Source organism: Brachyhypopomus gauderio, chromosome 11 (genome assembly GCF_052324685.1).
Source record: "Brachyhypopomus gauderio isolate BG-103 chromosome 11, BGAUD_0.2, whole genome shotgun sequence".
NCBI lineage: Eukaryota > Metazoa > Chordata > Actinopteri > Gymnotiformes > Hypopomidae > Brachyhypopomus > Brachyhypopomus gauderio.
The window spans coordinates 17,701,789-17,772,768 of record NC_135221.1 but is presented as its reverse complement, the minus strand read 5'-3'; the positions used below and the strand labels follow the sequence as shown (position 1 = coordinate 17,772,768).

At 45.4% G+C, this 70,980-nt stretch overlaps 5 protein-coding genes and 1 long non-coding RNA gene across 7 annotated transcripts in view; 2 read left to right on the top strand and 4 right to left on the bottom strand.

Moving 5' to 3' along the window:
• Positions 1–12,180: 12,180 nt before the first annotated feature.
• On the bottom strand, positions 12,181–13,727 carry LOC143527670 (uncharacterized). The gene is made up of 2 exons (XR_013134217.1): positions 13,467–13,727; positions 12,181–13,330 (listed from the first exon to the last, which is right to left on the bottom strand). It is a non-coding gene; the product is annotated as an uncharacterized LOC143527670 (long non-coding RNA).
• Positions 13,728–16,612: 2,885 nt separating this feature from the next.
• Positions 16,613–20,377, bottom strand: smtnl1 (smoothelin-like 1). Its single transcript, XM_077022497.1, has 5 exons — positions 20,095–20,377; positions 18,597–19,492; positions 17,956–18,070; positions 17,629–17,780; positions 16,613–17,227 (listed from the first exon to the last, which is right to left on the bottom strand). Exons 1-5 carry the CDS (start codon positions 20,140–20,142, stop codon positions 16,855–16,857), a joined length of 1,584 nt encoding a protein of 527 aa, XP_076878612.1. The 5' UTR covers positions 20,143–20,377; the 3' UTR covers positions 16,613–16,854.
• Positions 20,378–35,201: 14,824 nt separating this feature from the next.
• slc43a3b (solute carrier family 43 member 3b) lies at positions 35,202–44,555 on the top strand. Its single transcript, XM_077022496.1, has 12 exons — positions 35,202–35,403; positions 35,589–35,718; positions 37,059–37,105; positions 37,812–37,888; positions 38,069–38,161; positions 38,302–38,441; positions 39,692–39,831; positions 40,063–40,206; positions 40,570–40,677; positions 40,890–41,076; positions 41,243–41,366; positions 43,445–44,555. Exons 1-12 carry the CDS (start codon positions 35,217–35,219, stop codon positions 43,562–43,564), a joined length of 1,497 nt encoding a protein of 498 aa, XP_076878611.1. The 5' UTR covers positions 35,202–35,216; the 3' UTR covers positions 43,565–44,555.
• LOC143527340 (uncharacterized) lies at positions 44,115–49,287 on the bottom strand. The gene is made up of 2 exons (XM_077022495.1): positions 48,291–49,287; positions 44,115–47,484 (listed from the first exon to the last, which is right to left on the bottom strand). The coding sequence occupies exons 1-2, from the start codon at positions 48,361–48,363 to the stop codon at positions 45,740–45,742; spliced, it is 1,818 nt and encodes a 605-aa protein (XP_076878610.1). The 5' UTR covers positions 48,364–49,287; the 3' UTR covers positions 44,115–45,739.
• Positions 49,288–55,611: 6,324 nt separating this feature from the next.
• Positions 55,612–59,198, top strand: rtn4rl2b (reticulon 4 receptor-like 2b). Its single transcript, XM_077022494.1, is given in 4 exon segments — positions 55,612–55,781; positions 56,710–56,936; positions 57,069–57,110; positions 57,112–59,198. Coding segments are annotated over 4 exon segments (1,395 nt in total). The 5' UTR covers positions 55,612–55,723; the 3' UTR covers positions 58,180–59,198.
• Positions 59,199–61,922: 2,724 nt separating this feature from the next.
• Positions 61,923–70,980, bottom strand: part of jakmip1 (janus kinase and microtubule interacting protein 1) — a 22,056-nt gene continuing 12,998 nt past the window's right edge. The window contains exons 10-22 of one of the 2 annotated variants that reach the window (XM_077022493.1): positions 70,848–70,967; positions 70,472–70,597; positions 69,573–69,647; positions 68,745–68,807; positions 68,559–68,657; positions 67,196–67,291; positions 66,135–66,188; positions 65,932–65,997; positions 64,162–64,230; positions 63,990–64,067; positions 63,640–63,843; positions 63,042–63,107; positions 61,923–62,625 (exon numbers count right to left, since the gene is read on the bottom strand). In XM_077022493.1, the coding sequence (XP_076878608.1) occupies positions 62,575–62,625; positions 63,042–63,107; positions 63,640–63,843; positions 63,990–64,067; positions 64,162–64,230; positions 65,932–65,997; positions 66,135–66,188; positions 67,196–67,291; positions 68,559–68,657; positions 68,745–68,807; positions 69,573–69,647; positions 70,472–70,597; positions 70,848–70,967 (1,167 nt within the window). In that variant the 3' untranslated portion in view covers positions 61,923–62,574. The remainder of the gene's footprint in view (positions 62,626–63,041; positions 63,108–63,639; positions 63,844–63,989; positions 64,068–64,161; positions 64,231–65,931; positions 65,998–66,134; positions 66,189–67,195; positions 67,292–68,558; positions 68,658–68,744; positions 68,808–69,572; positions 69,648–70,471; positions 70,598–70,847; positions 70,968–70,980) is intronic. The other variant, XM_077022492.1, reaches the window with a different exon arrangement.

Here is a 70,980-nt window from a genome sequence, read left to right as displayed (position 1 = left end):
GGGTCACTCGCCTGCGCCTGACTGCTGGTTCGGCATGCTGTGTAAGAGCGCGTGCACGCGCGGGTGTGCGTGCGTGCGTGCGTGTAGGCCAGTGTGGGTGTGTGTGTAGTGGGCTGGGCCAGAGGGGTTAAGTAGGATAGAAGGCACCCATACTTCAGATTGGCAGCAAGCTGCCACAAGTCTAATCTAATCAAGGGGCCTCGAAATTCAATTAGGCCCATCTCTGGGGGCCCCGCCGCCAGCTTGCCGAAGGTTCGTCTCTCCTTCCCGACGCCCTGTCGCCCTGCCCAACCCCGCCACGCTGCGCCAGATGAATGCAGATGAAATTTGAAATATGAAAATCTCCAATAATTTATGGAAGTTGTCAGGGGCGGCGAGGGGCGGCTCTAGGGCCGCTGGGTAATTCTCCCCTGGGGGGGGAGGAAGCGCCCCCTCGCTGGGGGAGATGGAGGTGAATGCGGCTGTTTATTGTGCAGAAATATATACACACTTAAGAGAGCACACACACACACACACTGCATCATCGTTCTCACCTGCAACACAGATCATGCTTTGCCAGTCACCTAGATCCAGTCACCTAGTCTGGCAGTAAGCACACACACACACACACACACATCGTGACAGGTCAGTCGTGGCGTGAGTTTGCGCACCTCCATGCATTAGCACGTCACACGTGGCACGTGACCGTCCCCTGCCTCCCAGATGTCGCACGGACGCAAAAAGACACGTCCATGCTGCACGGTTCACGTCTGCACGCATCCCCAGTTGACGTGGAGGAGACGGACAGTGAGTGATGGGTCTTCAGCAGCGGTCTGCTGGCTTTAACAGGGTTGCACGGGCGGGGCAGCGAGGCTCTTAGACAAATTACACCTCATTAGATCCCGCCTCTCATTAGATCCCGCCTCTCACCGGCACGTCATGTCGGGGGCGAATCTTTTTTCATTCGTGCAAATTTGCCTGGAATTCTGCTGCGTTTTTTTTTTCCCGCTCTCCATTATCAAAGGCAAGAATCCGATTAGGCCGCGATTATTCTCTTACTCTTTCATGGCCCTGCGTACGGCCTCTCTCTCTCTCTCCCTCTCTCACACACACTCTCTCTCCCTTTATCACTCCATCTCGAGTTGAGTCAGGATCCTACAGTTGCACATTGCCTGGCTGAGTCAAAGATGGAAAGGCCAATATTTACTGTGTGTTTGAGCTGTATTGATGGTAACATTAATAAAAAGATCATTATGCTTTTGAATATTAAATAGAAGTACCGTGTTTTTTGATTATTCATTTCGAGCTTTTTTAGAGCACTTGATTAAAATGGATTAGTGAATTATTGCAAAGCATTGATGTCATTTTTAAAACAATTTATTTTCAAATTCATTGCGCATAATTGTTTTTAATGTTTTTGAGTTTTACAATACTCCATATCAGCAGTTCTGAGATACAGTTGTTGTGTTAAGCTTTCTACGCCAGATAACCACATTATATCAACCATAGTGTTTGCATTTAAAGTCACGTATAATCCTGAAAGGTTTTGCAAAGTACATCTTATCCTAACACCAGAATCAGAATCTCATTTCAATGTGTGTGGAATAGTTATATAGTTTTGTATATTTAGATAGAGTTAGACTTAATGTAGATAGTTGCATTCTGTATTTACATTGTTTAATCAAATATCATTGAACCCTGTCAGTTCATTCAGGGGACAACTTAACACTCTCTTGCAGAGACCAAATCTCAGAGAACAGGTGAAAGGGATTCCTATGGTTAAATAATCGCTTCAATTAGGCAATTTAATCCTAAATCGCAATTGGATTAACAAGATCCTGTGGTTGCAAATATGACCCCCCACCCCTGTTTCAATCACAACTACACGGTGATCCTGTATTACAGGTTTACCTCGAACATTTAACTACTACTGGCACAGTGTAGTTGTGAACAGACCGCTGCTTTTGTTTCGTTAGGATAAAACACAACTTAATGAAAAGGAAAACTGCATATGGTCCTTTATTGCCCAGAACTTATTTAATTTCTAATTGCCCATATAAACAATTCTAAAAATGAACAACAATTAAATAAACAAGTAGCACAATATATTTAATTATAGATAAAAGGATAGTTCAGATAATAACAAGCTGTCATTTCATAATAAAAAAATTTCAATTCAATGTTTAATATTTCCCCGAACCCCCAGGGTACAAATAAGCATATGCACGAGCGTATTCATATGTGCATAAGTTTATGTAGTAGATTGCACAGAACATATATCAAAACGACATTCTAAAAGAACAAAATTAGCATGCATAATTATTCAAATAGTCAAAAAGCGAACCTTTTGATTTTTCTATGCCTCGAGGTGTCGTCAGAAACTCTAGACACCCCCTCACTCCCAGCTACAAGAGAACAGGAGGGTGAACGTGGAGGAAACGTCGTAAATGACCCTGCTGAGAGAGGGCAAACGAGCTTACCCCCCATCTCTCTCTCTCTCTCTCTCTCTCTCTCTCTCCATCACCCGCTCTGTCTCTCTCGTCCGGCCACAAACAAGGCCGGGCCGCAGGATGCCCTGTCGGACCGCTCGGCGGTATGAAAAGCTGCCCTGGCGGGAGATGATGGCCTGCTAATTGTGCTTTTGACCGTCGCCGTGTTTGTACCGCGTGAGGCAGATGAGCTCGAGCTCCAGATATTATTGTGTCGAGGCCACGTCTCGTGCAGCTACCACGAGCCCCTATGGCTGCTTATTCACGCGCTCTCTCACGCTAAGATGCCCCACGTGGCTACAGAACACACGTGCGGATGCGTGATTTCACCTGTCTGTTAGGAGAAAGCGCCGAATTAGTCGTTATAAATTAAAAGTCTACTAATTGGTCACAACTAAAATGTAGGTGTAACCTGCGCTTCATAACATAAGCGAGCTCTGTGTTGATGCTCTGTTCAGCCCCTCCACAAGGTGCTCTTCAGTGATGGGCCTCTTTACGTTTCTACTCATTTCTCTGCAGGATGCTGCTGTCTTTGCGCAAATGGCACTTTGGCTTGGACAGCCGGTGCACGGTCAGGATGTAAGCTGGGTCGCTCCGAGAATATCAAAGCACAGGAAGTCGTCCTCTGCATAAAAATCGTTGTCATTATTTTCTGAAAGTGAACTTCTGCAGAAAGTGAACTTTGGCAGTATCGTTTCATGTTACCGTTGGTGGAAACCTAAGCTATAGTGATAAGTGGAAACATCCGTCGCGCAAGCTTTGCATGTGGAAAACGAATTAAACCTAGACGATAGTTTTACATAAATATGTAAATATGACTTAATTCGGGTGTAACGTTCTTCTATGCCACCGGTCCAACTCAGGGACGGTGTTGGACATTTCGTAACGTTTCAGGGCGAATTTCGTGTTGGTTTTTGCAATGCTGTTCATCTTTTTATTCAAGAGGAGTTGTTGACCGAGTATCAGTCTTTATTCCCTCCTTTCTTTGAGCCGTTTCTCCCCCTCCGTCTCCCTCAGCAGGGGCTGCGAGCTTCTCCTCTCCTCCGACCCCCAACCCCAGACTGTCCACTCTTCCCTTCCCTCCTCGTTCATCCATCCCTCGTTCGTGCTCTTCTCCGAGCCTCAGACGGCTGGTGGCTCAAAGACTAACTGGATTACGGGGACAACAGAGCACCTTCCTCTATGCCGCTGGCTTCAATATACTTGCGCCAGCGTCTATTGAGCGCGGCCGGGACCCGCGCAGGCCCGGTTTCATTGAACCGTGTATGGGGCTTTATGCCAGGCGTGCACGGCCTTGCCCCTTTTCCTCATCAATCATTCGGCTGTGGGGGTGCGATCCGAGCCCAGACAGGCCTCAATGCGCCTATCCAACGAACTCTAAAGGAAGGAAAGAGACAGAAAGAGAGAGTTTTACTCCTGCACGGGTCATTCCTCCAACAAGACAGAGTTTGGATACAAATGGGTTATTCGGATAATTATAAACATCGCACCATTAACCAAAAACGTTTAATTTATTATCCCTATAGATTTAAAAGTCCTGCCTTTCCAAGGAGCCTATAGTCTAAACCCGTTTTGTCAGTTTGTCAATCTGTCCATTTTTATCAGTTAGGATTTAGGCCTATATTGCAGCTTTATCTAAAATCAATTCGTTTTTAAAGGTATAAAGTTTTTTTTATGAATCATTCTGTATGGTCATACTCTTCTGCAGCAATTGGTAAAAGTGGCTACCGTGGAAAAGATGTCTCGTCAGGTCTGTTGACGAAATCGCTTTCCTTTTTTTCATCAGGCCTCAACAGTATGTCGAATTCTTCTCCTTGCACTTAACTTTTTTAATAACGATTTTCCCCCTGGCCGGAGGCTCACACTAGTCTCCTAAAGGAATACCTCAATCTGATTATGGTTCTATTTTACAGCAGACACCAGGGCGCAATAAGAGCAGAGCGCGCGGAACCGGGCCTTCACCCATCAATTAGATCTCTATTAGCAACCGGGCGGACCTCACTGAGGGTGCACGGCGCCCATACTCCAACCAAGAGGCGAAATTAAACAATTCTTCAAGCCTGCAAGACCGTCTGAACCGCAGAATCCCTATTTTAACCAGCATTTATGTCGTTCAGTTTTATTTGCCAACGTGCATAAACGTTCAGTGCTGAGGGTTGGGGGTTAAATCAAGCTATAATAGTGTATCATATGAGTATATTTTGTAATCACGTAGGTGTTTCAAAATGATGTACATAAAAACACATTCTCTGATTTGTTATTTTGGGAGAATGTTGTGCCAGAAAGTCTACAATATGATTTGCATAAAATGAAATACGCTTTGTATTAAAATCACGGAGATAATATATTTTAGGAGTTTTTCATTTTGTGAATAGAGATTCCGGGTTATATCCTAGCTAAAAAATATAGCCATCTGTACGACATTTACATACAAATACACGAGAGTATAGTCCTAAACTTTCCATGTCATAATTCTATATTAGCTATTTGAGTCCAGCGCATCCTATTTAGTAATCCATTTAAATTTGGACAAGAGGTGTCAAAAATCAGAAGTCTGTTCACCAGTACTTTGAATACTGGAGATATAATAACGTAGGTTTTGTTGAGAAAATACGTTTTTATTTATTCATACTTAATTCCAGACAGGTTATCGATATTTCGATGTGTGTCATATTGAAATTCTGATATTTTACTGTTCTACAGTTTTTACAATAAAATTAAGCCTGCCTAATAATGTTTGGGAAATTCGTAATATTGATAATATTGCTATTGGCACCTTGTGCCTTAAATCATTACACACATATTGCTAGTAACATTGCACCCATTTCAGTCCAGTCCAACAGGACAAACAAAACGCTACCGAAACAACCTCGGTTTGTTTAACCTTTGTTTTGTTTAAAAAAAAAAACCTGTACGAAAAGTGAGACGCGAGCGCGTATCTCTCTATTTATTCAGTCAAAGGACGGCAATTTATCATCGATGGAGACAGCGTCGCATTTTCTACCTAGCTCTCTCAGACTCTGTCCCAAATTCAGCATTTTTATGGAAAACCGCAGTCATTTTGATTGATGAAATCTAAAGATGTCTAAAACAATCCGAGAGATCCCCAACTGTGGCGCCTCACTCCGGGCATTGTTGCGCTGACATAAGGGGGGAGCTTCGTGAGAATACACGAAAAAATCGCGATTTCAGTGTAAAAGCGGATAGAAAAGGGATTTCTTTACATTCATGCAGACGGGCAGTGGGAAAGTTGGAGAAACTCTTTCCATTTTGGAAGCAAACAATACCACTTCAGTTTCAGTTGACTCGTTCAAAACATAGCCCTGTACTATATGGCTTAAGACTAGAGAATGGGCTATTTATTAAAGTGATGGACTTGGGAGTGTTCCTTTTAAAAAGTATTCGCTTAAAATTCAAGAGCCCAGGATGGAGTTACTTTATTGTGTCTTTTATAAGATAATTTAATTTGCAAAACGGCGTTGCGGTTGCCTTATGGGGTGGCCGAAACGGTTTGTTGGTGTATTTACCACATCATCATGACTATGAATTTTAAATTGAAAATCTAAAAAATGTTTCGATATTTTATAGGCATTTGTCTCCAAACGATTAGCCCCCGATGTCGTTTTCATAAAGTGTTCTGGCTTGTTAGCCATGATTCATGATAAAAGCATTATTAATGTCACCTGCTTAATTGCCCTAAATTGGCCCGTGCATTATTAATAAGGCCAGCCCGTGCAGACTCGGCATCGGAAATATCTTAATGTCGCCTCACCCAAAGGGAGCTTTAATAAATCTTCCTGCATTTAACTGCGTTTTCCCTCAGACTCCTCCGGGCATATGGAGGCCATGTCAAGATTGCGTTTGTATGTCTGTGCTTTGGAGCAGCTGCCGCGAACAACAGACAAGCCCTTGTCAATTAGGCGCTGACAAGCGGGTCCTCGGATGGCCCAGGGCGATGCGGGGACCAGCAGTGTACAGTCCCAGCAATTAGTGTCCATTTCTGTCCAGACCTCCAAGGAGCACGCGGACACGGGGCGGTCAGACGGCAAAACACGGCAAAGAAACGAGTCGGATTATTGCTCAAAGTGCAAGATATGAAAATGAAAGTCATTGGGGTGGTATGAAGGTCCAGGTCTGCGATTTAAATGATTTAAAGCAAACAGTGTGATAAATGACAAGCTGGTGCTGGACTGCCCACCATGGGCCTTTGTCGTGGGTGTCACCGCCGTGCCGCTGCCCTTTGGCCTGGTGGGGGTTGGACCTTCGGACAGGGCCAACCGGCCGTTTGAACAACTCGCTGATAGTTCGGGTCAGGGAGGCCAAGTCTCCAGCAGGACAAGCAAAGTCCTCGCCAGCGGCAGCTGAGCCGAACAAAACGGCTCCAGCTTGGTCGGCCCAGGGAATCATTAGAGGAAGCGTTTGTTTAACTAATTAGTTAGCTGGGCTGCCAGAGGGTGGGGGGGTCTTGTAGGGACAAGGCACATTCACTCAGGAAGATCCCGAGTTCAAAGTACAGGATGGGGACAGGGCCGTGAAGCTGGGCCAGCCTGAAGTTCAAGAACAGAACAAACAGCACAAGCCGAGAGAGAGAGAGAGAGAGAGAGAGAGAGAGAGAAAATGATCCCGCTTTAAATATGGGAAAGTTTGGGGAACAGGTCGCAAGGTCAAGAAAAGTCAACAAGAGAGCAGCGTTGATGACAGAAGGAATTTAGTATCAAAAAAACATAAATCTTCAAGTGAGGGCAGCGACACAATGACCACAAAGAGGGAGAGTGTTCGAGTCAACACCGATGTGTTGTTGGCGAAAAGAATTAATGGATCGGTCCAAGATGTTAACATCCAACACAAAACGAATAGACGTTAAAATAGAAGGAGTTCCCTGAAGACCTCCAATGACATGTATTGAACCCGGGGCGTTTAATCTTAAAACTACCCATGGCTATTTATGATCATCAGGGGGAAAATACGGATGATAAAAGCCATTTTTTGTACGGAAACAAGGACTTTTAATTGAGCTGGTTGCTTTAGACTTCAGTCACTGACTATGTGAGGGCTAAGTGTCCTAGGTCTGTCGCCGTAGAGAATATCGAGGTGCATATATCAATGCATCTGGAGACTTTGCTGACCACACAGCGAGGTCTATGTCATGATCATTGATGAGAACTCTGCGTGACCTTGGGTAGTTTCTCAGCGCTATGCTAATAACCCCTCCCTTTGTGATCCTTGTTAGTCCTCTCGTCTGTCCCCAGAAACGCCGAATTCCATAACTCTTCATAAGAAGCATTATTAGGGAAATCCTTCCTTTTTGACAATTTAATAGCGCAAACCAATCATGCGCCTGACACCAACCATTCATCTTCAGTCACAGACAAAAGGGCAGGCATGCTAGCCAAGTCCCCCTTAGTCTGCGCTATTTCCAGTTGAATTCACAAGGCCAGCATTGTTGAGCTTCAACGGTTATGTTTATGAAAGTGTATGAAGTTGACGTTTCGTCCAATGAGATCATTAAATTAATTAGTGCTGGTGTGACCAAACGACCACTCATTATGTTTAAACTCACGTCGGAGGAACCTACCGAATTGGCCAAAGACCAACATTTAACAAGCGAGGAGTAATTGTGTTTTAAATATAAGTTATGAATTCTTTTCCGAATCAATTTAAGTTTCGAGGCAATTTTGCAACATTCTCCAATGGGACTAACAAGGCAGGAAAAATGTATGCTTGGCGGCCTCACCTTTGGGAGTGTCTCAATAAAAGAGACATCAGCTTCACACCAAGCCGTATAATTTTTAATATATATGCAATAAATGTTCAATTTGTTGCCTGAAATGACAGGAAATAATTTCGTCATATTTAAAGGCATTATTACACCCCTGCTCGAGCTCGAGCTCCTTGTGTTTGATTAAGTCATTCTGAGATTGTGTTTGATAAGTTAATAACGATACCGATACTCTCCTCTTGACATTAAATTCTCCACGGGGCAGTTAGAAAAGTGGTTCTTGAACAAAGAAATCTCCGCCATGGACTGTTTACCCAAGCTTGTCAATAATTCATTTCTTTATTTGACGCCTTTATAGGTCTAGCGTTAGAAATAGCCAGGAAATTCCCCATAGCTCAATTTCTTATTAAAATGCAATCAGATAAATAGGCTTAATTAAAAATTGGTTACGAAATGCATAAAATCTCATGACAATATGCGACGTGACTTTTAAAACCATATTGTTTAAGTCAGGTTTATGGGTTATTCTTTATTATTCTTGAGTGTAATTAATTTGAAAGTCTATAGGGTTGCTTGAAAAAATATAGGCCTGTTTTTGACCGAGAAGCCTATGAAATAAAAGCGATTCTCTTCAACTTGAGGTAATACACCACAAAACATCCTTTGGCGAACAGGTTTAAGCGGAAGTTAGTCTTCCTGATTTTAGCAACAAATTGATGACCTTGTCACTTGATTTATCTCAAAAATGTGAACAAGTTTCCATTAACCTACGGACCGCTTTGTGACTGTTTGATTTGTTGACATGATTCTGATTAGTTTGTTACTGTTCCACTTTCATTTTCAGCAACACTGATATATTTCTTACAATATGCACATCCTCTTATAATCATTCGATATGCTATTTTATATGTATTTAAATGAAGTGATTTTTCCCCTAATGTAAACAAACGTTCAGCAACAAAGTTCCACATTTTTGTCATTATTGTAACCTACATTATTCTATTATTTCCCCTTCAATTCGTAACATGCCCCTTTAAATGTAACTGAATGAACGCGAACTAACAATAGCTCGAGTCTAACAGACATTTGTGAAACGCCTCGGCGATTTGCGGTGACAATCAGGATCTCATCAATTCAGTGTGACCAAGTTAACCAAGCAGCGCTGTAAGAATACTGTGACAGTGTTTTCTCCTATTCATCCAGATAGTGGAGAGGAACATTCCATCACATAGGTTAAAAGGAAATAAAACTAAACGCAAAAACAAGATATGGCGAATAATTCACCTGTCACCGAAATATTTAAGTGGTAAAGTGAGTACAATGTTAATTTATTAGGATATCGAGCGTACGTTCAGGAAACTTTGTGCGATCAAAGTAACACGAATTATTCTGCTGCTGTAGAAATAGTCATATCCTGTAGGAAAAAATAAATGCGATGGTAGTAATGTGCATAAATTAATAGTCGCTTTAATCTTGCATTTGAACAACGACCAGTATTTTTAGTTTAGTTTATTTAATTCTAGTTTATCTGTCATAGGTGTATAGTTTTAAAGCAAGATTCAGTCACGTCTCTGTAGGTTTTAAAACAGGTATCAGCCATAAGTCTATAAAAATACAAAAATAAATAGATGAAAGCGGCCGCCGCTTTTAGCACATTTGTTGTTTTTGTGTTTGTTTCTTTGACGAGCAATTTGAAAGACTTCTGTTGGAAATTGATTCACCGCATCACTCTTTTACTTTCATGTGTTCTTTTCGGTTGTCTTAGATTTCGTTTGTTTCGTCCCGTTTCACTCCCTGTTTGTTTTATCTCTTTATTTTGGTGTGATACAGCTGCACGCAGAATACAGTCCCTCTTTTCCGATAACAAGCGCCTTCCTTTTGAAGGTATCCTTTGATTTCGCTCGCTTTTCTCTCGTCATTGGCTCCAACTTGTCAATCCTTCGCTTTTGTTGGGTTTCTATGCAGAATAGACGGAAAGTCCGCGGTCCGCGGTGATGGATCCGTTTTGAAAAAGGAAAAGGTTAAGGGTGGAAAAGTGAATCGGTTGCCATGGTATTTGTTTCAGCCTGACGAAAATGCTTCAAATATTTCGTCGTTTGTTTATATAAATTTTTTATTTAGGATACGAAATAACAAGCAACAGACTGATTTTATTCCCAGTTTTGTTTAGAATGATCCATATGCTTTATGCAGAATTGCAGGCTACAGATGTGCAAATGTATAGATCATTTGGTAAATGTCGTTTTCAAATGTTTTTGCAATTTTCTAATAGCGCGTGCAGTAACAACTCTTTAAAATGGTAGCAAATGCTCTGTAATATTCATGCTGGTGCAATATGAAAACAGATGTGTGGATTACACCTATAACCCCATTCAATGCAATGCAGTAAAATAATCAATAATGTTTCGTATTTAGGATGGTGTTGTTTATTCGTTTTTTATCGAAATCCTTCGTGTATATAAAAATGTGGTTAAATAGCAGCCTATGTATGCACTGCGGTTTAAGGGTGCGATTCCTCTGAGAATAGCAACTATTTACGGCTGCTTTGCCACGTAGGCTAATCGTCTGAGCACTGCAGCTAAAACGTGATCCCAGAAGAAAAAACGGTGTGCAGCTGTTCTTACATCGCCGCAGTGCCCCAGCAACACCAACCTTTATACAAAAGAACACACCACTTCCAAAATTTTGCAACCCACGAACATGAAAACTATGCAGGTTTTGAGATAAAATGCAGAAAAGGTCGATTTCAAAAACAACAATTGACTTTCTACTTACAGTGTCTTCATGGTTCTTATTCCGTCTCATATCCTGTCATATCCTAAGAGTGCGCTACAGTAGAGTTTGTCTTGTCTTTTTCTGGGAGATTCACTTTAACAAGTGGAAAGTTTGTGTCCTTCTGCGCCATTTTATACATGATGAGCCGTCAGTAATAGGATTATTAAACAAAAACGGTTTCAGGCGCTGGCGTTAACCTTTTTTAATGCCTAATTAGGTTTTGCAAAGAAATAATTAGATTTTGCATCGCGTACATTGCCTATATTTTCAACTGACGCAGAAACAGTTTCATCATTATAAGACCTCCTTGTCGATCACCTAAACAATATACATTCTCTGTCACTGTACACAAGATGATTTTAAAATATGCTGTGATCAAATATTGTACATAAATTAATTACGTTCCACATATGCCCGAAACACCGTTGTACTGCAGAGCAGAGAGCGCCCTCTGTGTGTCAAAGTCGTGTATTACATGCTCCTCTTCAAATCCCAGCCCTAAGGCATGGCTCAATGCATAACGCGGTAGAAATGCGATTTTGTTACTTATCTAAACTCTGTGCATCACCACCGTGCTGAACGTGACAGTGCACTACTTTCCTGGTTTCAAGTATTTACTCTCTGTTGCCATTTGAGGACCTATAAACGTTTTTTTGCACATAGTCATACCAAATGCATGTAGCGGACATATATATATAGGACACATTCCGGTGGGTGCACTTTTTGGCACTTTAGCTATATAGCTGTTGTATGAGTAGCCTATATATATATATATATATATATATATATATATATATATATATATATATATATATATATATATATATAGATAGGCACTGATCTATATATATATATATATATATATATAGATCAGTCCTAATGTGTTTTTGCTGCTATTAGTTGGCGCCGTAATGTCCCGTTGCGCTGTTTCCTCGGGTCCTCAGTTCTCGCCCCATCTAGTGGTCGTGTGGTCGTCTACTATGAACACCAGAGCGAACACAAGTACATTTAACCCACTCCACGCGTGATCGGAATAGCTTTGGCTTTGCTCACAGATTCTGTAAGTCAGACGTTTGCACATTGCTGGGTTAAAATGAGAATATGCATCAACCCTTGATTACGCTGTGATTAAAGTGAATAACAGTCACAACAGGAAGAGGGCGTCCAGATTTCTCACTGGACCCGTAAAACCAGCGCAACTACCACAGGGAGATTGGATGACTAGCAGAGGCAATATCGTTTATTGGCTGGAATACAGGCTTGTCCCGGGCTTCAGAGATACCCGAATCGACCTCAGCTTGCCACCGCGTTCCGGGTGAACGTGACAGGGCGCTGCTTGCCTGATTTCAAGTATTTACTCTCTATTGCCATTTGAGCACCGATAAACATTTGTTTGCACATAGTCCTACCAAATGCATGTACCCCACGCCCTCCCATAACAAACAAAACTGCTGTGACATTACAGATATTAGTTTCCCTATGAGACTTAATTTAGAGACGGTTAAACGCGCAAGGCATCTGCTGTCCTGACAAATTCTATATTTTAAAACGTGCGAAAAATAGCTACACCTCCCCCCCCCCCAACATGCAACATCTCACACGGTGTAAAACGTATCATCTTTTAAATTAAGGGAAGGACCGTTATAAACACATCTGCGCTCATCTATACACACCAGTAGGCTATAAAATGGCTGCTTCGTCTATATTGGATTTATCTTGGCTTTAGGTGATCACTTATCCTTTTTATGGATGGTGCTTTAGTCTGAATTTTGTCGTGTAGTTCACTGTCATGCTCTGCCTATGGGTCTAACTTTGTGTCCTAAGTCAGAAATATAGCACAGCATCTGGTTCAATGTTTTTAACCAAGACCTATAGTTGCTTTAGCCCTCCCGTTTTGAGTCTTGACTGCTTCTTGAGTTTTGTTGTGTCCATATTTCTTTCGAAAGTCTCCAATCTAATTTAACTTCATATAGATCCTGGTTCAGGAAGCCACATTTCGGCTGTTCTCTGTGGCCATCCAGGGTCCCCTCCCTGGCCATGATGTGGGGGTTTGCTTGGCTGGTGGCGGCCAACGCTGGTCAAATTTGCTGAAAAACTGTGGGTCAGTGAAAGGACCACCATAGATGATGGTTTGCAGCAAATACACCACCACCACCACGAGGCAGGAGATCAGGATGAACGGCAGGAAGGGGCGGAGATGGGTCCAGGCCACGCCCATGCCATAGCTCAGCCCACCTGTATTCCGATAGTGGGTCGTGTGCCGGGACGAGGTGGACTGGGGCAAGTCCCAAGGAGAACCTTCTCGAGAGTCCGAGAGAGAGACGGGGGGCACGGTCAGAGTATCCATGTGTGAGAGAGGGGGAGGTGTCTGAGAAACGGACAGTCACACACAGAGGTGAGGTCAAAATCAAAAAGTCAAAAAGCCCGTTTGCAAAAACATGCCAAATGCATTGTGTTGTTAAGAACAGCAGCCCGGAGGAATTAGCTGCACAATACGGTCTTACATTACAACAGTGACATCCATGTAGCAATTATGTATGTCCTCGCATAGATCTTCTCTTCATATTCTTTGTTCATTCCATGATGTTTGGAAGTTCCTGTAGGTCCAATATTCCCGTTTTGTAGTGCTTATTCCATTTGTGACGGGAAGGATTCACGTATTTCCTCTCCAAACTTTTTCAGTTTCTCCACCTGAAGTTTCCGCATGAGACCACGTAGGCGTCGAACAGCACCGACGGACGTGTTCTGTGACCGTGTTCTGTGAAACTGCGTGCCAACCAAGTCTGAGGGAAATCTGATCCACAGACAGAGGGGGCTATACGGCGGGAGGGAGGGGGGCAGTCTGGGCAAACGAAAGCGTGATAAGCCCCATAAGTACGTCTACTGGCAAATGACAGGAACATGTGGAGAAAGCGGATGAAGGGAGAGTGAACCAATGAAATATTGTTTTTGGCAGGGTTCAAACGTGTGTGCACATAACCTGACGCTTCACACTGGAAACCGCTCCCCCCCCTCTCTCTTTCACACACTGGTACTTATTCATATGCGCACTTATAACACGGCCCACATATGCAGACGCAGTCTATGAAATGTTGTTGAAACATGCTCTTGATGCCACCGAGACTCCCCACGCACATATTAGAAGAGTGTAACATTAGCTGTGGTATGTGAGGTCAGCTCTGTAACTTTAGAGATTTAGTGTGTGTGGGGGGTGGGGGTGTGATCTGTGTGATCTGTCTCGCTCTCTGTCTGTCTGTCTGTCTCTCTCTCTCTCTCTCTCTTTCTCTCTCTCTCTAGACCAGAGACCGATATACGGTCTCTGCTCTGGACTTATCTGGACTGTGCGCAAGTAAACATATTCGAATTTCATCGGTTAACTTGTAATGAAATCTTTTAATCATTTATATATGGTAATGATTAAACATGATAATTCTGGTGGGTTATATTTCATATCTTTAATTCATTTTATTATTTACATTTTTATTAAAGTTTTTTTTCCTAATTAAAAACATTTGTTTTGTTTTTAATTAGTCATACACCTTGCATTGCCATGTGTATGAAACATGATATATAAATAATCCTTTGTTGCCTTGTATTCTTCAGCTTGGGGGTTAATATTCCTGATAAGAGATTTTATGCTTTGGTCAGGCAGTTTACTGGTGTTAGCTGGATGATGCTTGTCCTTTGTCCTTGTCCTTTACTGTGATCCTTCATGTTCAGTTGCCCTGGGTTGTTAGTTAGCCCGTATGGGCATTAGTAGATAACCACTGGTTCATTAGTGATGCTAGGTGGCCATTCAGAGCTGTTTGTTTCTGTTTGACTGTGGGCATGGATCGTGTCAGCCCAGGCTGTGCTCAGTCATTTACATTTGTGACCAACTCTTGAAAATCTGCTGACTGCTTCTTGCTGTGGGAGATCTCTTATACACTTAGCACTGGTGATATGTGCTTCTACCACATGCTGTTCTGATGGTTGCACTCTTCTGGACGGAGATCTCAGATGTTGTTCCTGGCATCTGCTGGAGCCATTCGCCCAGTTTGGGGTTCAGAGCCTCTAGTGCTCTGATGACTACAGGAACCACAGGAAGTTGTCTTCCCTTTCCACATCTTCTCCAGCTCTTCTCTCAGCCGTTGGATTTCTCAAGCTTTTTTGCATTCATTGATACAGAAGCTGCTGAGCACATGGTCCTCTTCTGTGGTTTGTCCAGTTGGTTATCCATTACCATTTTGTGCACCTGTATCTGGAAGCATGGACGTAATTTTGATTTCAAAAGTGGGGGGGACATGGATTCGTCGCTATTTAAATATTTGGTTTTAACCGTAAAAACTGGGGGGGACCACAACCGGCTTTTGAAAAAGTGGGGGGGGACATGTCCCCCCTGTCCCCCCCCCCCCCAAATTACGTCCGTGTCTGGAAGTCCCACGTGATCTTAGCACAGTCATTCTCCAACACTATTTTACACAGATGTAAAATACTTTGACCTCAGAAATCCCAGCCCGTATTCGGCACAGATGTTTCTGTATACATTGGCTGCTGGGGTGTCTGAAGATCATCTTTGCACTGCCTGCCTCTGGGGTCCTGCCTGGTCTAGCAGATCCCAGCATTTATAGATTTTGTATTCAGAACTTGTTCTTGTGTTGCCATGACCAGTGTCGTCGTGGTGTCATTGTAGCACTGAAGCTCACTATTCAATGCTCCCCACACCCCCCCCCCTCCCCCTTCTGCGTAGTGAACACAGGTAGATTCTTCAGCCAGTGGGCTTGGACCATGTCAGGACCTGAAGCTGTCCAGCGCTCTGTCCCAAATGTCCTGTTCTTCTGGAAGCCTTGCGTACTTCAGGACAATTTTGAATTTCTTTCTCAAGCTACAGTTGCTGCAGGTGTATCAACTACACTTCCATGACGCAAATCTCCAATTTCACCACATCCCAAGGGTGCTGTATTGGATTGAGCTCCGGGGACTGTGGAGACCATATGAGTTGAGTGAACTCCGTGTCATGTTCAAACCAGTTTGAGATGATTTGAGCTTTGTGACAATCTTCAATTGTCGTGAGCCCATTTGAGTTACTGTTGCCTTTGAATCAGCTCACAGTCTGGCTGGCTATTCTCCTTTGACCACTGCCATCAATCGGGCATTTTCACCCACAGAACTGCCTCTCAAGGGATATTTTCTCCTTTGGGGACAACTCTCTCTAAACCCTAGAGATGGTTCTGGGGACAACTCTCTCTAAACACTACAGATGGTTCTGTGTGAAAAGCCCAGTAGATCAAATTTCTGAAATTCTCAGATCAGCTCATCTAGCACCAACAACCATGTGACTTGAATCTCCTTACTTCCTTGTTCTTGTGCTCGATTTGAACTTCAGCAGCTCTTCCCGACCATGTTTAAATGTCTCAACTGAGTTGCTTTTATGTGGTTGGCTGATTATATATTTGCATTAATGAGGTTGACAAGGTCTACCTAAAAATGGCTGGTGATTGTATATATGGTTCTTGGTTTTCTTAAAATACCTGTTGTAGCTTCACATTGCATTGCTTTGCATTTATATATGGACATGTCCACACACTAAACAACAATCTACATATAAATTACTGATAGACAGACCACACATTATCTCTCTCTCTCTCTCTCTCTCTTTCTTTCTCTCAAATTATGTATAATATTAACATTTATTTAAGAGAGTGGCAAATGTGTACAATTACATATACAAAAACTGTTCAGAACCAGAATAACAATTTGCCATTTCTAACACAGCGGTAGACAATAAGCTATAAGTTAAGTTACAGAAGCTTGCAGCAGTATTCAAACCATCCTTCCAAAAATGTATTCACTCAAAAATAATTAATACTTTGAAACAAATCAAACAGCTCTTTTAGTACTTGATTGTGGAATTTAGGTCTGAGTTGATAGCTCTCTGTCCTCTCCGTTGTCATTTTGATCAGTCTCCATCTTTGTCTGGGTGTCCTGCGTCCGGCCTCCTTCTTCATCAGGACTTCCTTCTCCTCTGGCCTCCTCGTCCATGACGTCTCCGTGCGTTGCTCCCTTCTCCTCCTCTGGCTCGTCTCCTTCTCTGCTGCCCTTGTCTTCGGTCTCAGCTTGACTTTGGCTTTCTTCCGCTTTTTCCCGCTCCTTCTTCTCCCGCTCGATTTTTGAGAGATGCTGGCAGAGGGACTGAACATAGGTGAAGACACTAAACGGGTCGGGTTTCTTCCCCATTAGTAACATATCTGATACGTCCAGGAGGGGGCAGCAGTCAGCTAGTGATCTGATAGAGAGATAGAGAGGAGGGGGGATTTTTAAACTCGGTACACTCATACAAGAGAGGAAAATAAATTATTAACTCAGAGATTCATTGTTTTATGATTGTATGTGATGCTCCTATTTTTCTATCCTTAGTTGGTCGAACTACATACACACATACTTTGCAGGGGTACTTTGAATTTGTTTCTCAAGCTATTTTGCAAAGTGCAAAGCACTTTGTAAGTCGCTCTGGATAAGAGCATCTGCTAAATGCCGTATATGTAAATGTAAATGGGTAAAGGCCAGGGAGACGTTTATACGCACACATACTCTGTGGTGGTGACGTTCATGCACACACATACTCTGTGGTGGTGACGTTCATACACACACATACTCTGTGGTGGTGACGTTCATGCACACACATACTCTGCCATGGTGAAGGCCAGGGTGAAGTTCTTCTCTCGCTCGCTGGCTTTGAGGGAGGAAAAATCAAAGGCGTGGGGAAAGAAACGATGAACAAGGGCGCAAAAAGCCAAGCCATCGCTCCACGACGACGAGAAGTTCTCTATGGAAACTCCCTGGAGACACAATCACAGACAACAGCACACTTTAAATATTTTCATAAGCTAGCATAACTTTTTTAGAATAACAGCAGGTCTTATCTCACTGTCCTAAATGGTGTCGCAGCTTTGTTTTGATATTTCCCAAGCTCCACCCTCTGCAATTAAGCCCCTCCCATGGCCACACCCTCACCTCATAGCCCCGTGTTTTGTTGCTACACCAGTGGAGGATTTTCTGTTTGATTGACGCCCCAGCAGACACACCCACAGACGACTTCTGTACCTTAAAGTTTCTGACCCCTGGAGTCCTACAATAAGACAACACAGCCTGTATTTATCTGATAAATACAGACGCACTACACACACTAAAACCACAAAAACACAAAAGCACAACACACTCTCATTTCATTACGTCCAAACCAGTATGTCTCTGACTATGATGATGTTGATTAATGAAAGACATAATAATAATAATTATTATATAATTAATAATAATAATTAGAGGCTATGGAGTGCAGTAACATAATTAAGCCCTCAATTATCATGTGTTTGATAACTAAACTGCAGGAAAGGATATTAACATCAACGTAATTAAAACATATACGTCAATGATATATGCGTCAGTGAAACATTACATTTCTGCAAGGCAAATATCATCAATATTTGAGCAGCCCCCAAAAAAGAACAGCCTCATAAATCATGCGGATAAGGATCTCAAGCGTGCAGATGAATATTGTGAGCGCGCTGCTAAAAACATAATGATCCTGCTAATGGATGCGGCGACGAAGCTACTGCTGCTTTGGCTCCGTGACGAGCTCCTGCACAATGACTCACTGGTCCTGCTGAAACTTTGCCATGGCGTCTCTCCGGGCCGAGGGCCGGCCGCCCCGCGGGCGAGACGAAGCCTGCATGGAGGTTCTGGAGACAGAGGAGGGAGGAGGGGCGGCTCCTTTCTTTCCTTTCGTCTGTTCTTGGTGTTCTCTCTTCTTCTCTTCTTTCTCCTTGGCCAGCGCTGGCTCGTTAGCCGTGTGCTGGGCCGGGCCTGGAGGTTCCTCCCTTTTCTCTGGTTCAGGTGTGTCTTTGCTTTTGTCGCTCCTTTGCAGCTGCTCATCTTGCGAGGCGTTGGTTCCGTTGCTCTCCTTTTCCTCTTCTCTGGCAGCAGGAACCTCTCTGACCTTTCCAACCTCGTCTTCGTTTATCCCGGCTCCCTGTCCTTCATCTGGACGTTCAGCGCTGTCCCCCTCTGTCTTCTCGTCCTCCGTCACAGACGCTCCGTCTTTGTTTCTGTCTGCACCACCCTCAACGTCTACACCACTCTTGCCATCTACACCACCCTCGCCGTCTACACCACCCTCGCCATCTACACCACCCTCGCCGTCTACACCACCCTCGCCATCTACACCACCCTCGCCATCTACACCACCCTCGCCATCTACACCACCCTCGCCATCTACACCACCCTCGCCATCTACACCACCCTCGCCGTCTACACCACCCTCGCCGTCTCCTGTGATGACGACTGCGCTGACGTCTCCGCTGTCCTCGCCGCTCCCGCTGGTTTCAATATGGGGATTTGGCCCCTCCTCTCCGTTGTCATTACTGTGACCTCTGCTCTCATTGGTCCCGCCCACAGGCTCTGGGTCACGCCCAACATGGCTTTGAGTCCCACCCACAGGCTCTGGGTCACGCCCTACATGGCTCTCATCTTCTGGCAGTTCCTCTGTGGTTTTCTGTGAAGCACACATCAACGAAGAGGTGACATAAGGGAACTTATACAACGCTATCAACTTTCCAAGGACCACTTAGCATACTAGTACCAATAGTGTTATATATTACATATGACTTTTTAAAGTCAATACTGTGTGTGTGTGTGTGTGTGTGTGTGTGTGTGTGTGTGTGTGTTTTGATGGTAGGACTCTGCTAATGAGTAACGGTTCCAGGTGTCACATAAGGTCATGACTCATCAGTTGTAAAAGAGCCAGAGACATTCTTCTGTGTAAGGAGGTGTATATATTTGTTTGTGTCTATGTGCGTGTATGTGTGCGTGTGAGTTATCATGCAAAAACATGCATATGAATAGATAGGGTTAGGCAATAAACTGCAAAATTGATATAACTTGGTCTTTAGTATTTTGATGGACCACTAAGCTAAAGAGACTTATAATATAGTGAAAACAGTCCTTGAGTGGCAGTTACCTTTTAGATTAAGATACAGTAAATCCAACTGTTAACATTATATGGCCTTGTATATGTTAATATGAATCTGTAAATAAATGTCAGACGCTGTGGTCATCATCCATGCCTGATAAACACTGCGGTGATGTTCTTCTCACCTTCTCCTGCTTGTCCTCTGCCCCACTGACCAGCGTAGAATCTTCCATCTGTCTTACGGTCTTGTACAATGGAAAAGCCCCAAACAAGGCTAGTTCTGTCTGTCTTTCTTTTACTCTCTTCTTCCTCTCTTTCTATGCTGTCTTTGCTCAAATTTCCTCCCTTCCTCTCTGTCTCTTTCTCTCTCCCTCTCTTTTTCTCTCTCTCTGACCTTTAGAACAACGCATGATACAGAAATAGGCAGAGTAGTGTTGGTAATATTGGCTCAGCCAGACCCCCCCAACAGCTGCTACTACTGGAAACCAAGCAACAGCAGTATACAACACACACACGCGCCCGCGTGCGCACACACACACACACACACACACACACACACACACACACACACACACACACACACACACACACACACACACACACACACACACGAGATTACAATAGTGGATAATGGTGATCTCTCTAATCGTCCTCTTCACTCCCTATACTCTATGCCATTTTTGTAATTGCCATCCACGTTGATTAACGATTACTTCTTGAAGTACTGCAGAACAATACAAACACTATGAAAAACAAACAAAAATATAATGTGTTGCTATCATGTAAGGCCCCATTTCTTGAAAGAGAGAACACAGAATACAGTTCACTTTGATATTATTTTGTTAATATCTTTATAATTGCACATCAATATGAACATTTGGTAAGTCATTTAGCTAGTCGTAGGTTCCTGACTCCTGCTTTGTGCACTATTTTTCACTATAATGGTGCACTATAAGTGTGCACTATTTTTCATCTTGGTGGTGAGTTTCTCCCAACCGATTTGCTGAGTCATTCATTTATATGCGGGTAGATGTTTTGTTGCCTAAGTGTTTAAAACAATTCTGCATGATAATGTTGCCTCTTTGCCCAAACATCTGAAGGCAGACAGAGATCCTAAACTCATTAAAGAGAATACAGTTTAGCCAGTGAATGTTAGCCTACCTCGTCTCTCTATCTGACGTGTGTGTAGCTGCACTCCCGTTTGACCTCTAATAGTGCATCTTCTCCTTCGTCACAAAGCAGATGGGTTTAAAAATAACCTCATATCTTTCCTCCAAGTCCCTTGGAGCCATTATCTTTTCAGAACTTCTCCTGCTCTTATTTGGTCCCTGCTCCCCTCCTCTGTGGCTGGACATGTCAGTCTGGTTGGGTGGTGGACTTCTAGGCCTACTTTTAATCTTCTGTTCATTGCTTTTTGAAGAGGAAGAGAGAGAAAACTAACGGATTCTGTGTATTTACGTTTATCCCAATGCAGTGGTATAATGCTTCAATGGCAAGGCCTCTTTATCTAGTAATGTAAAAATAGTGTTAGAGTTAAAAATAAAGAGAAAAATAAAGTTAGAGGGTAAGCCTACTGTCTTCATGAACCCCACCCTTTGAACTAAAACACCTAGCTAGCTAAATAACTAGCTACATGGGCATTGGGGAGGAGCCACTATTACTCTTACTTAACTGACGCGACATCATATTGTTATTCGAAATGAGCACACTACTTGCTTGCTGGATGAGCTGGTGAGATATCTCACATGTTGACTCTAGTATAGCCAAATGAGCTTACTTCAAAGACGTATGTGCAGTGCCAGACAACTGGCTCTTTGGTCAGGAGGTCAGGGTATGTGTTCACCCCCTGTAGGACCTACGTCCAAGACTGTGGTGTCAGAAGTTGTGTGGCGTCAGAAGTGGAGTGGTTCTGTGAGGCCATCACAAGTTTGCCCGTGGTTAAAGGAACCCCTTCCTGCTGTGAGGAGACAATAACCATTCGTTATGTTTCCACCTAAATTAACAGGTTCCCGGAAATACTAAAAGTTCGTTCTCAGCTAGAACCAAAGATTCTAGCTAGATTGTTAATTCCTAGAAAATTATTTTTGGCCTTCAACCAATTTGGTCTTCAACTAATAGTCGATACATGATTGTTTATTAGATAAAAATAAACATTGCAACAAAACACAAATGCTAATGGTTAATATATATGTTGTACAGTTAATGCTGTTTACTTCTGTGCACTGTACCATGGTAGAACTGATAATGCATGCTTAGTTCTGACATAACACGGTGGAAACATGGGCACCAAGATTTTCTGACGCATGAACCAGAACATTGTGCTAACCCGATCATTGTTCTACCCAGAAAATTGTGCGAACCGGAATGTTTCCAGTTCCTCGTTGGTGGAAAGGGGCTACTGGTGAGGCTGTGGCCTCTGATGAAGGATGGATATGTGAGGGATACGTGAAACGTGTGAAGAGCAGGGGTGTGCTCCCTGAAGGTGAAGGCAGTGTGACAGAGACTGTCACACTCAGAAGGAGAGCGTGGTGTGATGGATACTGTCATTCAGAAAGGTCGCTCTGCCTGCTGTGCTTGGGATCTGAGATCTGACTCTGTTGTTGTCTGGTGGACTGTGCATGTGTTTGTTCCCCAGAGGACCATCGTTTGAGACTGGGCATGGTTGCTGCTGTGAGGGATATAATGATTATATTCATGTGTGATTCATGTTAATCTTGTCCATGCAGACACTATAGCGCAGTCTGTGTGAAAAGTACTGCTTGCACTGCTTAGTAATTGTAACGATACAAAGTCGGAGAGACGCGTGCAGATCAACAGGTCTTTTAATAGGTACACAGAAACGTAAAGTAGTCCTGATGACACAGAACTCCGGGAACAGGCAGGAGTATCTGGCAACCAAATCCGAGGGAGCAGGCTAGGGACGAGAAACCAGGACACAAGCAGAAGTCGAAACCAGAACTGTAGCCGTGGAAACGCTTGGTATGCACACATAAGAAATGAGGCAATACTTCGCAACTAATGAAAAGGGAAAGGGGCTTAAATAACAGAGGGACAGACTTGCAGGTGAAATCAATAATCCGGTGATGATGATCTTATTATGGCACTTCGGGCTGGGGAGAGTGAGGAATTCTGGGTATTTGAGTCCAGTTGGTTGTGTGATGTGACAGTACCACCCCCCGAGGCGTCCGGGACGGCAGTAGAACGAGAGCGGCCTGGACGCCGACCACTTCCCGCAGCACCACCAACGGATCTTTTGCAAGGGCGGCCCCGGGGACGAGGGGCTGGCTTGTGTGGATAGCGGGCATGAAAGTCCGCCAGGAGCCCTGGGGCCAGTACGTCCTTCCGAGGGACCCACCTCCTCTCCTCTGGGCCGTATCCCTCCCAATCAATGAGGTACTCCAGGTTACTGCCTCGTCTCCTAGAATCCAGAATGAGGTTAATAGCATAGATGGGATCCTCCTCGCTCATGATGGGAAGGGAAGGAACATCTGGAGATAGGTTCACTCCCAAGGGCCCTGGAACGACTGGCTTCAATAGAGACACATGGAATGAACGTGACATACGACAGTGACTAGGTAGCTTGAGACGGTAGGTAACCTCGTTAATACGTTTGTCGATTTCAAAAGGGCCCGTGTATTTGGGTCCTAACTTACGACAGGAGTCTGCTGAGCGGAAGTTACGTGTAGATACCCATACTCGATCACCAGGCTTGTATACAGGAGTCTCTCCTCTGCGCCGGTCGGCTTGCCTCTTCTGTCGTTGCAATACCTGCTCTATCCGTTTGTGTGTCTCCTCCCACACCCTTTCACTGCGTCCAATCCAGTCATCCACTGCAGGTATGTTGGACATAGAAGGAGACCAGGGGGCCATGGGTGGTTGGAACCCTAGAACACACTCAAATGGGGTAATACCGGTAGCAGAACTGGTAAGAGAGTTTTGTGCCATCTCTGCCCACGGCAAAAATCTGGACCAATCAGTAGGGTTGTTCATACAAAAACATCTCAAAAATTTGCCCAGCTCCTGGTTCATCCGTTCGCATTGGCCATTGGATTGGGGATGGTAACCTGAAGTCAAGCTGACAGCCACCCCTATGCGTTCAAAAAATGCAGACCACACTTTGGAGATGAATTGGGGGGCCCTGTCGGACAGAATATCCTCTGGAATCCCAAAGACACGAAATACATGGCTAAACAGTGCTTCAGCAGTCTGGAAAGCAGTGGGTAGAGCAGCGAACGGAATGAAACGTACAGCACGTGAAAAACGATCCACAACAGTTAGTACTGCCATGTTGCCTATGGAACAAGGCAGGTCAGCCACAAAATCCACAGCAATGTGTGACCAAGGTCTCTCTGGAACTGGGAGAGGCATGAGTTTGCCTGCAGGTAAGGTTTTAGGCACTTTACTCTGACTGCAGGTAGAACAAGACGTGACAAACCGGTGCACATCTGTGACCAACGACTCCCACCAATACCGGCTGGACAACAGTTGTCATGTTCGTGTCTCCCCTGGGTGACCTGTTGTAGGAGAGGAGTGAGCCCATGTGATAAGCTGCTCCCTACAGGAGATGGGGACAAATGTCCTGTCTGCAGGACACTCAGGTGGAACCTCTACCTCCTGGAGTAGTCGCTCAATTTTCTCATCTATCTCCCACCTGATGGATGACAAGTGCACGTGCGGAGGAAGAATTAATTCCTCCATGGTCTCCTCCTCCTCATCAATCTCCTGGGATAGGCGGGACAGAGCATCAGCCTTAGCGTTATGTCGGCCTGGAAGATAACTGATTTTGAACTGAAAACGTGAGAAAAACAACGACCACCTTGACTGTCGTGCATTGAGACGTCTGGCTGTTTTTAGATATTCTAGGTTCTTGTGATCGGATAGTACTAAAAACGGATGATTAGCTCCCTCCAGCCAATGTCTCCACTCCTCCAATGCCAACTTAATGGCCAGCAATTCCCTCTCTCCAATGCCGTAATTTCTCTCCACCGGAGATAACTTGTGAGAAAAATAAGCTACGGGGCGGAGCCTGGAGTGGACATCCCTCTGCGACAGAACGGCTCCCACGCCAACACTGGAGGCGTCCACCTCGACAACGAAAGGTAGTGAAGGGTCGGGATGCCTGAGTACCGGGGCTGTGGTGAATGCCCTCTTGAGTTTGTCAAAGGCCTGTCTAGCCTCCGGGGTCCAACGAAGCGTGGTGACAGAGCCCTTAAGCAGAGCAGTGAGGGGAGCAGCAACAGTACCATAATTCCTAATGAAACGTCTATAGAAATTGGCAAACCCTAAGAAACTCTGCAACTTCTTAACTGAAGTAGGGAGTGGCCACTGAAGCACAGCCTCAACCTTACTGTCATCCATGGTAATGCCCCCTTGGTTAACTATATACCCCAAAAATGAGACTGAAGTAAGGTGAAATTCACACTTCTCTCCCTTCACGTACAAGTGATTTTCCAAGAGTCTCTTAAGCACCGACCTAACCTGTTGCACATGAGAAACTATGTCACTGGAATAAATCAAAATGTCGTCTATGTAAGCAATGACGAAGCGTCCAATAAAATCTCAAAGTACGTCATTAATGAAAGACTGAAACACTGATGGAGCCACACTAAGGCCATATGGCATAACTCTGTACTCATAATGCCCCCTAGTGGTGACAAAGGCAGTTTTCCATTCGTCTCCTTCCTTAATGCGAATTAAATTGTAAGCGCTACGGAGGTCAAGCTTAGTGAAGTACCTGGCCTCTTTAAGCTGTTCGAGTGCTGAGGGGATTAAAGGAAGAGGGTAAGGATATTTCTTAGATATCTGATTGAGATTCCTATAGTCGATACATGGACGGAGACCTCCGTCCTTTTTCTTAACAAAAAAGAAGCCAGAAGCCAGAGGCGAGGTGGAGGGCTGAATAAAACCCTGCTTGAGCGACTCCTCTATATATTGCTCCATAGCTCGTTCCTCCTCCTGCGTGAGTGGGTAAACCCGTGCATTGGGAAACGTTGCCCCTTCGTTCAAGTCGATGGCACAGTCATAAGGACGATGAGGTGGTAACTGTGTGGCTTTTTCTTTGCTGAAGACGGCAGAGAGATCGCGATATTCCTCTGGAATCTTAACGGCAGGATAATCGCTAGGGCTTTCAATACTAGTGGAACATGCACGTATAGACTCAAGGCTTAGGCAGTGTGAAAAACAGTAAGGCGACCAACTGGTGATGTCTCGTGTAGTCCACGATATATTAGGATTATGTTTTTCTAGCCAGGGTAAACCAAGAATGATTGGATAAGATACCGATTCGAGCACGAGAAATGACACCGTTTCAGAGTGCAGGCTACTAGTGTGGAGTTTAATAGGTTGCGTACAAAGCGAAACAACTCCCAAACCAACAGGATCCTCATCCAAGGCAGCTACTTTGAGGAGTCGTGACAGAGGTCGGGTAGGGATTCCCATCTCCTCGACCAGCCTCGCCTGTATGAAATTTCCTTCTGCACCGGAATCTATAAGGGCTGTAAGATAACGAGGGGACTCAGAGTGAATAACGACAGGTATAGTCAAAGACTTGGACACCAGCTGACTTTCAGTAGAACTCACCACTGTCGTACGCAGGGGCGATTTTAGGATCTGGTCTTTAGGGGTGCCCAGCCCCCAGTGCTCACAGAGGCACAATACCAAAGTATTGCGCAGGTGCAGAGCAAGGTTTTTGCATAATATAATATTTAAAAAATGTGTTGAGCCAGGGGGTGCTGAGCAACTTCACGGTGGTGCTCTAGCACCACTAAAAATACCCTAGCCTCGCCCCTGGTCGTACGCGACAAGGACCTGGTCTCCTCACTAGGAGCATGGTAACACAGAGGGCGTACAGGGCATGTACGTATGGTGTGCCCCGCTTGACCGCAATACAAGCACAAACCCTCTCTTAAGCGCCTTCCTCTCTCCTCGGCTGTGAGACGAGCAGAGTCGCACTGCATGGGCTCTGGTGAATTCTCCAGACGCGGAATGGCTTTGACATCAGTAATGGACTGTGCAGGTTGAATATAAGGACATGAACCGGCTCGACGTTCTCTGATTAATTGGTCTAGACGAATGGCTAGCGCAACAAGTCCATCCAGCGTAAGGTCATCATCTCGGCAGGCTAGTTCGTGTAAAACCTCCGTGTTGAGACCATTACGAAACGCCACGATAAGAGCAGGGTCGTTCCAGCCACTACCTGCCGCAATAGTGCGGAATTCCCTGGCATAGTCAGCTAAATTGAGATCCAATATACCTTAAGCAGTAAATAAGTGTATTTTTTGTTGTATTTTGATCATTTAAAAGATGGGTTTAAGTAACAGCAAAAATATTACTTTGATGTCAGCCAACATCCCAACAGCCTGTTTGAACAGATGAACAGACTTTATGGTACCCACTGCTGCAAACATGTTTCATACTGGATAGAAAATTGTGGGTTTGCGCCAAGTGGTTCATTGAGTGTGGTGTATTTAGTGAAGTTGATACAGAGACGATCACGAGGCGATTCACAGGTGAGACTTATTAATCACACGACAAAACCCTAACCACGGATATCCACTGACGCAGACAAAGCACGTGGACAACGTTGACACACGCCCAAAAGGGAGGGGCCGGGGTCCTCAACGTGACAGATAATGCAAGAAACCATGCAAGTATTTTGATGACAATAAAGATGATATGTTGCACAAGGCACCAGTAATGGCTTAGTTACCTTGAAAAAGTAATCTGATTACTGATTACTCCTTTTAAAAGTAACTTAGTTACATTACTGATTACTTGATGTTAAAAGAAACTACGTTAGATTACAAGTTACTTTAGTGCGAACTGGTAACTTAGTACTCATGGGAGTCACATGAGCAAAGGGGGAATAGTAGACAGCAACACTTATTCACCAGGTATCACTACTTATACTTATAAAATTTTCAAAATGTTTGATTGCACAGAACTCCACTAGAAGAGACACCAACACAATACCAGCCCCATCAGGACACCCGACAGCAACAGAACCATTTCAACATTGGCAAATAGACTTTGTGGAACTAACACCATCTGAAGGAAAGAAGTTCCTTCTAGTATGTGTATGCATGTTCAGTAAGTGGGTGGAAGCTTTTCCAACAGGGAAACAGAACAGTGATGCGGTTTCTAAGGTGTTCCTGAGAGTGATCGTTCCCCGGTGGGGTCTGCCACAGAGAATTTCCAGTGATAACAGGACACTATTTGTCCACACAGGACTTCAAAATCTGACTAAATACCTAGGTATAGACATGCCAGAGCAGGTGCAGTGCAAAGAGCAAATGGCACAATAAAGCAGGTCTTGCCAAGACCAGCTAGGAAGCAGGGATTTCCTAGACAAAATGTTTGCCCTTAGTGTTGTGGGATTGTAGGACCAGACCACAAGACAGGGCTGTCACCGTTTGAAATTGTCTTTGGCAGGCCTCCCAACACAGGTCTCGGACCCCCAGAATAGAACCACCTGTTGAATGAACCACCTATTCAATACTGTGTCTTTGTACAAGTATCTCTGTACTGTGTCTAAGCAGGTGAAAGCAGTGTTGTCAGAGCCAGCACACTGCCCTCAGCCAATATTACAGCCCCAGTCCAGGATGAGCCCAGGAAAATCGCCATGGTCCTAGCAGAAAGAGCACACATGTTAGTGGGGGGCTGTGTGCTCTTAGTGTCAGCCAATGTTACAGCTCCCATTACCCAGTGGGATAAGTCCTGGGTAGTTATAGGCTTACCAGTGTGAGGTTTTGCCCTAGATATAAACAGCTGATCATGCTCAATGTGTCCTGTTTATGTAAAAGTGCAGTGCTTACACCACACACAGTATATGCATCTGTTCCTGCTCTTCAGCAATCGATTATTGGGGATAGGAAGCCAGGCTGTTGATGAATCAAAAATTAGCAGGATAATTTTTGGGCTTAACCTTTGACCTCCTGACCCAGTGGAGCAAACTTGGAATGTCTCAGATGTACCAAACATGGATGAATGTCATTAAACTGTTTTTGCTGATGTCTTCAGCAACAATATATTGTGTTCCATGTTATGAAGAGCGCTTAAAAGAGGACAATGATAGAGCCTCCAAACCAATGATAGATTCCATGAGGGAGTGATAGATTCCATGTGGAGGCGCTGCCCCGCATTTCTTGCATAGGAAGCCACAGTGAAGGAAGAGATGGAAGCCAAGAACACTTTAATGGTGTTTAATGGGTGTTGCCCATCTCCAAAGTTTCCTGAAAGAATGACAAAATGACTGGGATCAGACACGTGAGGCACCAGTCTGTGATTGTGATTTCACAGGCCACTCCTCAAAAAATCCACCGCTCATGCTCATTAATGTTTCCAGTAGGTGAGGTTCTGGCTATTTGAATAGTTATTACGTTAGCTGGAAGCGCAGTCTACAGTTAGGATGAACCTGTCCCAGTGTTGGTCGTGTTCACGCGGGAGCCCACGGCATTCAGATGCTCCTTCAGTAATCTGCTGTGCAGCAGGGCTTCCTGTTTTGATTGTGCAGCCAGTAGCCAGTTATTTCTATATTGCCAGGTTCGTTCTCCATCTGGAGCAGTACAGTGGCTGCTTCCACAAACACCCAGCGGCTTAACGAAAGATCGAATGCATATTCTTACATCATGTCCTGAAAGGTGAATATTAGAAACAGGAAAAGGTGGAAAATGTGAAAACTTGTGTCTAGTAAGGCCACGGAGATGAACCAAACACCTTGTCATGCAGAACACAGAAGAACAGCTTTCCTTAGAATTCTGCACTTTAATGATCTTAGGTTGAGAGCACTTAAGGCTCAGTTAGCTTCAAAGCTAGCTCCTTTTTTTAAACCAGAAAATACCTTTACAGGCTTTCCTGTTTATTTCATGATTTTGTGTGTTTTTAGATTCAAAATTCTCTTTTTATATTTTCAAAAGAATATACTAGCTAGTAGTTTTCTGAAGAGATTACGTAACAGATCAGTTATAAAACTGCAAAAATGCTGACTTAAAATATATAAACGTATCCTAGTGAATAGCCTACTATAATTGTAAAAAAAAAAAAAGTTTTTTTAACACTAATCGCTCAAGATGTATTATATGTGGGAAAGGTTCGTGAATATTATGTGGTAGCTTTCTGACTTATATATTGACCTTGCATGAGTTCACTGATCTATACTAAAGAAAGCTTTATATTATAGATCAGTGGTTTTGTAGATCAACACTGAAATGCGTGTAGTGGCTAAATTGCCAAGGATTTGCGACAACAACGGCACACGGTGGTGCTGGGGGGCATTCGGTAAACACCGAGCTCACCGCTCAACGATTCCTAAATCACGACCCCCACCGGTGGTGTACAGTTGAGTAGATTTAAAGTAAATGTGTTGTTTAAATGCTGAAACGACCCCTAGCCGATGAATCTGAGTGTGAGCTGGAGGAGAATATTAATTCGCTGTGAGTAATAACGTCGCGGCTTGTCTCGCGCTTCCCGCCATGACGCGAGACACGCAGAAAACGGAGACGTTACCGGTACATCAAAGACGGCTGTAGTCGGGTTGGTCAAAATAACCATTTCCCTTTCGCTTAGCAAACATACATAAACATGGACCAAGAATAGGTACTGCACTAACAGAGAATAGAGGCTACATTGTATTTAGAGAAAAGAGGTGAGCCGTAAATAGGCGCAACATGAAAGACACAATATCTTCAAAGACCTGCAACATGTCCGTGTGTTGACGTTCACAGGAGATACAGAACAGCAGGTGCTGGTGGTGTATCTGCAGCTCCTGCTTCACAGATATGATGTTCACATGAGGCTTTCAATCTGAACCTGAACACACGCTGTTCATTCCCTAACGTGTGTGTGAGATTCATATTCTAACAAGACGAAAATCTATTTGCTCTAAGATTTAAAATGTAACAAAATTCTGTGACTTAAAATACTGATTTAAAATTGTGTTTTGAAGTGCAAAGATTTTAAATATTCGATATGAAGCCATTTACGAACAAAGGTTTATTAAATGAGACTAAAACATATTGATTGAATATTCCCCGACATGTCAAATAGGCCGTGAATGTTCAGACAGTTTTAGTAAAGGGATGTATTAGGAAATTGCACGCCAAATGAAATACTGCTGTACAGTATTTCAGAAAGTATGAAATACTCTCGCCTTTTACATAACCACAGGCTATATGTTGGTGGCACGGACGTCATTTGGACCCTAACCCTAACACCCCAGTTCTCAAGCCATTTGTGTGTCCCCCACCTATGAAATCAACATTTCGTCCATGGTTGGTAGTACAATAGTAGTTCTGCATCACATGCGGAAAATATATATAAAACATCCTGTTGGTTTTTTTAAGTATTTTTAATTATATATGCCTACTTCTGAGGTAAGGGAAGAGACAACAATATTTTGCTTTATCTCTGTACAAAGTGCAGCGTCTAATGTCCAGTGTCATTTCAGTAGTCATATAGGTTAATAGGTGGGTCGTAGCTAGATGCTGTGTGTTGTGGCACTCAAATTACATTTATTTTAAGACAAAAATGGAAACTCACAAGCCAGTTCTGGCTGTTCACTGCCCTGCAGTACAAGAGAGTCTCAGACTTTTTGGATTATTAAAGTTATTTCCTGCTGGGGTTAATAAATGAGCATAGAAGAAAAAGTAAAACATCTTTATATTTAAGTGTGTGTGTGAATGTTGTGTAATGCCAGCAAATTACTATATTTAAAATATCACATGTATGTGTGTGTGTGTGTGTGTGTGTGTGTGTGTGTGTGTGTGTGTGTGTGTGTGTGTGTGTGTGCGTGCGCGCGTGTGTGTGTTTGTGGTGCAACTGGCGTAATTGGTCACACATAAAGCGGAAATCTCTGGTGGTCTTGTGAGGGGCAGTGTGAAAGTGCAATTAGGTCTGAGCTTATTCTAAGCATGGTTGCATCACTGCAGATATAAATCCATGATAGAGGAACCATCTTGCCACAGCTATAATCCACATTCTGAAGAGAGAGGGACCCTAGAAAGTACTTAAAACTATCTAGTCTATCTGTCTAGTTTTGCAAGCTGCACGTGTGTGTGTGTGTGTGTGTGTGTGTGTGTGTGTGTGTGTGTGTGTGTGTGTGTGTGTGTGTGTGTGTGTTTATTTTACCCTGTAGGTCCTTTTTGCCTATGACCAAAATAAGTAATAAGTAATAGAAAGATTGTACATTGTGTGTTGTGTTGAGTACACCATGTATCTAGACCCTCAAGGTTATCATCACAGTTTTGTCTCACTGTTCTTCGAGCTGCTGTTGGGGATGTGACTCGGCACTCCTGCTGTCTCCAGAGAGATAGCAGCAAATCTAAAGAACAAGTTTTCTAAGATGGTAGACCATGTTCCTCATGTTCACACTGACAACACTGGCCTCTGCCAGCATAGAAAGAATTTGCATAAAACAATCGCAGGTCCAGTTGCTGCTGATTTTCCAAAAATTCAGGTATTACAAATTGAAAATGCAAAATTTGTCTATTTTTCCTTGACCGATCAAAGGAGTTTAACACACTTCAATTGAGCCCACGATTAGAGCAGTAACCCCACCTTTTCTGCTTAATCGCTTTAACACATCAGTCATTTAGCACTGTCATCTATGGTCATTTATCATTTCTGCCTTCTATAGGCTTTCAATATCATAAGGCATGTGAAAATGTTTGTCTGCTAAAGTTTCGACTTCAAAACATTCATATCCCTGTTTCCTTGCTTAAGACAAAATTTGAATGAGCTTTTGAGCTGTTAAAATATTGTCAGTGTCAGAATCAAACTTTTGGTTGTGACCCAGTGCTTTGATCCCAGAAATAGATGCATAAATAAAAAGATATTTCCATTATTTTGACCCAGTTATCATGTGGGACCTATGAAACGCATAGAAAACATTTGACTTAATAATAAAAACACGCACAGTTGTACGGATGTGGTAACAGAGAACATATTACTCTAATCATACAGTTTCACTGGACACCGGTGTCCTTCAGAAGTGTTTACATGGTCTTGCCCCTCTGTGCCTCAGCAGTATGACATGACGTTCCTCAGATGCCCTCAGGACCACTGATAAAGACCTGCTGGTGGAACCACCCCCACTAAACAATGATGAGTCAGCATTCTGTTGCCATGGTTCCAAACTCAGGAATTCTCTTGCAGACAAACTGAGGACGTTTGTTGATTTAAACACATTCAGGAAGAAAGTTAAGTCCTTTTTATTCTGTAAGGCCTTTAATTCGATTGCTCTGCTTTTACCTAACCCTAATCACGTTTTTGTTTTAATTGCTGACTTCTTGCTGTACTTGACCTTTGTTCCTCTTTTACTGAAGAAATATTATGTACTATGTACTATGTTATGGTACATAATAGTATTTTAGTAATAGTAATAGTACATAGTATTAGTACAAAAGTTAGTAAGAGTTCTTTATTTTATTTTCTATAAAGTACTTTGTAAATGGTATTTAAATTTACATTTTTATTTATTATTACTGTGTTTTACTAGTATTTTTGATGTATCAACATTTATATCGAAATGTATTTTTATGCTCACAGAAAAACTAAAATGAAAGTGGCCAAAAAAAAATTTAAAGCACTATTTGTTGCTAAATACACCAGGCAAAGAAACTAAGGCTTGTTTTGGTATGTTCTGTCTAAAATGACAACATACAGGGGAAAGTGTATGGAGCCTGTGTTTAATAATAGAGGTTCCTCATTCGTCATAAGGTCGGCTGTTTTTATCACAGTACAAAATGATGTGTGTGCCATTTGTTGGCCTTGTGATAGATGTCGTGGAGCAAATAACTTCCTCTAAAACTCCATCCCTTAAAACATGCACAATGCTTTTCTTGAATTTCATCACCACCTCCACCTCTGATTGCACAAGCCTGACAGTATGCTGATGCAGTTTTGTTGGGATGTTTTGGTTTATTAGCTATTTGTGTTCGAATTGATGGCTGAGGTTGGGGATTCAGAACAGTTTGAGACAAGAAGTGAAGTGGAAATTCTTACAATTATTAAAAAAGTATATCTTGGCTATTGAATTATTCACTGAAATCTGTTTTGCTCATTTTCCGTCCTGTGAAAAGGTGTGCAAAGGAATTTGCACTGTGGTTAATTGTTCTCAGTATTAAATCTGGACATGGATATTCCTGTGGTGCATGAATCACAGTAACTTCAGTTGAGTCTGAAGTTCATTTTACCACAAATATCATTTGATTTAGGGGAAAGGCAGCCAGTACAGGAGACAACATGCTGTAATATTACTGCCAAACATTCTTCTACGAATGTGGTATCAATTCTCCAGCCTGTTTCCAAGAGGCTCTAGAACAATTTACTTCATTACACTGTTGTTTTAACAGTTTCCTTTTGTCAACACACTGGCCGCGGAAGGCAGAGATTAGATGTGGGGGAAATCGCTAGTGTTGACCTCTGACGTGCCTCAGTGCAGTGTTCAAACGTGTCACACACTGGACTGGTGTGTGTGTGTGTGTGTGTGTGTGCTTGTTTGGTTTCAGGAGCTGGGCTTTCTCACAGTTCCTTTCAGTTCCTGGAGTGTGTCCAGAGTGGCTGCTAGACTTGGAGATTTTACGACGCTAGCTCGGCCCTGAGTGTGTACACACGTTTGTGTTTATGCACAGGCTAAAACGCATGCAGGCCATACTTTTGGACAACAGAAAACCACACTGAGGTTCGACTCAGCGCGTAGAGTTCTTGCAGTTTGAAATCTCAGTTCCCTCCAAACCTTTTTTTTGATTCCAGACGAGGAAGCGCATGAGGGAACTGCAGGAAAAGCAGAAGAGGTGTGTCCAGAGGAAAAGGGAGGGAAAGATGGAGGGAGACGAGTTAATATAAAGAAAGAGGAGAAGAGTTAAGCAAGACATTCCACAGGAGAGGCTGGCCAGCGAGAGTCGTCGGTGGAAATAACCCAGCAGATGCGTTCACCTCACTGAGGCTCCGCGGTTTTGTTTTGTTTCCCTTTAACAGGAACAAGCAGCTCGAGCACAACCGGGGGAGAAGAGGGGGAGAAGAAGGGCAGAGCGGCGTGTAGCAGGAGAGGGGCAGCGGGGCAGGAGAGGGGCAGCGGGGCAGGAGAGGGGCAGAGGGGCAGGAGAGGGGCAGCGGGGCAGGAGAGGGGCAGCGGGGCAGGAGAGGGGTAGAGGGGCAGCGGGGCAGGAGAGGGGCAGCGGGGCAGGAGAGGGGCAGCGGGGCTGGAGAGGGGCAGCGGGGCAGGAGAGGGGCAGCGGGGCAGGAGAGGGGCAGGAGCGGGGCAGCGGGGCAGGAGAGGGGCAGCGGGGCAGGAGAGGGGCAGCGGGGCAGGATGCGGGAGTGTCAGGACGGCGGGGGTGGAGCGCGGCGCTGGCTGACGCTGCTGACAGGCCTGCTGGAGTGTCTGGGCTTCGCAGGGGTGGTGTTCGGCTGGGCCTCCCTCGTCTTCGTGCTGAAGAGCGATGGCTACTTCAGCCACATGTGTATAAACGTCACAGTCAGCGGCAACGTCAGCGAAGGTGAGGGGCGTGGTCACACTCTGGTCTCATGCAAATACGCTGAGTCCTGGTGTTTCATGCGGCATGTTGTGTGTGTGTGTGTGTGTGTGTGTGTGTGTGTGTGTGTGTGTGTGTGTGTGTGTGTGTGTGTGTGTGTGTGTGTGTGTGTGTGTGTGTGTGTGTGTATCTGCGTGCACGTGTCTCAGATTGCAGTGCACAGGACGAGCAGCTCTCCGTCATATTCACCATCGCGTCCTTCATGAACAACTTTTTCACACTGCCAAACGGCTTTCTGTTTGACCATTTCGGCACCATGGTAACCAGGCTTGTGGGAATGTGAGTCAAACATGATTCTGATAATATCATGTCATCATAAGACATTTGTTTTATATGCAGGAATTATGTTTACACCAAGATCAATCATAATAAAAATGTCAAAACAATTATTTTGCAGAAACAAAACAGAAAACTAGTGTATGAAATTAATTTGTAAATATGGTAAGGCAAAATTGCACCATGGACTGAAGATAGATAAATTTGCTCTTGTATGCCTGAGGGTCAGGGCCTCACACACACACACACACACACATTGCTGAAGTGTATCTAGGAACATCTCTATCTATGAAATCGTTCTCATGAATGTCAGAAACATGAAATCATTAACTGATTCCTTCAACGGTTTACTCTAGATAATTCAACGCCCTAGTCACCCCTTACACTGTGTGACTGTTTTTTCCAAACATGGCTGTATTAAAAATTACAGCAATATTCTTTACACCTGAGTTTATACATTTGCCACATTCTCACATTATCTGTGAGCTGCGGACTCTTGGCAGTATGAGCAATGATCCATAATTCAGAGAGAGCAGGAGCAGATCTGGAGGCAGCAATACAGCTGTGGGAGGAGAAACCTGAGAACATCTTACATGCCAAGCCTGAGAGAGGGAGAGAGGGAGGGAGGGAGCGATAGAGTGAGAGGGAGGAAGAGGAGGATAGAGACAGAGGGGTAGAGTTCATATAGAGAAAGGAGTGAGAAAGAAAAGAGGGAGAGAGATAGAGGGAGACAGAGAGAGGGTGAGGAGAGAGGGATATGGACAGAGATCTAGAAAGAGGGAGAGAGGAGGGAGAGAGGGGAGCAAAATCTGTGGCCCAGGAGACAGGATTGGTTCACCAGAGAACGGTGGAGTTTTGGACAGCACTCAAGAGAACAGCGGAGGGTCAAATGCAACAAATATTTTGAAAACCATCGTCTCCTGAGACACGATAAAGGGAGAAGACACATATCTGCCTATGTGTGTTTGTTAGTCCAAGGTTCAAGAGCTTTATTTGCTATGTGTAATAGGTAGACCCTGAAATACTTATTTAAAATGTTTGTGTGTGTGTGTATGTGTGTGTGTGTTCAGATTAGCTGTAGGTTGTGTGATCCTGTTAATACAGACCCACTGGCCGCTCGGCTTCAAACGGATCAGAGCTCAGTGTGTCTTTAATGAGAGTTCAGAGGGGAAATGTGAGCGGAGGTGTTATGTGAGTGGGAGAGAGGGCAGGAAAATGAGTCTGATTCCATCTTCATGAATCATATGCCATCACCTCTGTTCACCACCGTCCCTGGACTGGGTGCTCCGCTTTCTCGCTTCACGTTCCATGTTGCCAATTACTCCTGTTTCTTCTCCCACCAGATCCATCTACACCACGGGAACCTTATTGATAGCCTTTTCAAATGCCGGTGAGACATTTCTATGAATTCATTTTTCTCCTCTTATCAGGGGAAATAACCCTGAATTGCTGTATTTCAATGGAGAGAGCATGGTCACACGTGATATTAAAACCTAGAGCATTTAGAACGTCACACCAAAGTTTTCTCAGCATACATGATAAGTAAGAAATGTGCCAGTCTCAGGGAAAATGGAGGATTTAATAAATAAAGTATGCCAACGCATACTTCGTAAACTACCTGTAATCCAAAATAAGGATGCAATAACCAGCAGTCAACTACTACAAACACAAAACATATATAGACAGACAAACTCAATGTCACAACAACAGGCCAACATGAAATAATAAATTTGCTCAGCAATATCAATTCTTATTATTTCTCCCAGTATGAAGGTTGAGGTTTTGATTTCTTTGAATTTATATCTAGTACTACAACTGTCAATATGCATTCAATTTGCATCAGACAGGGATTTAATCGTCTCCTTTATATAATTAGTCTTACACACACTACTTCCTAAGACTTAATGTTCCCAACCATCTTGTCTGGCTGAGAGCAGGATCAGGAAATATCTTTAATTGATACCTGAAATGTTCTCAACAACAATACTAGTGGCTTCATTATTAATTGTTAATTCAGGATTCTGTTATGAGTTCATTTTCCTACTGGGCTGGACTGCTTGAAGAGGACATTGTCTCTGTCTCTGTCTGTCCCACAGCCCTGTCTGTCCTCCTGTACTGTGCTCTGCCCCTCATTGCTGTTGGAGGAATTCTCTTCTTAGTTACTAATATGCAGGTACGGCATTTCCAGCTAAGGGATGAAAGAAACGAGATATTTGATCATGTAATTTGAAGTTTTAGTACACCTCATCTTTCCTTTAGCCAAAGGAATTCAGAACGCTGTTTCTCATGAATAACCAACACAGCATGTCTCTCTCCTGCATGTCCATCTCTGCACACGTTCACACACATTCAGGTGGGGAATCTCTTTGGAGCCCATCGCTCAACCGTCATCACGCTGTATAATGGAGCCTTTGATTCTTCCTCTGCAGTCTTCCTCATTGTCAAGGTAAAACCCACTAAAGCCTTTCAATTTATCAGGTAATGCAGCTGTCAACCGTTATGTGTTAAATGGCAACAAAGATAGAAGAATGACTTTAATTGGATGATGATGATGATGATGAAGAGGACGTCCTTATTGTTTTGCAGCTGCTGTATCAGGACGGAGTGTCTCTGCGCGCCTCCCTCCTCTTCCTGTCGTGTTGCAGTGGGATCCACTTGATCCGCACATTCCTGCTGTTGCCTCGTTCACACATCCCATATCCTCTCCCTGAGAACTACACTTATGGGTAAACTACAAATCCCATATCCTCTCCCTGAGAACTACACTTATGGGTAAACTACAAATCCCATATCCTCTCCCTGAGAACTACACTTATGGGTAAACTACAAATCCCATATCCTCTCCCTGAGAACTACACTTATGGGTAAACTACAAATCCCATATCCTCTCCCTGAGAACTACACTTATGGGTAAACTACAAATCCCATATCCTCTCCCTGAGACCTACACTTATGGGTAAACTACAAATCCCATATCCTCTCCCTGAGCACTACACTTATGGGTAAACTACAAATCCCATATCCTCTCCCTGAGAACTACACTTATGGGTAAACTACAAATGCCATATCCTCTCCCTGAGAACTACACTTATGGGTAAACTACAAATCCCATATCCTCTCCCTGAGAACTACACTTATGGGTAAACTACAAATCCCATATCCTCTCCCTGAGAACTACACTTATGGGTAAACTACAAATCCCATATCCTCTCCCCGAGAACTACACTTATGGGTAAACTACAAATCCCATATCCTCTCCCCGAGAACTACACTTATGGGTAAACTACAAATCCCATATCCTCTCTCCGAGAACTACACTTATGGGTAAACTACAAATCCTGTGTCTTGTCCTGAGACAATTTCCCAGAATCTCTGGAATTTCTAGAAAAAAGAGGAAGACCCAGATATAGAACAAAAAAGAAAATTAAAAGGAGATTTACAATGTAATATAATATTAAAGTGTATTAACAGGGACTAAAAAAACCAAATCTTTAGAATTTCTTACTGATCCATAAAGAAATGTCACTTTCATGTGAGGGTTTGCACTTCCTGTCGTGGAGTCACTGGAAGTCCGATCTGCTCTGAAAAGCACATGCGGAATGCAAAAGAACCCCAGAGTCCACATGGAAGGTGTGGGCTGCCACTCCAGTACTGGGTACTGGGACACACTGGGACACAAGACCAGCCACCACTGTCACTGTCCTCCTGAACTGCCAAGCCTCATTCAGGATGTAATCCCTGTCTGTAATCCCCGACTATAATCGCCGTCTGTAATCCCTGACTGTAATCCCCGACTGAAATCCCCATCTGAAATCCCCGACTGTAATCCCCGTCAGGCCTCAACGCATTGAAAAATACATTATGTGTAATAGTTCTAAATGGACTAGGGAACGAGCCCTAATGGTGTCTGTTTTTGTGGAGGATCCCTATCAAATCCCTGGTAGTTTAGGCTGGTTTCTCTGACTCTGTGAGGCAGGGTGAAATGTCCCGTGGGTCAGGCTAAAAGCACCTCGATGAACAGAGCCGGCCAGCGCCACCTGCAGACCGCCCGGGACTCTGAGACGACGCCATTCCAAGAAGAGAACTCCACCCAGGTTCCCCAGGCAGGTACGGCAGGTGAGCTGGCCAAGTCCCTCAGACCATGATCTGATCTTCTGGTTGATTTAGATCATCGTTGTGAGTGGTGTTGTATAACTACATAACTCATGTATGAGATAACCAGAATAGGCAGATATGACACACCTTACTTACCCAAGGCTACAGTTCAATTCAGATTTGCATGTTCACATGTTTATTTTGATTCTATGAGTGTATACAGCACTGTGTGCGTGTGCACGTGTGTTTCAGTGCGAAGCTTCAAGAGCTGCGTTCTCTCCTGGTTCTTCTTCTGGCACCTGCTGTGGTTGTCGGTCATGCAGCTGAGGCACTACCTGTTTATCGGGACTCTCAACCCTATGCTGCAGCGCCTTACTGCTGGGGACTCCAGCCTAGGTGCACACACACACACACTCACACACACACACCTACACCCACACACACACACACACACACTCACACTCACACTCACACACGCACACACACACACACACACTCCCACACCCACACACACACACTCACACACACACACTCATACACACACACACTCACACACACACTCCCACACACACACACGCACACACACACATACACACACACACACACACTCCCACACCCACACACACACACACACACACTCCCACACCCACACACACTCACACACCCACACACACTCCCACACCCACACCCACACACAGCTATTTTACACACACGCAGGCTCTGATCACGGCTGTATCTTTGCAACGTCCCTTTCCTCAGTGAGCACTTACACGAACGCGTTCGCCCTCACGCAGCTGTGTGGGATACTGTGTGCACCCTGGAACGGACTCATCATGGACCGCCACAAAGGGAAACCCAGAGAGGCAGGTCAGAACCACACACACACACACACACACACACACACAATCTGCTCTAAGCACACGCTCACACACACACACACACACACACACACACACACACACACACACACACACACACACACCCACACACAATCCGCTCCAACCACACACTCACACACACACACACACACACACACACAATCCGCTCCAACCACACGCTCCCCTACCTGTGTGCGGCAGGCGTGTGTGAGCGGGAAGCTGACCTGCGGGCGTGTGTGCTGTCCCTGGGCGTGACGGCGCTCCAGTGTGTGCTCTTCTCCCTGTGCGCTACTCTTCCTCTCCTCACGCTACAGTACCTCACCTTCGCCCTGCAGGTGCTCAACAGGTCCTTCCTGTACGGAGGCAACGCCGCCTTCATCAGCATGGCGTGAGTCCCTACCCCACACGCCAGCCGACACTTGGGCGTCGCTCGGGTTTCTGTAATCAACCGTGTGTGTGTGTGTATAGATTCCCTCCTGCCCACTTTGGGAAGCTGTAGGGATCAGTGATGGCTCTCTCTGCTGTGGTGTGTGTGTGTGTGTGTGTGTGTATAGATTCCCTCCTGCCCACTTTGGGAAGCTGTATGGATCAGTGATGGCTCTCTCTGCTGTGGTGTCACTACTGCAGTATCCCTGCTTTGCTCTCATTAATGGGCCTCTGGGTGGAGATCCTTTTGCTGTAAGTCACACTCACATTCAGCATCTTTCAGCCCTAGTGTCCTCCCTGTGTCCTAGTGTCCTCCCTCAGTGCTAGCGTCCTCCCCGAGTCCTAGTGGCCTCCCCGAGTCCCAGTGTCCTCCCTGTGTCCCAGTGTCCTCCCTGTGTCCTAGTGTCCTCCCTGAGTCCCAGTGTCCTCCCCGAGTCCCAGTGTCCTCATGTCCTCCCCGAGTCCCAGTGTCCTCCCTGTGCCCCAGTGTCCTCCCCGAGTCCCTGTGTCCTCCCCGAGTCCTAGTGTCCTCCCTGTGTCCTAGTGTCCTCCCTGTGCCCCAGTGCCCTCCCTGTGTCCTAGTGTCCTCCCCGAGTCCCAGTGTCCTCCCCGAGTCCCAGTGTCCTTCCTCAGTCCTAGTGTCCTCCCCGAGTCCTAGTGTCCTCCCTGTGTCCCAGTGTCCTCCCCGAGTCCTAGTGTCCTCCCTGTGTCCCAGTGTCCTAGTGTCCTCCCCGAGTCCCAGTGTCCTCCCAGTGCCCCAGTGTCCTCCCTGTGTCCTAGTGTCCTCCCTGTGTCCCAGTGTCCTCCCTGTGTCCCAGTGTCCTCCCTGAGTCCCAGTGTCCTAGTGTCCTCCCTGTGTCCTAGTGTCCTCCCAGTGCCCCAGTGTCCTCCCTGTGTCCCAGTGTCCTCCCTGAGTCCTAGTGTCCTCCCTGTGTCCTCCACGCATGTAAGTGTGGGATGTAAATCTTCCACCTCCAAAAACCAAAACAAAAACAATCGATACAAAATGTCTCTTGTTTACACTGAAGCATTAACATTTCAGCATACTATTTACACATGCAATATCATACAAACTGATCCAGTTTGTAATTAACGTTCATTTTGATGTAATTATACGTCGTGTGTAGGCGGGGCTGTGATGCTCCTCGAGAGGCGGGGCTATGATGCTCCTCGAGAGGCGGGGCTGTGCTTCAGCAAGTCGTGAATATGCGTCGTCTCTTGACAGTAACGTGCACGAGCAGGGGCGTCTGCTTTGGCAAACACGACTGGGAGAAGCTTCGTTGCTGGGACTAGGAAGCGCAGCTAAGAAAATGAGAAAGACCGTAGTGCCCTGCTGAAACTCCCACAGCAAAGAGTCGTGGGACACGATAGTGGGAGTCGTGAGCTAGCGCTGCTTTTTAATGGGTCGGAGATGCAGCGCGGCATGGTGGGTAGGTGTCCGGACAGAGGCGCGGGCGTGAGGCGGTAGACGTGGGCACCAACTTTTGGGCCTGGGTATCTTACTCATGCATACATCACGGCACAGAGGAAGCCAGACTGAGTACCAGGTTTCCTTGGTAACTGTTGGACCTTGAAAAGCCAATCTCTGGTCCTCCGAGGAACGAGGACGTGTTTGTAAAACGATGGCCGCAGTTACACGAGCACTTAACAGCTCACGTAAAGAGCTTTTTCCATTTTTGCTCATGTTCACGCACTGAATTCAACTTTAAGCAAAAAAATAGGCCTTTAAAGGTAGAGTAGACCAGTCCACACTGGATCAGTCCACACTGATCTGACACTACGGCATGTCCGTGCTTTGGAATGCCTACGAGATGAAAACCATCTGGTTCTTAGGAACGTAATTAACAGGCATCTGTCTCCACTCACCAACCTTATCAGTACACCTTATAGTACAGGTCAGAGCTCTTTTAACTTTTATCGGTTATACTGTGTCATTGGCGCTGCTGTTTTAACAGTTGTCCTCCACCCACATAACATCCGCTGCTGTTGTGCATTAATGCCGTTCAGATGTGCAGGGGGAGCAGTGCTTGCACGGTTGCACCTGCAAAATCAAACTATGTGAGGCATTTCTATTAAAATGAGCTCTGATTGTGCGTACATGTCAGGGCTATTCAGAATTAATACAGCAAGTAAGTAGGTAAGTGGTATCTCCATTATACCTTCAACACGCCAGGCATTTCCTCTGCTGAATTATTCTCCAACACTGTCAAATAGATTAAATATTCTCCAACATTCTCCATTGGAAGTAAAACGTGGAGTTGTGACCACACACTGGAGAGGTGCAAATGTGAACAGCGGAGCTACAGGAGATGTGCTGATGTGTCCTGCAGGTGAACGTCGCTCTGACCGTCCTGAGCTGCCTGGCGTTCGTCCACCCGCTCTACGTTTACCTGCACTGCCGGCGGCGAGCGGCGCAGAGGGGCGGGGCTAACAGGAGCACCGCCCCCTAGCACCAGGCCACGGAGCCACAGACCCGCCTCTGTTTACAGTCACCACTAGACCGGAAAATAAATGTTCCACCATTTACTATGAAAGCACTGACTAATACAGCATGCTTCATTTACCTAGAGACGAATGTTATGTCACTATTGAAAATCAGACAGGAGCCATTTCCTTTTTTTTTTTTTTTGCAATATATTTACATATAGCAATTTGTTTTACATATAGTAAAAATATACAGTATATCTTTTTTTCTCCCATTTCCAAAAAAAAGGGTAAACAGACCCTGTATTACTGAATCAAATCTTCTCTGTATTCAATAATGCAAATACTGTTTTCTATCCAGTATCATTTGACATATTTACATTGATCGACAACCCACATATATTTAACAAGTGACATCCTTAAAACCAGTTTAGGATAAATTGTGTCTGTGGTGACCATTTCAATTCTCCAAAATAATGGCTTTACTGTCACAGCTGAAAAAGAAGAGTGGCTGTGGTATAGTTTCATCAGGTTTTAATAACCCAGAGACGATGACGATGTTTTTAGATCCGACAGCATTATAGACTTTTAGTGACATATTACATTGTTACATCTACATTTACGACATTGCTTGCAAAAAGTATATAATGCGTTCTACAGGAAATCGGATTGCTCCAGAGAACTACATTGATTTTCTATAAGTGGGGTATCTCGTGTTATAATTTTGGAAGGCAGATATTATCCAGGAGTGCTTGTTATAGTTTAGTTTTTGTTCATTTCTTGTTTTAGGCCATTTTACTTTATTCACTCCCATTCACTTAGTACTCTCTCGCTGTGCCTCTAGCGTCTGACAAGCCCGGAGAACATTACAGTGTTGTAATTCTCCTCTCTAAATATTCTGGTTTACTGCCCTCTGCAGGACAAAATGGGTAATACATTTCAAATTCATTTTACCTGTGTTGCGTTCTACTCGTCACCTGTAAAAAAATAATAAAATAAAGGGAATTTAAACATGAACTTAGTCCCACACAGCAGCACAATTCAAAACAATCTACAGAACATTGTTAAGGCAGATGAATACATTGAATATTACAGAAGCCATTTATGACATGTTTGACAACTAATGGCTTAAATTTAATTGCACAAATGAACTCAATCAGGACATCTTATGCATAAATTTCCAAGTGAAAAAGTCATATTAAAAAAGATTTTGAGATATTAGGTCCACCATTCTTACACTCAGGATATAAACTACACTGCTCAAAAATAAAGGGAACACTTAACACAATGTAACTCCAAGTCAACCACACTTCTGTGAAACCAACCTGTTCAGTTAGGAAGCAACACTGATTGTGAATCAATTTCACCTGCTGTTGTGCAAATGGAATAGACAACAGGTAGAAATGAGAGGCAATTAGCAAGACCCCCCCTATAAAGGAGTGGTTCTGCAGGTGGGGACCACAGACCTTGTCTCTCATCCTTTCTGGTTGATGTTTTGATCACTTTGGCATTTTGTCAGTTCTCTCACCATAGATGTAACATGATGCGGTGTCTACAACCTACAGAACTTGCTCAGGTAGTGCAGCTCATCCAGGATGGCACATCAATATGAGCTGTGGCAGGAAGGTTTGCTGTGTCTGTCAGCAGTGTCCAGAGCATGGAGCAGATACCAGGAGACAGGCAAGTACACCAGGAAACACGGAGGGGGCCGTAGGAGGGCAACAACCCAGCAGCAGGACCACTAACTCCTCCTTTGTGTAAGGAGGAACAGGAGGAGCAGTGCCAGAGCCCTCAAAAAGACCTCCAGCAGGTCACTAATATCCATGTTTCTGCTCAAACTGTCAGAAACAGACTCCGTGAGGGTGGCATGAGAACCCAACATCCACAAGTGGGGCTTGTGCTTACAGCCCAACACCATGCAGGGCGATTGGCATTCTCCAAAAAACACCAAGATTGGTAGATTTATCATTGGCGCCCTGTGCTCTTCACGAAAGAGAGCAGGTTCACACTGAGCATGACAGAGTCTGGAGACGCCATGAAGAATGATCTACATGTATCCTCCATGGGATATTAATTTACATTGATCATTTTTATGTTATTTTGTTCTCAACGTATTCCATTACATAATAAATAAAGGATCTAGGATGTGTTATTGTAGTGTTCCCTTTATTTTATTTAGCAGTATATATAAACCATATAAACTAACAAGAACCGGGAACCTGATCCGACACTCCGTGTACTTTTCTTCTGTGGACACGGACATAGGATCTGCGCGTGAACCGGAGTCCGCACACGTCACAGGCGTGCGGCTTCTCGCCCGTATGGGTGCGCATGTGCGAAGACATCTGACTCGACTGCTTGAACTTCCGCTGGCAGACGGCGCAGGAGAAGGGGGCGTGGCCCGTGTGCACGCGCATGTGCACCTCCAGCACGCCGCGCGAGGCAAACGCCTTCTCGCACGTTCCGCACTTGTGCGACCCGCCCGGAGACCCCGCGGCCCGCTCGCCGTTTCGCTTCGCTTTCCCCGGGTGAGCGCTGCGCACGTGGGCCTTCAGGTAGTCCGTGCGGGCGAAGGTCGCTTCGCAGTCGTCGCAGGCGTAGGGCGTCTTGCCCGTGTGCAACAGCAGGTGGCGCTCCAGGTGGTATTTCTGCAGGAAGCCCTTGCCGCACTGCTCGCAAATGTGTAGCTTCTCGCCGGCGTGACGCAGCAGGTGACGCTTCAGGTAGGGCAGGTGGGTGAACTTCTGGCCGCACTCGTTGCACACAAAGTCCATGGCGCCGCTGTGGCTCAGCCGGTGGATGCGGAGGTTGGAGCTGCTGGTGTAGCCGCGCCCGCAGTCGCCGCACTTGAACGGCTTCTCGCCCGTGTGCGTCAGCATGTGCCGCGCCATCACGGCCCGGCAGCGGACGCTGCGGCCGCACACCTTGCACTCGATCGGGCCCCGCCCCCGCTGGACCTCGCCTTCCCGCTTGCGGGGCCGGCGCGCGGCGGGACGTCCCGGGAGGTCGGACGACGCCGGCGACGCGGGCCTGCGCCGCTTCGGCGTTTTTTTGATGCGCCGCGCGGTCTCTCGCTTCTCGCCGTCCTCGTCCGTACCGGAGGAAGCGGACGAGTTCGTTAAGCTGCGCGCCTTCCTGCCGTCGTTTTCCATTTCCGCTTCCTCCGAGTCTTTAGACACCGCGTCGCTCTCCTCGGACCTGCCGCCGTTCCTCGATCCGTCGGACGTTTGGAAAGGACTTTCATTTCTCTCGCTCTCTGCCAAGTCGCGCAAATCGCACGACTCTTTGATCTCAGCGTTGGCTGGAGTCGTTCTACGTCTTCCACGTGACGCTCTGGATTTGGCTGCTTTCTGCTTCTTTGCCGTTCTGGGAGGGACCTTCTCATTTTCGGGAAGCAGATCTTTTTTGGCCCTCTTGCTGCTCCTTTTATTCGTTGGCTGCTTTGTACACGTGCGCCTTGTTTCCTGGTGCGAACTCGCTGGTGAAGCCTTTGCCCGTTTTGGCTGAGCCCTTCTCTTTCTGGCCGCTTCCGAAACGCCACGTTGGGGCTCAGACTTGCGACCAGCTGGGCTGGGCGGGCCACACCCCTCCACCCGCCTGTCTTTTTGCCCGACTTTAGGCTCCTCCTTCTTTGTGCCGCTTTTGGAGCTAGGGGGAGGAGCTCTACTGTGTTTCCCCACCTGTTTACTTTGACCTCTCCTGCAAGTGCTTTGTGGTATGTCGTCACCATCACTGCTCATCGGGCTCATGTAGCCATGTGTCCTTGTCCTTTTAACGTCTTTGACTGATTCCTTTGGCGTCTGCCCACCCGATGCGCTATAGTCCAGATTGGGACTCTTGATCTTTTGTCTGCATGCGGCACGCTGCTTCCTCTCTTTGTCTGATGAAGGTGGAGTCCGCGCGGCATCTTCCGAATCCTCGTCACCATCGCCTACAACTAGAGAACCTAATAAACAAAGTCATGAGGAGAGAAGTTATACAGTAATAAGTGTTAACTTCTGATGCATATATAAGTGTTGTTATTTTTATAAGCCTGGAAAATGTCTGAAGATGAAAATGAATTTCAGTTGGTTTTGAATTTATGAGTTTCTGTCTTGGAAGTATCCCAATTAATGGTAGGATAATTAAGCCCTCAGCATAAGGAATAATATAAACTTCCAAATTTTAAACTCACCTCGTCTAATTGACTTTTAAAACGTTTAGGATTTCGGCATTTAAGTTAGCTGCACTCTATTGGATGGCTCCCTGCCCTTTCAGAGGAAATGACAGATTTGTGGCCTTGCACATTTTGTTATGTTCTAAAATAGCCTACTGGAAGCGGGTAAATCTAATTTACTGGAAAGGGGTTAGGTCATATTCAGTTATTTATTTCATTTTGTTTTGCTTATCAATAGGTGAACATTCCAGGTTCAGAAAGTAAAAGTCCTCACCAAGATTTTGCTCAGGCTTCCTGGATTGTGTTGATCCCACTAATTTTACCTGGCTTGCACTAATTAGAACATCCAGCAAGCTTGAGTAAAATCCTAGGAAGGAGTTTTACTTTCTGAACATGGAACGTCCACCTCTCCTTATCAACGGATAGACTCCACGTATTGAAACCACCAGCAACATTAAACACGATATAGCTGCAGAAAATATTGTATTAGACTTCCAATAGGCTACATGCCACCTCCACTTATCACGGGGCGGCGTTAAACACACACACAACCGCGTCACAATGAACAACCGCGTCATGTCCGTGACGTCGTTTACCGTGTTTCCCGCGCGCGCTTTCGCTCAGCGGCACGAGGGAGATCTTTACGTCCCCGACGACAGGACGGCTCATCTCCGCGGAAGAAAGACCCAACCACAGCCTCTTCCTTCTTTTTGATTCAGACTACACTCGCTGGAGTGAACTTGTTGGACGTGTGTGGCACGGTTCACCACCAGATGAAAGTGCTCTTCGACGTCAGGACTGTCACCGAGAGACATGAATCCAGAATAAAACCGCACCCGTTCATTATTAGGGTCGGACAGTTTTCCGAGGCGTCTCCGTCTGTAGCGCACCACTACTCACACCGGTCTGTGCGTCAGTGTCCTGTGAAGTTCTCGCACGCCAGTCTGTGTTGCTTAGGTGCAGAATGTTTTCGGACGAGTGTAAGAACGACAAGTAACTTGAGTGTTTCATTGAGACGCTTGTGTAGATCTTTCTCTGCTGCAGCATCTCAGCTGCGCTGGGTAAGCAGCTAAAGCATCGCCTCTAGTGGCGTGGATGATCGTCTATTAACATGGCAAATAAACACGCCGTCATTGCGAACGTACCCAAATAACTTTATTACACTTTTGTTATGTATTTCTTACTTGACTTGCCTTGATTCCACCACTTAATGCCATGGTTACGAGTGTTACTTTACAGTGTATATCTTTACAGATTATGCGTTAGTTTATGTATATTGTATGTTGTGTATATTGTTAGAATGTAGAAAAGCTCTTCCATAATAGATAGATAGATACATACTTTATTGATCCCGAAGGAAATTTAAGAGATCATGGTGTTGAATATTTAAAAATGTCAAATACAGTAAGACTACTCCTGATAGAAAAGGCATAACTACCGCATCCACTAAGAAAATAAACAAATGCGTTTAAGAGCCATAACTATTAGTACTCAAACTGCGTCGTGTGAGTTAATGCAAGTAAAACGGTAATGAACTGCACCAGAAAGAGCTCACAAATACACGTTTGTGTCTAGTCACAAATTGCAACGGAATGACGCAAAAGACAAAACGGGACTAAATTTCAAAGTGCGCACAGAAGTACGACGTGAACGCGCCGCGTGAACACGCCTCTTCAGCTGGCCGTCTGTGGGCGCGCACAGTGCCTTCCCTGCGTCATCTAATTCAATGGTCTGAGCTCTTAACATTAACTAAGCAAACAAAGTTAGCAGAATATTAAGAACGGCTAGGTTTTCAAATACTTTTATATATTAATACTCGGAGAAGTCAACAACCTCTGAAACGATTCTAAGGGCATTCTTGTGTCGATCCAAGCCACCATATTTGGCACGCATGGACCACAAAGTACAGGGAATCTTGATATTGAAATATGCTTCATCTGAACATTTGAAAACGGAAAGACTGTTTCAAACATAGAATTGTTGACACAACGTGCAAACAACACAACACTTTTGAGGAAAAAATATTTCAAAAGTATTTTAATTGACAAGTATAATTTAATAGCTAAACAAAATAATCACTCTAAATAACTGCAAATGAATAAAGTTCGTATCATTTGTTGTATAACTTATAGCCAAACTGGGCCTACACTTCAAGCATAAAAACAATTATAAACACTGAAACAGCTGAGTCAGGTTAATAGCGTTTCTGTAGCTCCATTACGGCTCTCGCGCGCGCACGTGCTCGTGCTCGCTCTCTGTTTTCGGGTTTTAATTTCAACCGTAATCCGCTCTCACCATGACTGACTGATTCCCTCTACTGATGCGAAGCAGAATGGGCACATTACAGCCGATATGAACTACGTATAAACAAACAAACAAACAATACATCTAAACGGTTCCCTGAGGTGCGACTCGGTTCCTCGGTTCATTTTAAAGAGCCGTTCAATTGAACCGGATCGGTTGGGAACTGCCCATCACTAATATGAACTGTATAGACTCGACTTGACATATTAACGGTAAATCATAAAGATTGTAACAACAGTGCAACAGCACGACCAAACAAAGCTGCTAAAATGTACAATAAAAAAATAAGAAGAGGTGTAGCTAGCTAGCTGGCTGCTAACCTGTGTGGTAACGGCAGTGCTCGCGCTAACGTTAACAGATTCGGGGCTCGTGCTGCTCTCAGTCTTCACTGTTTTCTACGTTTAAGAGTAAAATGTCCACGTGTTTTATATTGAGTTTTCTGTTATATTTATTTGCTTGCTAATAAATAATCCAGATGTGACTCAATCCAATATTGTCAATAAACACGATTAAGCAGCCAAAACAAAAAAAAACTTAATTCTTACTCATATTTTTTAAATAATCCAAAACATTATCTGATGTTGTCACGGTTCTATTTTCACAAATTAAAATAGAATAAACAGAAAGTGTAAAATAAACGTATATCTTATAGGCCTAAAAGAACAAAATGATTTAAAAAAAAAAAACCACACCCAGTGCATATAGGATTAGGACTGTGGCCAGTTTGACTGTAAGAGTGACTGACTAACAGAGTTTGTATCCTAGTACAACCCAGCATATTGAGCAGGGATCACATCAATATTGAGTATCTGAGAAACAGTACCATAAATAACTGATTCCTACTTAGTTCTGCAGCTGCCTGTATTTATTTAGGGAAAAAAAATCAAAATTCACCTAATTAAAATAAAAAAATAAACCTATTGAATGAGAAACTGAAACATGTTGCTAGTTTGCTGTTGCCTTACTTTACTCTCCTCAGTCTCTCTCCCTCTCCATCTGCATCATCCCATCTGCGTCAGAATATCTTGGGAAATGACAGGGATTGCCACCGTTTAAAAATAGAGACTAATGAATGAACGGGTGGCAAAAATAGAGGGACTAGGCAGGAGGCGAAAGTGGAACGCAAGTAAAGCTAAAATGGGCGGTAAAAGAGAGATGACAGGCCGGTGCTGGGTGTAGTGAGGCGGGGTGCAGCAGCTGACAGTAATCATTCTAACACAATGTGTACGGAGGAGTGACTGACAGTAATCACAGTAATACAACTGGAGTCTGCAGGAAAAGCTCAGTGATGATGCAGGGCGGAGGAGGCGGGGTGGGGGCCCGGAAGAGGGTGGTGGAGGTGGGGTGGGGGCCCACAAGAGGGGCGGTGGGGGCCCGGAAGAGGGTGGTGGAGGTGGGGTGGGGGCCCACAAGAGGGGCGGTGGAGGTGGGGAGGGGGCCCACAAGAGGGGCGGTGGGGGCCCGGAAGAGGGTGGTGGAGGTGGGGTGGGGGCCCGGAAGAGGGTGGTGGAGGTGGGGTGGGGGCCCGGAAGAGGGGCGGTGGGGGCCCGGAAGAGGGTGGAGGAGGCGGGGTGGGGGCCCGGAAGAGGGGTGGATGGGGTGGGGGCCCGGAAGAGGGGCAGAGGAGGTGGGGTGGGGACCCGGAAGAGGGCAGTGGAGGTGGGGTGGGGGCTCGGGAGAGGGGCGGAGGAGGTGGGGTGGGGGTGTTCTATGAAGGAGGTTCAAATGAGGAGAGAGTGACGAAGACACCAGAGGAGACTCTTATGGACTTGTGCAAAACTGCATAAAACATTCACATTAGTAATGCGGAAAAGACGTTTTTGGAAAAAATAGAACGGAACAGATTGTTTGGTTTGGGGACGTAATTGCGCTAACGCTTATCACTGTAACTGACGTCATTAAGGCACGTCCCTCCAGACCTTGATTACAGTCTTTCCAAGAAAGCATCTCCTCCCTTTTCCATCTTCATCCACTCTCCCTCTCCCCATCCTCCCTTCCAAGTGACAATGTTCTGGTAAGAATGTGTCTGCTTCTCCTCCGCCCACAAATGGCAGGAAAAGGATGGTGAAAGAACGGGAGGGGCGGAGAGAGTGAAGTGAAACACTGCAGCGGCACGGCGGAGTTGATGGAGCAGCACGGCTCCTCCTTTGCAGAACAATTGAGCGCTGAGTTCTTCACGGCGTGTAAGGATGAGCCGGTTTGTCGTGGGCGCGTTGGAGCGTGGAGACCTTTGCAGAGTACAAGTCGCAGGAGAACACGGTGTGTGTATCTGCTAATGTGATGCAAAGTGTGCGATGTGATCTGTGAAGTACAGGAGAAATTTTGCAACGGGTCATCAGTTACTGTAGAATGTAGCACACAAGCATACATGTGTTGACACAAATGTTTGCAGCATCGGCACAAGGCGATCCGAATTGTGCCACACTGGGTTGGCAATTTAAAGGGCACACACGTGTTAGCATGTACACTGTCATGTGTGGGTACTCAGACACACACACACACACACACACACACACACTCACACACACAAAAACACACACAGGCTACCCACTTTCTAGTGTGCCACCTGTTGATCTTTTATGAGTGTGTCACTGTCCTGAGTGGTGAGGGGGTGTGCAGTCATCTGTCTGATCCCACTCATGTGTGCGAGTGTGTGTGTGTGTGTGCATGAGTGTGTGTGCATGCATGTGTGAGTGTGTGCATGTGTGCAAGTGTGTGTTTGTGTGTGCGCGTATGTCTGCGTGTGTCCATCGTAGTCTGCGGACCCCTGTTGTGCTCTGATTCCTCAGAGATGACTTAGCTCGTGGGTTGAAGTGATTGTATGAATGTGTGTATTCTTGGCTGTGTGTTTGCATGGTATTTCATCGTAATTTAACAGAACGCTGGTTCACAACCATCCTTCCATAACAGGGCGTGAGTTAAAGGGAATGACCTGCCCCTGCATCCACTTTAATCCTGCCAATCAAGTGTACATGGTCGAATTTACATACTCTGTTTGCAACTATGTGAATGTATGTGTGTGTATGCATCATGGTTGTATATGCCGTGAATGTGTGTTATGTGGGTGTGTTTGTGTGCCTTTCCCCTAGGACCCCTGTAGTGATCTGAATTTTCAGCAATGACTGGGCAGGTCGGCTCAGAACAACATTCATATGTGCATGTGTGTGTGTGTGCGTGCATGTGTGTGTGTGTGTGTGTGTGTGTGTGTGTGTGTGTGTGTGTGCATGTGTATGTGTGTATATGTGTATGTGTGTGTGTGCATGTGTGTGTGTGTATGTATGTGTGTGTGTGTGTGTGTGTGTGTGTGTGTGTGTGTGTGTGTGTGTGTGTGTGTGTGTGTGCATGTGTATGTGTGTATATGTGTATGTGTGTGTGTGCATGTGTGTGTGTGTATGTGTGTATATGTGTATGTGTGTGTGTGCATGTGTGTGTGTGTATGTATGTGTGTGTGTGTGTGTGTGTGTGTGTGTGCGTGTGCGCGTGTGCATGTGCGTGTGTGTAAGATTCTGTACATTATATTACATTGATCATGAAAAAGGCAAATAAACCAGTAACCAGGACTTGCCTACATGATTACACTGGGTGTGTGGGTGTAACTCCTTAAGTATATCTTAAGTAATTGTTTTTTATTGTGTGTGTGTTTGCCTGCGTGTTTATGTGTGTTTGTGTGTGTGTTTGTGAGTTCGGCTGTACACATACATGCAGATGGAGAACATCTTGTCAGAAAACTTTGTGACCTCAGTCCTTGTTAGGACAGAACAGGTCAGAACTGACTCAGGGCAACCCACACTCAGATCCATATACTCACACACACACACACACACACACACACACACACACACACACACACACACACACACACACACACACACACACACACACACACACACAGTACCCCACTTGTGCATATTTTACAAGATTTTGCCTTTTAGGTTAAACTCACATGCATGCATATAAAATACCATTTAAAATTGATGTGTCTAACTGTCAGATGAATTTTTAGCATTGATCAACTGCCCATACACAAGCTGTCTGGATTAAAAATTGTATCATATAAAGTAGATTTCAAAACAGACTCCAACACTGGAGTCTATTTTCCAAATACTTAGAAGTGAAATATTCCAGGCAGTAACTACAGTGTATTGTAACTACAGTGTACTGCAACTACAGTGTACTTCAACTACAGAGTACTGTAACTACAGTGTACTGTAACTACAGTGAAATGCAACTACAGTGTACTGTACTATAACTACAGTGTACTGTAACTACTGTACTATAACCAGTGTACTGTAACTACTGTAGTATGAATACAGTGTACTGTAACTACAGTGTACTGTAACTACTGTACTATAACTAGTGTACTGTAACTATTGTACTGTAACTACTGTACTGTAACTGCAGTGTCCTGTAACTAGTGTCATGTAACTACAGTGTACTGTAACTGTACTATAACTACTGTACTATAACTACAGTAATGAAATGAAATGTGCCATATTTTGTCAATTGTGATTTTTACACCCAATCGAAATTTGTCCTCCGCTTTTAACCCATCTGTGCAGTCAGAACACACACACACACACACACACACACACTAGTGATTACTAGGGGGCTGTGGATCACATGTGTCCAGAGCGGTGGGCAGCCCTAGCCCGGCGCCCGGGGAGCAGTTGGGGTTAGGTGCCTTGCTCAAGGGCACCTCAGTCATGGCCTGTCTGGGAATCGAACCCACGACCCTCCGGTCACAAGACCAGTTCCCTAACCAGGCCATGACTGCCCCTGTAACTGGTGTAACTAGTAGTTACAGTACACTGTAGTTATAGTACAGTAGTTACAGTACAGTAGTTACAGTACACCAGAGCCGGAGTGGCTAATCGGGAGGTTCGGGAGGATTCCCGATGGGCCGGCTCATGTCAATCTCTAGTTTGGGCCGATTGGGAAGGAAAAATAATTTTGGGCCGGATTTGGGCATGAAACTCCCGGGCTGAAAAAGTGGCCCACAGTAGTTACAGTACAGTAGTTACAGTACACTGTAGTTACAGTACACTGTAGTTATAACTCCCTCTATATGACTTACAACAGTACAGTAGCTACACTGTAACTACTGTACTGTTGTAAATCATATAAAGGGAGTCAACATCATGTCCCTCATCAGGTCTTCTCGATACAGAATGAATTCATTACAGGTACATAGAAATCACATATTTAATATTACATATTTATGTATTTTTATGCGCACGGTCTAACGATTGTGGAGTGTTTTACAATCCCACAAGCTGGTTCATTTGGTCCGTTGTTTTCTTGAGCCATTTCCTCCTTATAGCCTACGTACTGAAAACATGACTAAGTACACTCTTCTCTTTTATTCTAATTGCACTCAGGGGAGCATGACAGCTCTTTATGCCCGAAAACACGAGCAAGTTCTCGTGTTCTGCAACCCCCCCCCCCCCTCATACACACACACACACACACACACACACATACACACACACACAGTGTTGTTGTGCCTCCTCCCTCCATCCCTCCGCCCTCGTGCACATCATTACGCATTAGAGATTCCGACGCTGCCCACCTCCGTGGGCATGCGCTCGCCGGGTATAAACCGCCCAGCAGCTCCCGGTGTCCGTCAGTCGCACCGACTCGAGCTCGCGCACCGGAGCTGACCGTCAGCGGAGATAGCAGGCACGTCCTCGCGCTCAGGCTAACTCGCTCTCGGTTTTGGTTCAGGATGGAAACTCGTTCGGCTGCGCGGAAAACTCGGTCCTGCAACGCTCACAGATTTAAGAGTGAGTACCCTTCTTGTGCTTGGGTGTTTTTATGCATGCTGATGCTAGAAATAATGATGCAGAATGCAGAATAACAAATGTTTGTACTTCTTATACTTCTTAGATATACTTCTAATTCCAAGTTTACCCCTTCGTCTGGAGTGCACACGTTATAAGACAAATCAGCAGTAGGATTTTATTTATCTATTTGGGGGGAAAAGTTAAGTTTAAGATATAAACTTCTAATATCATACACTCTTACAGAACAACAATTTTCTTTTCATTGTAGTCTAACTACGTGCCAAGTGTAGCCAGTTGTGCAGTTAGACCACATCACTGTCTGAACACCGTCAGGTGGCCGCCGAACCGTGCGATGTGACCGGGTCATGGGTCGGGCAATAGGAAAATCTTGCGTGGACGGGATGAATGAATGCGGCATAATTAATTCACGTCCCGTGTGTCTTCAAGCGGCACGTTATTGTGTGGAGTTACCGGAACCCAGAGATCTGCGCTTAAAATTTAATGCGCCGAGCCAGTCCAGCCTGATCCTGTTTCACGTAGCCGAAGTTAATCCGACCTCCGTGTTTCACGCGCCTTTAGGCACCGCTCGGTCCATACTCCGTTTAGGATCCGTTGGGAATATCACAGGAACCCGAAGCAGGTGTCACCGGTTTTGGGTCTCGAGTAACATAAGGCAGGATTAGCGTTTTTCATGTGTTGTTCACGTTGACACACATGGTTCCGACCACAAAATCAGTGTGTCTGTGTCGCATTTGCATGTTGCAAGAAGCTTCAGCACCACGAGGAGGAAAAGTTTCAAAAGTCTTTAAATACTTTTGTTGGCACTTAACAGGGAATCCAGGAGTTTTAAAAGACTTTCCTTTACATCCCTCTCTCTCTCTCTCTCTCTCTCTCTCTCTCTCTCTCTCTCTCTCTCTCTCTCTCTCAGGCGGACTGACTCTGTGGTTAGTGCTATGGCTGCTGGGTGTGCGCTGTGCCCCGGGCCAGGCTTGCCCGAGGCTCTGTGTGTGTTACCACACACCCATGACCGTCAGCTGCCAATCCCAGAACTTCACCTCTGTTCCTGTCGGTGTGCCGTACGACTCCCAGCGCGTCTTCCTGCAGAACAACCGCATCTCTGAGCTCAGGGCCGACTCCTTTGGCTTTGAGACGCAGGTGAGCACCACGTCCGTGGAACCTTCTGGAGACCATCCGTCCGGTCTATACTGATGAATCATCAAGCGTTCTTGTGCCTCCTTTCACGGTGTGTGTGTGTGTGTGTGTGTGTGTGGTTGCTTCTCTCTCCAGGTCTTGTGGCTGTATTCGAACAACATCTCGTGGGTGGAGGCGGGGCGCGTTTAGTAACCTGCGCGTGCTGGAGGAGTTGGACCTGGGCGACAACCCCTCCCTGCGTCGGCTGGACGGCGGAACCTTCCGCGGGCTGGAGCGTCTGCAGAGCCTGCACATGCACCGGTGCCGGCTGTCCGAGCTTCCGGCCGACCTCTTCCACAAGCTCTACAGCCTGCAGTTCCTCTACCTGCAGGAGAACGAGCTGAACAGCCTGCCCGACGGTCTCTTCTCCGACCTGGTCAACCTCACGCACCTCTTCCTGCACGGCAACCGCATCCGCACGCTGTCCGAGAACACGTTCCGTGGCCTGGTCAACCTGGACCGGCTGCTGCTGCACGACAACCGCGTCCGACAGGTGCACCGACGGGCCTTCCGCGATCTGGGCCGCCTCACGATCCTCTACCTGTTCAACAACGCCCTGCAGGAGCTGCCAGGCCAGGCCATGCGGGACGCCAGCGGTGTCCAGTTCCTGCGTCTCAACGATAACCCGTGGGCGTGCGGCTGCGAGGCCCGGCCGCTGTGGGAGTGGTTCCGCAAGGCCCGGGTCTCCAGCTCCGAGCTGGTGTGCAGCTCCCCGGCGGCACGGAAGGGCCAGGACCTGCGGTTCCTGCGCGAGCTGGACTTCGCGCTGTGCCCCCTCCCCGATCCGGGCTCGCTGGCCGGCACCACCACCACCACGTTCAGCACCAAGACGCGCTGGTGGTTCTCCAAGAACAAGCAGGCCGCCACCACCAAGGGTGCCTACCACAAGGGCGGCGAGACCTTCAAGGCGTTCCCGTTCTCCTCGGTGAAGACCGGCCAGCAGGCGGCCGCAGCGGCGTCCAACCTCGCCCGCAAGTACGAGCTGACGGCGGAGGAGGCCGCCCTGCCCAAGGTGGAGCCAGAAGAATACTGGGCCAACTACGGCAACGAAGACTCCTCAGTCCGCTGCTTCGAGCTCGAGTGCCCGGCGGACGACGACTCGCTCGCCCTCCCGTCCTCTTCCTCCTCCTCCTCCTCCTCGCCCTCGTTTGGGCTCCTGCTGTCTCTCTCCGTGCTGTCCGTCTTCCTTCACCTGCTCTACGGCTGAGCGCCGCTGTACGAACCCGTTACCCCTTTTCTTCTTATGCCCTTCTTTTCTGCGTTTGGCCTTTAATAGGGCCTGATGCTGACAGGCACACAACAGCAGCAATGCTAGACACAGGAGATACAAGGCTGGAATGTGCGCGCGCACACACACACACACACACACACACACACACACACACACACACACACACACACACACACGTGCACGCAGATCCAAGCACTCACCCACACATAAGCTTGTGGAAAAAGTTTGGCAGTGCTCAGTATAATTTGGAAGGCAGCGTTAAGACTTTTGCCTTCATGAGATGGACTACAACCCCCAGGAGGCAGGAAGCTCCCTCAGTTTTCACTCCTGCAGTCAGTATGGCACAAAAACAAGGGAGATACAGATAAAAAAGACAGAGCTGGTCAAGACCAGAGATAGAAATGGAAAGCAGGTAATTGTAGATGACGTGAATAAAGGAGAGAACAACTGTCTGTTTGGTCTCTCCAGAAATGTGTCATCATGAATCCATCAGCACCAGCCGTGTAAATATCCGCCATCTGTAAACGTACAGCTTCACAAGACATCACGCAGGCATATCAGACACGTCGTATAGGTGGAGTTTGTCTCTTCTCCCGTTGTCCAGACCCTGTGGGGCCGAGAAGAGTGCGAGAGAACAGAATAAGAGCGCGAGAGAGCAGAATAAGAGCGCGAGAGAACAGAATAAGAGCGCGAGAGAGCAGAATAAGAGCGCGAGAGAACAGAATAAGAGCGCGAGAGAGAGTGGACAAGCAGGGGTTCACCTGCCTGATCCCAGTCCTGGATTCAAATTGCACTGTGTGTCCTTTGCAAAGCTTATGTGAACTGCAGCAGTGTGGATGTCCGGTCTGGCCATTCAGTCTGTATATAGCAGTTTGAACTTGGGCGTCAGGAGTTAAACATATCACTGTAATATTAACAAGCTAACAGAACTGTGCTTTCTGTCTTCGATCTACTGTAAATAAACCAATAAACCATGTCAATAAAATGTCTGTTTTACAAACTAAACGCAGTCTCACTGACTTACTTGCTTGTGTTTATGTTTGACCACTCATGAACAAATATACACGATATATTTTATAATAAACACATTAACGAAGTCAAATAATTATGACCTTTACATTCTTCTGGTGGTGACGCATAATTAGGTCATGATTCAAAAAGTAACCTGTCTGAGCCCCAGGTGCCTAATTAAGCTCATCAAGTTGCCCTCTTTAAAATCATAAATGTTTAAAGTTAGCAGCCCGTGCCCGTCTGTGCCTTTGTGGCCCAACATAGGTCTGGCACGAGTGCCATGCCAGGCGCATCACCTCAAAAACCAGTGATCCAAAGAGCCAGCAAGTCAGGGAATGAAAGTGAGGTGTTTCTAACACGCAACACCCCCCCCCCCCCCAACCTAACATGTACATACACACGTAAGTGCTTATAAATAACGGCCGGAAGTGTTTCCTCCTGACATAAACGTGCGATGTGGCCCCATCCTACGCTCCGGCAAACACTTTTGTTTCGAGATTCTTTCATAAGACGTCTTTTTATTCTGCTGTCAATATGCTTGTGAAGAATGTAGAGTCACGTCATTCTCATGAATGTCTCATCAGTGCCTGATCCCCCCCCCCCCCCCCCCCAACCCCCCCATCGTCTCGTTGGCTTCCTCACAGTCGCAGATGGCTGTGTTCGCCTGGCCGGCTGAGCTGGCGCGATAGTGACGCTCGTCCTCATTCGCGTCCCCGTCCATTAGAGAACTAATTTGCGTTAGTGTGTGTGTGTGTGTGTGAGCGTGCACGTGTGAACGCGCACGTGTGTGCGGGATGCAGAGAGCGGGAGGGAGAGAGAGTCTAATCTTGCAAAGTGCGAGATCATTACTGGACAAGATTTGGCTGTGGGCACATAGAGTGAGAATAGCAGCAGGAGAGCCACCAAGACTCCAGCGTGAACTTCGCCGTATGATCTGGGCCATCGGCGCAGAAGAACTGAAGAAATACACAAGAGTGGATATTTGGGGGTATGAAACAGACGGAAAGCAGGGGTATAGTGCACAGCTCGGTCAGGCCTGCACGCGGAGGCCTGCAGGCCAGAGTAGAACACTGTGCTGCTACGTAAGTTGTGGCCTGGCGTTTAACGACTGGTCTGTTCACTAGTGGAGCGGAGGGTTGTCCTTTAGCTGGTCCTTCAGAAGGCAGTAGGTCATGTCTTCACCGCTAAGTGACGCACCAGTCAATCGGGGTCAGGTGGCGAGTTTCAAATGGCCTGAAAAGGAGGTGTGATCTTGTAAAATATGCACAAAGGTGGTGCTATTGTGTATGTGTGTGTGTGTGTGTGTGCGCGTGTGTGTGTGTGCGTTGCATCCCTGGGAACTGGTTCTAAATATGCGGGGAGGATAAAGGTCAGATAAAGAACTTCATATTGGGGTAAAATAGATGATGTACTTGATTTTAGACAGAATGGTAAATGTTGCATGAATGGGATGAACGTTTGCCTGATACTGGGCCGGGGGGACCAAGGGCTTATGATTCAGACACAACGTCACCAGCGTGGGGGTCTACACCCTCTTCTCCCCCTCCTTCTAAGCTTCTGTTCATAGCAAAGAATAGCCATGCCAGACGGCACCCGCAGTGTGTGTGTGTGTGTGTGTGTGTGTGTGTTTTGGGTTTGTGTGAAGTCTATTTCAAAGTTTGCATGCATTCAGATTCACTCAGATTCACTCAGATTCACTCAGATTCACTCAGATTCACTCAAATTCACTCAAATCCTCTTTTGGCATCTCAGTGTTTATATGGACAAGCTGCTGGTCTTAGATGGCTAACTGCACAAATTCATTTATAGGCTCTTAGATATCTTCATCCCCCTCTCTCTCCCTCTCTCTCTCTCTCTCTCTCCCATTCGTTCTTTTCCATCACTCTACTCCTGTCAGCCATGTTTGCACAGGCTGTACCTAAGATTGCATTACTAGCTCAAGACACACACACACACACACACACACACACACACACACACACATGTGCGTGCGTATTCTTGGTGTCCTGTTTGTTGATGAGTAAGTGCACATTGAAAGGTCTCACTCCCACCAGTATTTCTCTCCCTCTTTCCTAGCTCGCTTCATCTTTCACAGATCTGTCCATCCCTTCATCATTAGTTATGCATTTTCATTTGTTTTTCAATCACATTCACTGTCACATTCTTTCATTACTCACCTCCACCTTATTTTGCTTTGCTGCTTGTAGCAATTTTATTCTTTCGTAAACTTCAAAGCTTCAAATCTTTATCTTTATCTTTTTCAGTTTTTTTCCTTGTCTTATAAGTTGTCTCATTTGCTCATTTGCACTGGTCATTTGCAAATATTGGACATTACACTAGTACGCAGCTAAATGTCATTAATGATACTTCTCTTAGGAATGCAGAAACAGCACAGCTCAAAAAAGGTATCGCAAACTCATGCATTTCGTCTGCCCCCTAGTGGTTGTTGTGTTATACTACGGCCCAGGTAAAAAATTGTAATGAGTACGTTTAAGAGTGCAATCTGTGCATATGAGTTGCCCAACAAGTGGTTGCTTACTTACACACGTCTGCATGACAGAAAGGTTTCATTTTCAAACATATTCTGAATGCACAAAATAGCCCCAAATTCTATAGCTGTAACAAAAGAAAAATAAATAAATAAAAATCATTAGCTTTAATAAGGTTACTGTGAAATAAATGACAGGTAGCATGAAGAAAATACAACTTTATTCATTGAAACTAAAAGCAATTATTAGACAAGTGTAGAATTGTGTTTAAATACTCATTATAACAAATATTTTGGTTAAAATTATATCACTTTATATATTTAGTTAAAAGAGAGTGAAGCAGCTCGATCTGCACCAATGACGTTGACAGTTCTCATTGAAAATGCATAAAAATATTTAAAAGAGAATAAAATAACTGAGGAATGTTTGTCTGACGAGAGTTCGGGAGTAGCAAGAGGAGTCCGTAACTTCTATTCAGATACTGCACCTTTGTGTGTGTGTGTGTGTGTGTGTGTGTGTGTGTGTGTGTGTGTGTGTGTGTGTGTGTGTGTGTGTGTGTGAGCAAGAGAGACATCATGTTGTGTGTGTGGTTATGAGACTGAGGAGCATTGAGAGAGATGTGTGTGTGTGTGTGTGTGTGTGTGAGCAAGAGAGACATCATGTTGTGTGTGTGGTTATGAGACTGAGGAGCAATGAGAGAGATGTGTGTGTGTGTGTGTGTGTGTGTGTGTGTATGTGTGTGTGTGTGTGTGTGTGTGAGCAAGAGAGACATCATGTTGTGTGTGTGGTTATGAGACTGAGGAGCATTGAGAGAGATGTGTGTGTGTGTGTGTGTGTGTGTGTGTGTATGTGTGTGTGTGTGTGTGTGTGTTTAAGGCCAGAGAATAAAAGCTAGGGAGAAAAACAGGAAAAGAAACAAAAACTATAAATCATAACCAACACAAAGGAATTTCAAACAGGAGAGAGGGAAGAGAAAGAAAAGAAAAATGATTTTACAGCAAAACACTTCACCAAATGACATAAAGAACTCTCATACACACCCACTGAAACTGGACACACATGCACACAGGTGTAGCTTACTATTGAAATTAGGGCTAATTATTCTTATCATTCATATCATTAGACTATGTAGTTATGAGACTATGTACATTAGACTATGAACCCAGCTTCAATGTCATCTTAATGATGGTTCTTAGAGAGTATTTATTAAAGGCCTAACTAACTGCTTTAGTTTTTCATGTTGGATGTCTGCTCAGAGCACCATCTCTCTGTGGACTCTGGAGCAGGACACACTCACACACACCTTCTCATGTTTTCATGTTGGAATGTCATACACACCTTCTCTTCGATCTCTTTGATTTGACGTCTCTGTATATCGATCTTGTCCTCCAGCTCTCTGATCCTCTGTCAGATATAAACAAAGGCAGGATTATAATCCCATGACCAAAACAAAGCCCTTCATCATACAACCCTTAAATTTGGTGTATGTCTACAAAATTGCTATAAATATTGTATTTAGAAGCCAGTAATAAAAACCTTGATGTAAACTTGATGTAAAACTTTCCAGCTGTTTTAGAACAGATGCACACCCATATACACACAGACCAATACACACACACACACAGACCTATACACACACACACACACACACACACACACACACACACACACACACACACACACACACACACACGTACACACACACACACACACACACACACGTACACACACACACGTACACACACACACACACACACACACACACGGACCCATACACACACAGACCCATACACACAGACCCCCCCCCCCCCCCCACACACACACACACACACACACGGACCCATACACACACAGACCCATACACACACAGACCCCCCCCCACACGTGTACACACACACACACACACACACACACACACACACACACACACACTAACCTGTTGGGCAGACTGGAGAAGCTCCATACGCTGCTGTAAGATCAGTGTGTCGGCATGACGACTCTGCCTCAGGATCTGCCTCCGCACTGCCTCCATAGACTCAGCTAGCTCCGCCCGCTGCCTGTCACTCAGGCTCTCACCCAATCGGCTGTCTGGCTCCTGCTGCATGATGGCATAAAGTGTGGCCTCCAGCTCCTGCACCCTCTGGAGGAAATGACATCACAGTGGAATTCAGACACTGAGAATACTTGAATTCCGCTCTGATGTCATTTCCTCCAGACACGAGCGTACTTTCATTCTTCTAAAAATACGTCGCATTTTCCTTCATTATCAATTAGCTGTATTTGTACCAGGTGGGCGTGGTCTAGTGCCTGCTTCCTGTAGTCTAGCTCCTCTTCCAGGAAGCCCTTCTGCTTACTAAACAGCTCCTGTTCATGGCATAAACACACAACAGAAAATATTACTGAAACCTGCCAGCTTTGTGTTTTTACTTTACACCTACTTTTAAAGCAAATGTTTTACCTTCTCATTCTCAAGATCAATCATCTTCTGTGTAAGAGCTGCTTCAGTGTTGTCTATCTGTTTCAGCCACTGCAGACAGACAGACAGACAGACAGACAGACAGACACACACACACACACACACACACACACACACACACACACAGCTGTTTATGGGAGGCCAGTATAAGATACTGCATCTCTATCAAATGTGCTGACTACACTTCACTCATAAATTACTGCACTTCATTTCAATGCTTTCTCACCTGGGAGATACAATAACAAGTTATGCATTTGTGGACTGGCTAGGAGGATGGTTCTTTCTTCACACTGTGCCCTTAGAAACAGCAACACACTTCATGTATTTATAATAATAATAAATAGTATATTAAAAGCAATAAACTTCAGACCTATTAAGTAATGTTACACAATTAAGGCATTATCCTAAATTAAATTAATTTCGCTTATTCATTTTGTGAAAAAAAATAATAAAAAATAACTCCAAATCTTTAAGAACGTAGCATACTCCAATATACACCTGATTTGAGTTAATCAGCATATGTGGTTGATCTCTGGTCCTACGGAGGGTTAGTATGAACAATGTAGAGTGAGGTTAACCCCAAAAGACCCCAAGTAATCAGTTTAAGAAGAACTCTTTTGTATCTTTTCGAGAATCTCAAATTCATTAGAATACAGGGGTTTTCTTTAAGTCTTACATGATATTTTATGAATTACAGTGTAAAATATTTGAATATGTTTCTAACTCAGCTTGGTGTAATTGATGAAAGTTGTAAAATGGCATAGTCAGTTACATACACTCACTGGCCACTTTATTAGGTACACCTGTCAAACTGCTCATTGAAGCAAATATCGAATCAGCCAATCACATGGCAGCAAATGAATGCATTTAGGCATGTAGACATGGCCAAGACGAGCTGCTGCAGTTCAAACCAAGCACCAGAATGTGGAAGAAGGTGATTTAAATGACTTTGAACGTGGCATGGTTGTTGGTGCCAGACGGGCTGGTCTGAGTATTTCAGACACTGCTGATCTACTGGGATTTTCACACACAACCATCCCCAGGGTTTACAGAGAATGGTCCGAAAAATTTAAAATATCTAGTGAGCGTCAGTTCTGTGGGCACAAATGGCTTGTTGATGTCAGAGGTCAGAGGAGCATGACCAGACTGGTTTGAGCTGAACGGCAACGGTAACTCAAATAACCGTTACAGTCGTTACAACAGAAGCATGCAGAAGAGCATCTCTGAGTGCACGACACGTTGAACCTTGAGATGGATGGACTGGTGGGGGATATTTTCCTGGCACACTTTGGGCCCATTAGTACCAATTGAGCATGGTGTCAACGCCACCGCCTACCTGAGTATTGTTGCTGACCATGTCCATCACTTTATGACCACAGTGTACCCATTGTCTGATGGCTACTTCCAGCAGGATAACGCACCATGTCATTTAAAGCACGAATCATCTCAGACTGGTTTCTTGAACACAACAATGTACTCTAATGGCCTCCACAGTCACCAGACCTCAATCCAATAGAGCACCTTTGGGATGTGGTGTTGAATCTATGCCACGGAGGATTAAGGCAGTTCTGAAGGCAAAAGGGGGTCCAACCCGGCACTAGCAAGGTGGACCTAATAAAGTGGCCGGTGAGAGTATATGGATGTGGATTTACAGGGCGTACTATGTTAGCAGCTAATGAAATGTGCAATTGTATTGGAGCTACAGATAGATGGCGCCAGAGTGTCAGAGTGTCAGAGTGTCAGAGGTGATACCTTCTCACAGCGAGACAGAACTGTGCTTGCCTGGATCACTGTAACTTGCTCTTCATTCCGCAAGTTCTGAGAGAGAGAGAGAGAGAGAGAGAGAGAGAGAGAAAAGCAACAGAGGCAGATATATTTTTTATGTATAGGCAGCCACTGCTGTCCTAAACATCAGTGAGAGAAGCTTTCGTGTTACTCTCGTCTGTCCGTCTTACCCCATTGTCTCCCAAGATGTCCAGTTTCTTCATCAGGTCAGGAATAATGACATCCTATAACACATATACACAAGTACCACACCAAATGCTGCACTTTTACCTGTGAAGGTGAGTATGAATTTTTGCAATTTATGGCTTATGTCACCTATGTATACAAACTGGGTTTAGTAGGTGAGACATGTGAATTTATACATACCTACTGATGAGCTAGCTGGCCATGCGAGCAAATTCATAGCCACTTACATTACATCTAATAACATTTAAGATAGCCGTCGGCTATTTGTATCTTAACACCTGGCAGAAATTGTCACTGCTGCTGGTTGTTGCATGAATGTTTGCTCACGTGAGTGTGTGTGTGTGTGTGTGTGTGTGTGTGTGTGTGTGTGTGTGTGTGTGTGTGTGTGTGCGTGTGTGTGTGTGTGTGAGTGTGTGTGGGTGTGTGAGTGTGTGTGTGTGTGTGTGTGGGTGGGTGTGTGAGTGTGTGTGTGTGTGGATGTGTGTGCATGAGTGTGTGTGAGAGTGTGTGTGTGAGTGTGTGTGTGAGAGTGTGTGTGTGTGTGTGCGTGTGTGAGTGTACGTGAGTGTGTGTGTGTGAGAGTGTGTGTGCGCGTGTGTGTGTGTGCGTGTGCGTGTGTGTATGTGTGTGAGTGTGTGTGGGTGTGTGAGTGTGTGTGTGTGTGTGGGTGGGTGTGTGAGTGTGTGTGTGGATGTGTGTGTGCATGAGTGTGTGTGTGTGTGTGTGTGTGTGTGAGAGAGTGTGTGTGTGTGTGTGTGTGTGCGTGTGTGAGTGTACGTGAGTGTGTGTGCGCGTGTGTGTGTGAGTGTGTGTGCGTGTTTGTGAGTGTGCGTGTGAGTTTGTGTGTGAGCGTGAGTGTGTGTGAGTGTGTGTGTGTGAGTGTGTGTGTGTGAGTGAGCGTGAGTGTGTGTGTGTGAGTGTGTGTGTGTGAGTGAGCGTGAGTGTGTGTGTGTGAGTGTGTGTGTGTGAGTGTGTGTGTGTGTGTGTGTGTGTGTGTGTGAGTGTGTGTGTGTGTGTGAGTGTGTGTGTGTGTGTGTGTGAGTACCTTGATCCCCTCCTGTTGGCAGTGTATCTGCAGGCTACTGCTGTGCTCCGAGGCCGAGATGTGCAAGTTAAAGGCAGGAGATCGCCGCTCCCTCTCCTATTGGTCAGACACAGAGTTGCTCTAGACATGACGCACGTCTCCCTCTCCTATTGGTCAGACACAGAGTCGCTCTAGACATGACGCACGTCTCCCTCTCCTATTGGTCAGACACAGAGTCGCTCTAGACATGACGCACGTCTCCCTCTCCTATTGGTCAGACACAGAGTCGCTCTAGACATGACGCACGTCTCCCTCTCCTATTGGTCAGACACAGAGTCGCTCTAGACATGACGCACGTCTCCCTCTCCTATTGGTCAGACACAGAGTCGCTCTAGACATGACGCACGTCTCCCTCTCCTATTGGTGAGACACAGAGTTGCTCGAGACATGTCCGTACGCATCACGGCGCCGCTGCTTACCAGAGCACATCGTGGGAATATCACACTTACGACACACTCTGCCAATTATCAGGCGAATGGAAGGAAATCAGTTTGAGAATTGTGTTGACACACGTTTCGTATAAACCTACTAAACTATTAAGTTAAAGCATCCATGGACAAACAAATAAACAAGTAAATAGAGGCGTATAAGCACAGATAATTCTTCCTGGATGGCTGCATTGGGGGTTTCCTTTGGATTTCATCCCCTTGACTTTGTAACCATCGTGAACTTGATATGAACCAAAACAATGTGGAATACGATGTAATGTAGGAACACGCCAGGCAGTGTGAGTGCTACTAATGAAATGAAATGGGTGTGTTTCACTGATCACACATATATGTAAAAGACATGCACACGCAAAAGAAATACAGAGACACAGAAGTCCATCCTTACTATGGGATCGTGTTTCTCCATAGTAAAACGATTTGATATATATCAAATGAGCTGTGCTCAGGATGCCCACGTGTACTGTCTTCTTCTCAAAATAGATGCACGCGTGCACGTCAATACATGTCCATACACACACACACACACATACGCACAAAACACAAAAATAACATGCGGGAAGTGGAGTCAAAAATGGTGACGAACTTCAATCAAATAAATTTTATTCCAAATCATATTCAACTGATTAAAACAGCACTTTAAAAATGTACATCGTTTAAATAATCACTTAAAATGACACAGATGACCGTTTGAACATAAAAGGATGCAGAGTGCTTATTCATGTGCATTTACATGCAAGTGTAAGAGAGGTGTGTGTGTGTAAGTGTGTGTAAGTGCCTCCGGTGTGTGTGAGTGCACATGTAGACTCCTATGTGTTTATCTTATGCAGACAGCAGTTGGGGTTGGCCAGTTGTTGCCGTGGGAACAAGTCTCTTACTTCCAGTTCTAGAATGCGAAACTCCAGCAGTTCATTCTGGTCCTGCGTGTCACGCACCTCGGAGCGTAGGCGTGTCTCACACTGTTCAAGCACCTCTATCTATCACACACACACACACACACACACAGCTGTCACATTTATGAAGTTGTGTGCACGTGTGTTCTCACGTGAAGATGGAGAGAGTACCTTTTCTTTCAGTCCCTGATTCACCCTGACGAGAGTCTGCTTTTCCTCCACCCACTTTGAGTCCTGCAAAACACACACACACACACACACACACACACACACACACACACACACACACACACACCATTACACACATCATATGTTCCCACTTAAAATATATATGCAAACAACATAGAAAAGGCCCTTCCTTCTGACATATATGAATGTGGAATGGAACCACCCACACATCATCAAACCACTTCCACACTTACACAGAGTGCACGTACCACCTACACACACACACACACACACACACACACACACACACACACACACACACAGAAAGCTAAAAGGTAGGACAACACTCCAGTTTCATTGGGGTGCATGCAGCAGCTCTAACACCATGTTTATCCAGAGAAGCACAGGAGAGCGTCTACACCGATAATAACTGAGGTACACAGAGATCATTAGCGCTGCGTCTGAGCGCCTGATCCAAGCCGTCATGCGAGGGTGAAGGGCTTCTACTGGAATCATGCACTACACAGATGACCAACTAAACTCAAAGCTGTAACAGAACAGGGCTGATTTAAAACAGAATGAGGTCAAACATGGTACAATATAAATGTTTACAGTGTCATAAGGAGCTCAGATGGATTAAGCCTTTTTGTGTAATAATTTGCCTTCTAATGTCTATTTATCTGTGATGAGTTATAACCAGGGCTTATAAATCCAGTCGCAGTATAAACTGCTACAGTTGCCAAAGACTGAAGTTACCATCAGACAGACAAGCAGCACAGCCAATGAGAGCGAAGCCAGGGGCCTGTTCTCCCCGCCCCTTTTCCCCATTACCTGCCCCTTCTCTGCAAGGCTTCTCTCCAAGTCAGCGATCCGCGCCTGACAGGCACTCAGCTCCGCCTGCAGCTGCTCCCCGCGTCTGACGGACAGAGCACACAGCCAATCAGATAGTCAGCCTATGGCAGACTGATTACAGACAGCTTCATTCGGGTCAGTTCTAATGTTATGTTTAAAAAAAAACAGCTCAAATAGTTGTTGAGTGGGAGAAAGTCTAAACAGACCATCCTTGTCAACGTGCCAGTTCATATCATCACCATGAGTAGCGGTCGGCTTAAGCCTGGCCGCGCCTGGTTGCCTGGGAGTTCTGGTACCGACTGGACAGTGCTCTGGCAAGCAGCCACAATCTGTCCAGATTGAGCTCTACAGCAAGTTGTGCCCAACCCAAATGAATTCACGCACATCAGGGGAGCTTAAAGGTGAGCCCTGAACACGCCACATCAGGGGAGCTTAAAGGTGAGCCCTGATCACGCCACTTCAGGCTGACTCCAGCCGTGCCGGTGCTGGTGCAGCGAGACACGCTTCCTGACACAAGAAGCCCTGGAAACACTTGCAGACGAGCACATTTCCTCAATATACATCCGGAAAGTACGCCGGAAAAGACTTGCTTTTGTCTTTTTTATGATAGGCTAATGCAGTTAGATATCCTTTATGCTCTACATGCTCTTATTGGTTATAAAACGTGTTATGTTATAATAAACAAATAAATAATGTCTGACTGGAGCGTGGTGGTTGGGTGAGATGAAGAAACAGTGATAATAGCTGAAACAGGAAGATGCACTGAGACAACAGCCAGCATGCTGCAGTGAGCAGTGCGGGGGAAGGCTCGGACACAAAGGCCGGCGTGAGACGGGGCGAGACGAGGCGAGATGAGGCGAGATCTTGGGTGCTCCTACCCTGCAGTGTCTCTCGGGGTCCAGCGGGCCGGCGGCCTCCTGCAGGAGAGCGTACGCCCGCTGCAGTGCCTGATACTCGCGCGTCAGCTGACGAAAACGAAGCTCCGCCTCCTCCCGAGAGAAGGCCTGGCCAATCACAGTCCACACCACACCATTACATCATGGAACATGGGTGTTAGGTAAGTCTGGGAGCACTACGGAGCCACACACACCCACATACTTGCAATCGGAGCTTATGTATTTCAACTAGTAGATTAGTGGCTGGATTTACAGTTTTTACAGCAATATAATGCGCTTTTAGAAGCAGACCAGAAGGCAGCTGTGTCACATGACTAGGGATCACATGACCCTGTGTGTACGCGAGGGCTTTTCTCACCTCCTCTAACTCCTCCTCTGGTGTAGCCGGGGTTTGGTCTGTGTTGTATGACGTCAGAGAGGACGTCTCAGAATCAACAGACTCCTCATCAAATCCAAAATATGTCTCCACAACATGCCTCTGAGAGAGAGAG

Coding starts and splice junctions, on each gene's coding strand:
- smtnl1 (XM_077022497.1), bottom strand. CDS start 20,142: ATGGAAGATTCTACGCTGGTCAGTGGGGCAGAGGACAAGCAGGAGAAG. Junction 19,493..20,094: donor CAGAGGACAAGCAGGAGAAG/GTGAGAAGAACA, acceptor TGTGCTTCACAG/AAAACCACAGAGGAACTGCC. Junction 18,071..18,596: donor GCAAAGTTTCAGCAGGACCA/GTGAGTCATTGT, acceptor GTCTTATTGTAG/GACTCCAGGGGTCAGAAACT.
- LOC143527340 (XM_077022495.1), bottom strand. CDS start 48,363: ATGAGCCGTCCTGTCGTCGGGGACGTAAAGATCTCCCTCGTGCCGCTG. Junction 47,485..48,290: donor AAGCGCGCGCGGGAAACACG/GTAAACGACGTC, acceptor TTTGTTTATTAG/GTTCTCTAGTTGTAGGCGAT.
- slc43a3b (XM_077022496.1), top strand. CDS start 35,217: ATGCGGGAGTGTCAGGACGGCGGGGGTGGAGCGCGGCGCTGGCTGACG. Junction 35,404..35,588: donor CAGCGGCAACGTCAGCGAAG/GTGAGGGGCGTG, acceptor CACGTGTCTCAG/ATTGCAGTGCACAGGACGAG. Junction 41,367..43,444: donor TGGGTGGAGATCCTTTTGCT/GTAAGTCACACT, acceptor TGTGTCCTGCAG/GTGAACGTCGCTCTGACCGT.